The following is a 72,089-nucleotide window of genomic DNA, read 5'->3' on the forward strand; positions in this document are numbered from 1 at the left end:
ACAAAGTGCTGGAAATTTCTGTTTGCAGCAGAAATTTCTGTTGCAGAAATTCCGTGCGTGGAGCCAAGTTTGGAAGCTTATATCTCGCAATGCATAAGGAATCAGAAAATGTGCAAAACACAAAAGTTGTAGTCGTTGGATTATAGGTTCCGGAAAGTTAAACTATGCATTATTTGGACATTTGTACAGAAAGTTATGATGGATTGAATGAAGGCTGGTAGAGCAGTTTCGCCAAAAATTTCGCCAGAAATTCTGATGCATGCAGCCGACTTTGGGAGCCTATATCTCGCAATTTATAAGGAATCGGAATAATTGCAAAACATGAAAGTTGTAGTCGGTGGATTCTAGTTTCCAGAAAGGTAAACCATTTATCATTTGAACATTTGTACATAAGGTTATGATCAATTGAAGTAAGACTGGTAGAGCTGTTTCTGGTGGACTTTTAGTGATGAAAAATGAACTTTTAGTGACGGATTGGCAGAAACTTAAGGACCAAAAATGGTCATTTCATTCATTTCGTTTTGGATTTTTGGAGCACGGTTCTTGGGCAATTTTTGGGCGATTTTCACGGGAAAACATTGAGGTAAGTGTTCCTTATCCTATATTGATTATATTTCATGATTCCATACTCATTTACATCATGAATCCGTGAATTTATGGATGAAAAATCAAAATTTTTGCAAAATCTTTCAAAAACGAAAATTTAAGATTTGGAGGTCGAGTTGTTATCGGATTTTGATAAAATTGGTATGGGTGGACTCGTAATTGAATGGGTTGTCGGATTTTATAAGTTTCGTCGGATTCCGAGATGTGGGCCCCACGGGCAAATTTTGAGCTAATTTCGGATTTTAATGAAAATGTAATATTTTCTTATGAAAGTGATTACTATAATTTTTGTTGACTGTATCGAATTAATTATGACTAGATACGAGTCGATTGGAATCGGAAATTCAAGAAAAAAGCATAATACTTGGTTAAATTGGAGCAAGTCGAGGTAAGTGACTTGTCTAACCTTGTGTGGGGGAAATTTCCCCTAGAATTGGTATTGATGTGATTATTGAAATGTGTTGAAAGTCATGTGCACGGGGTGACGAGTGTGTACACGGGTTAATTTGCGAAAGATTATATTTTTAAATTGTGTAGATCACTGTTGCGCATTTATTAAATTATTTTATTTTGTTATATTCTTCATCATTGATGTGAGATATATACTTCAAATTTGTTTGATCTTTTCTTACTAATTGTTTTACCTGTTTAGTTGAAACTTGGTTTCTTTTATTCTGTGCATTATTTGAAGGTTGATTTTCTTTAAATTAAATATTATTAATATGAAGTATTTGACATTTTTAAACTTGATATTGAAGCAACGTAGTAAAGATTTTGAAATATTATTTTCCTAAATTATTTACTCCTGAATATTTTTATACTCATTGTGAGGGAGCCGTGAGCTCTTTATTGTGGAAAACTATTATTGATGATTTATTTTGGCATGAGCCGTGAGCTCTTTATTGTGGCAAACTATTATTGATGATTTATTTTGGCATGAGCCATGAGCTCTTTATTGTGGAAAAATATTGTTGTTGAATTATTTTGGCAAGTTAAATTATTTGAGCACTTGAGGTGCAAATTGTGATAAATTGTGATATTGATACGCATGCGGTGGTATAAGGTCTAGGTGTTGAAACACATGCGGTAAGATAAGGATGGCTTGATACGCGTGGCTAGTAGGGGAACTACTAGAAGTCATGCGGTGTGATAAGGGCGGCTAAAACACGGGATGCTATTTCGGGAAAAATATTTTCTTTAAATAAATTATGAAGGCTCCCGCAGTGATATAAGGAAATGAGATATTGTGAATTTATTTATGATTTGGGACTACGAGGCGGTACCTCGGGAGTGCCCTTGTTGATATTAATTTATGGCCGTAGTTGCCTTTGATTATTATTGTGATTTTCATAAAGTTGAAGAAAATTCTGTTTTGATTCCACGAGATATTATTTGTAATTATTTGATGTCATTAAATGTGACATACTATTTAATTCATTTCCAATGTTATTTTATTTTACTACATTGATAAATATTTTATCATGCCATTGTTATATTTTAGTAGGGCCTCACCTGACCTCGTCACTACTCTACCGAGGTTAGGCTTGGCACTTACTGGGTACCGCTGTGGTGTACTCATACTACGCTTCTGCACATCTTTTTGTGCAGATCCAGGTATATTTTACTAGCCTAGACATCATTGAGTTACCTGCGCACGGAGGCTTCAAGGTATATCTGCCAGCGTCCGCAGACTCCGGAGTCCCCTTCTATCATTTTATGTTGCTTCCTTATATTTTATCTAGACCTTGACATATAGAGACATTGAGAATAAATTCTTAGAAGCTTGTGACTTATTTCTACCGGGTTTTGGGAGTTAAAATTGTTTGAATTGTAGTTTATTTATTTAAGATATTTATTATTATTCCGCATTGATAGGCTTACCTAGTCTTAGAGACTAGGTGCCATCACGACATCCTACGGAGGGAATTTGGGGTCGTGACAATACCATAACAAAAAATAGCAATAAGTGATAAGCACAATAAACGAAATGCCCAATTCTACTGTTTTATACACTACTAGAAATAAGGTGATTTTCGTCCAAGGCTTTCCGACCGAAATCGGTCGGAAAAAAACAAATAAGAGTATTTGGTCGCAAAAGTCGACAAAAATTTTCTGACAACAAAAAAATAAAACTTGCGACCGATTTCGGTCGGAAATTGGTCAAATATTTGGTCATACTTGTATATAATATACAAAATTAATTATTTATTAAAAAGTTTCCAAATTTTTGACCGAATTCGGTCAGAAATTGGTCAAATATTTGGTCGTAATTGTATATAATGTACAAAAATAATTATTTATTAAAACTTTTCCAAATTGTCGACCGAATTCGGTCGAAAATTGGTCAAATATTTGGTCATACATGTATATAATTTATAAAAATAATTATTTATTAAAACTTTTCCAACTTTCCGACCAATTTCGGTCGGAAATTGGTCAAATATTTGGTCGTACTTGTATATAATGTACAAAAATAATTATTTATTAAAAGTTTTCTAACTTTCTGACCGATTTTGGTCGGAAATTGGTCAAATATTTGGTACAAAAATAATTATTTATTAAAGCTTTTCCAAATTTTCAACCGAAATCCGTCGGAAAGTTTGAAATAATTAATTCCCGCCCAAGACAAAAATTATATATATTTAATTAACCAACCGAAATAAGTTATAATTAAATATTTTCGACCGATTTCGGTCGAAAAAATAATTTTAAAATAATTAAAATATAAATTTATTAATATTTGTGTGTGTGTAAATAATAGATAGCTTTTAAATAAATAATATTTAATACTTATTTGATATATATATATATATATATATATATATATATATATATATATATATATATATATATATATATATATATATATATATCTCAATTATAACCAAATCCTAACCTACCTTTTAATTTTAGAGAGCACCCACAAAAGAGAGAGCTAAGAGAAAACAGAGAAAAAAAACCTAGAGCCTCTAGCATCAAAAAGCTGTGCATCACCTTCATCCTCTAAGAAATAGCAACGGCTCTTTCCTCTTCAACAAGATAAAACATCAAGTATTTACCATAAAAATACAGCCATGAAACTTCACCCATAATACCATCCTTCTTTCCAAACCAAAGGGCACCATTTTCAGCTCTAAAAGCTCGAGCTCAAACCAGCCCCAAACCCATGTAAAACTCCATTAAAACAACCCTTGAACCGCCAGAAAAGAGCTGCAAAAATCAGCTCCAAGACACCCCCAAATTCCAGCAGTTTCCCCCCTTAAAACCAGCCCCAAATTCTCTGTTAAACCCATCCGAACAGTAGTGAAAACGCAACTGTAAACTCACCCCCAAATACCCCAAATTTCAGCTCCAAATTACCCCGAAAATCAACTCTAAACCATCCCCAAATCATCCCCTAATAGTCCCCCCCACCCCACCCCAAACTCAAGCTCAAACCAGCCCCAAACCCATGTAAAACTCAATTAAAACAACCCCTGAACCGCCAGAAAAGAGCTGCGAAAATCAGCTCCAAGACACCCCAAAATTCCAGCAGTTTTTCCCCTTAAAGCCAGCCCCAAATTCTCTGTTAAACCCATCTGAACAGCAGTGTAAACGCAACTGTAAACTCACCCCCAAACATCCCAAATTCTAGCTCCAAATTACCCCGAAAATCAGCTCTAAACCATCCCCTAATAGCTCTCCCCCCCCCCCCCCAAAAAAAATAAAATAACACAAAACCAGTCATAATTTATCGTTTGGGCTTCGTCAAAATTTATTGTTGTTACACATTTTTGAGGTTCTAATATATCAAAGAAAGAAATCTTGACACTAAGGTCCGCTTCTTTCTCTTGTCTTTTCTTCTTACGAGTAAATTGTGCTAATGCTTTGAAATGTGTATCCTGATTAGTTTTTTTTTCTTACATGATATGCTTTGTTCTGTATATAAGTTGGTATGTGCTGATATGATTTGATACTCCAACTATTATTTTTAGTTTTAATGGTTGGAGTTGATTGTGATTTACTGTTAGTATGAATAAGTCATTGACTTTAAAAATTATTACTTTGATTGTTCATGAAGTTATTTACAATTTCTTATGCAATTTGGGTAGTAAGTTAGGTAATTGAATAAGTAAACACCAGGTCGCTTTAATTTGATTGGGCTTAGGCGGAAACCAAGGCCCAAGACGTTAAAGAATTCAAGTTGGAATATTGATAATTTATCAAGTTATAACCTTTAATAGCCCCCTAAAGTATAAATGACTCTCTCAATACTAGTATTGGCCGAATCATGCTATTTCTTCCACAATAATTTCTCATCCATAAATCATGACCCACAATAATCCAAAATTAGAATAAGCAACTTATAAACATTCGTAGCTTGATTTATGCGCGATTAATAAAACATTGTAACTATGATTTATGATTAACTAGGGTTTAATTTTTTTAATTTAACTAATATTAATTATAATTAATACTAGGGTTAGCTAATTTTATTTTATTTAATTATATTTCCCTTTAATGGTCTAATTGAATTAAAAAAAACTTATTTAGGGATATATATGAACTTTCAAATTAATAAGCACTCAAATTATTTAAATTAATTATATTGTAACTAAAGTTTATTATGTAACTTAATTCTATAAATTAATTTGAACTACGATTAATACAATTTCTTCGTTCTTTATGTAGATGAAATCTCGTAGTTGGATGTATAATAGGAATTATCCTAATCGTCGATTTTTTAGGGAGGAATTTATAGAAGGGGTTAAAAAATTTATTACGCATGCAATGTCACTTGAACCGTTTCGGATTGGAGGGTTGATTAGGTGTCCTTGTGTGAAGTGTAAGTGTTTGTATTTTTTTGGATCGGAGGATGTTAAGGCTCATCTTTATAAAAAAGGGTTTATGGATAATTATTTTTGTGTCGACTAGTCATGGAGAGATAGATAGTAGTGATGGTATATTTCATAATGTAGTTGTTGGTGAAAGTAGTAGGTCGGTGGGGAATAACATTCAACATCCTAGATACCATGAAATGGTTGCGGATGCTTTTGGGATGCACTTCGATTTTGAAACCCATGAAAGTATTGAACAACCTCCTAACAAAGAGGCAAAATATTTTTATGAACAGTTAGAGACCTCTAGTCGTCCACTAAGGGAAGGGAGTATGCACTCCCAGTTGTCTGTTGCGGTTAGATTATTAAGTATCAAATCAGATACCAATATTTTTCAAGCGGGAATGGATTCTTTCATTGGCCTTATGAGTGAACTAGTTGACCCGACTTTCAACATACCTGAAGATTTCTATAAGGCTAAAAGATTGATTTATAAGTTAGGACTCTCATCTATGAAAATCGATTGTTGTGAAGATGGTTGCATGTTGTATTATAAGGGTGGTGCAGATTTAGAAAGTTGTAAATTTTGTGAAAAACCTCGTTTTAAGCGGCTTTCAAGCGGGAAGAAGACTGTTGTGAAGTCGATGCATTACTTACCTCTTATTATTTAACGTTATCGTCTAATATGACAATGTGCAGGATTATCGGCAAGTGTAAACGATTTGTTAAACAGAGGAATAGGATTGAAGGATCCATATGCGAAGCCTATCTTGCAAAGAAAACTGCCCATTTTTGTTCTTACTACTTTGACAGTCATGTGCCATGTGCTAGAAATAGGCCCAATCGGCACAATGTGGTGATTGAGATTGATCCATTATATCCACCAATGTCTGTATTCAATCAACCAGGCCGAGGTTCTAAAGATCGAACAAAAAGGGGCCTAAGTAGTATGGAGTACAAATCAGCTTCAAATCATGTGTTGCTAAATTGTCCAGAAGTTCAACCCTTTTTTAAGTAAGTGTTGATGTAAGATTAATTTACATGGGCTACTATTTAATTTGGTTGATACAACTAACAAATAATTTTCAATGTGTCGCTCAGTGACTTCGTGAGTAAATTTGGTCATGGTGTTGTATATTCTACATTTGAGGCATGGTTTAAAGAGTGTGTAAGTGCATCTTACATACTTTCTCACATATGAATATACATAATTATAAATATACTTGCTCACTTATAATTTATTTACCCCTACATGTAGGTCAATAATTCAAACAACGGTGTTAATCAATTTTTGAAAGACATATCTTGGGGACCTACACCTACGGCTACGACTATGTCAAAGTATTATGTGAATGGTTATGAATTTGACACTGAGGAATGCTCCAAGTATAAAAATAAGCAATAATAGTGGGGTGTGTGTGTCAAAGGTGGTGAAGGCAACCAGGATGGGGAAAATAATTATTATGATGTGATCAAAGAGATTCTAGAATTGTCATATTCAGGTTGGCCAAATAAGAAAATAATACTTTTCCAATGCAAGTGGTTTGACATAACACCTAGAAGAGGTACAAATGTACACTCGCAGTACAACATAATTGAGGTTAATAAAAAGAGGGAGTATGATCGCTATGATCCTTTTATAATTGCAGAAAGAGTTAGGCAAGTGTACTATGCTCCATATCCATTGCGGAGGGATAAGGCTGATTGGTTGGTTGTAGTCGCTCAGTGACTTCGTGAGTAAATTTGGTCATGGTGTTGTATATTCTACATTTGAGGCATGGTTTAAAGAGTGTATAAGTGCATCTTACATACTTTCTCACATATGAATATACATATTTATAAATATACTTGCTCACTTGTGATTTATTTACCCCTACATGTAGGTCAATAATTCAAACAACGGTGTTAATCAATTTTTGAAAGACATATCTTGGGGACCTACACCTACGGCTACGACTATGTCAAAGTATTATGTGAATGGTTATAAATTTCACACTGAGGAATGCTCCAAGTATTAAAAAAGCAATAATAGTGGGGTGTGTGTCAAAGGTGGTGAAGGCAACCAGGATGGGGAAAATAATTATTATGGTGTGATCAAAGAGATTCTAGAATTGTCATATTCAGGTTGGCCAAATAAGAAGATCATACTTTTCCAATACAAGTGGTTTGACCCAACACCTAGAAGAGGTACAAATGTACACTCGCAGTACAACATAATTGAGGTTAATAAAAAGAGGGAGTATGATCGCTATGATCCTTTTATAATTGCAGAAAGAGTTAGGCAAGTATACTATGCTCCATATCCATTGCGGAGGGATAAGGCTGATTGGTTGGTTGTAATCAAAACAAAGCCTGTTGGTAGGGTGGAAGTTGAGAATGTGCTAGATGTTGCTTACCAAAATAATACCTCAAGTGTTAACCAAATGGTGGATGATCAGTTAGAAAATTACTTGGAGCACCCTCAACGCATATTAGAAGAAGTTGATATGGAGGAAATAAGAATCATAGAAAATGAGGATGAAGAATCACCTAATGAAAATGAAATAAGTGAAGAGGAAGGATTTTCAGACGAGGAAGGATACGTCGACGAAGACGACTAGCATGTTAGTTTTTTCAAGTGCTCTCAACTTATATAGATTTATATTCTCAATTCTAACATTTTCTTTAATTTATGCAGATGGCCGGTAGGAGTCGAGGTAGGTCTAGGAAGGATAAAAGGCCTATTGATCATGATGATGGTGCTACACCCACGCTTCATTCCACTCCACACTTGCATCCCTCTGCTGCTGATGGCCGGAAGCAATCTTCTAGGCACAGATCTATTCTACCACATTCATCTACTCATCATACTACCCACCATTCCTCCGCCCAGCAGTATTATCACCATTCTCCGCCACAAGGCTATATCCCGCTTCCTCTTCATGATCCTACCAGTACTAACATGGGTGCATCGAGTCACCAGTCACATAGCCATATGGTACGCCCGTCATCTTCTCCATTTGCTTCATCTCCAGCTGGATCGCATCCATCTAGATTTCAGCCGGCCGGATCGCAACAGTGGTCTGGATCGCAGCAGGGGTCTAGATCGATGCAGGGGTGTGGATCGCATCCATCTTCATCAGGGACCCCGTCTCCTGGCATTTCTAGACTTCGTCTTCGGGATAGTAGCACTGAGCCAGATGCCCCCCTTTCTGCGCACACTTCAAATTCATCGGAGGATGATGATCCAGATGATATGCGTTATGATCGTTATCATAGGATCATCATCAGGCCTGAGGGAAATGGGTAAGATTTATTTATTACTTCTTTATTTTTGCTGAATTATAATAGATACTCTTGTTTATTTAATGTAATTTCTATGTTGCAGGTTCATTCCTAATCATCAGGTTACAAAGATAATCACTGATATTCTTGGCGGGTTGTATAATGCACCCTATCCGACTTGGAGTGACTTTCCAGAGGATCTTGTGCAGCAGATATTCAACCAATTTAAGGTTTTAACACAATTCTTATCTATTTAAGCATTATATTAACAATATTTTCATCTAATGTTACATACTTTATTTGCAGATTAAGTGTGCCTCGGAGGACCGGTATAACCGTGAATTTTGTAAAAATTGGGAGTACAGATGCCGTAAGAGACTCTCTGATTCCTTCAGCTCCGCTCGAAAGGTTAACAATAAGCCTTCATGGGTTCTACCGGATGTATGGGTGGATCTGCAAAGGTATTGGGCCACCGAGAAATTCGAGAAGCAGAGTGAACTAGGAAAGAAGGCCCGAGCATCTGAGAAGGGTGGCTCCTTGCACTGTCTGGGTTCAAGGAGCATGGGTGATACGAGGAGACAACTGGTAATTCCTTAAAATATTTCGGTCTATTTTTATCGAACTATATTTATATATGTTAATTTCGTTAACACGCTTTATTATATTTGTAGGAAAAAAAATATGGGAGGAAGATGAGTCATGATGAGTTCTTCATGGAGACTCACATCCGGAAGAAGAAGGCACCGACAGATCCAACTAGATGGGTCGAGGACCGGGCGGAGACTACACATGTAAGTTTCATAACTACTATAAATGTTTATAATATTATATAGTTAGTAATTTTCTATCTTCTAAATAAAAGGTCGCTACAAGATTAATTTGGAGGAGTACACTCAGAGCTTGCCACTGAATGAGCAAGGCGAGCGACCACCCATTTTAGACGAAGAAACGCAGAGGATATGGTTGGATGTTGTCGATGGTCCTAAAAAGGGGATAGCATACGGCCTTCCAGATAAATCATTCCGATGCTACAGGGTTGGATTGCAAGGTATAGGGACTTCCACCCAAGGCGAGGCGATTGATAGGTCAACTATATCGTTTATGGAACAAAAGATCACAAAGCTGACAGCAGAGCTTGAAGAGACAAAGGCTAGAGAAAAAAAAGAGAGATGAACAATTTGGTATCCTTAAAGTTCAGCTAGAAAGGAGGGACGAATAATTTAATCTCCTTCAAGGTAAGCTGGCCAATCTTCTTGCTAGTGGTACTTTTCCCATTTCCCGGTCTCGTGATCCTTCCCCATGTGCCGACGATGAAGGTTCTAGGAGTGAAGATAGAGATGATGCTAGATAAAAAACTCATTGAATGGTGTGTATTGCTAAACAAAGTATTGAACTTGTCAATATTTAGTTGAGACTAATTTTGAATGATGATTATATTGTTATTGAACATTTTAGTAGTTGTTGTTGTGGTTGTTATTAGTTGTTGTTAGATAATGGTTGTTAGTGTTAGTTAATAGTTTTTGTTAGTTAATTGTTGTTGTTATTATTGTTGTTAGTATATTCATTATTTTTGATTAATTATGGTTGAATGGCACCAATGTAATGTTGCCATTATAAGATGGATATTGGTTGTAATTGGCAGGTGGTGTAGCTCAAAAATAGGCATTATCTGCCCAGTTTTTACCCAGATTTCCGACCGAATTCGGTCGGAAATTAACTTTTTTTTGCTAGAAATTCATAATTTTCGACCGAATTCGGTCGAAAATTTCAAATAAATTCTCCAGTTTATGGAAATTTCCGACCGAATTCGGTCGGAAATTATGAATTTATATTTATTTTTTAAAATAAATTAACAATTTATTACAATTTACAACTAATTATTTAATTAAATTAATTTTTTTTTTTATAATTCCGACCGAATTCGGTCGGAAAATAATTTTTTTTTAAAAAAATATTAATAGTTTCCGACCGATTTCGGTCGGAAATTTGAAAATTAAAAAAATATATATTTAATTATTTCCAACCAATTTCGGTCGAAAATTAAAGTTTGATAGTCAGTCAACGCTTTGAAATTTTTTCCGACCGATTTCGGTCGGTACACATTTGCGACCATCGTTTTCCCGATCAATTAAAATCGGTCGGAAATAGCGGACGAAATTATACTATTTTTTAGTAGTGTATATGTCATATAAAGCCTCAAGAATTCGACCCCTCTTTTCCTCCCCACGTTCTACATTAGTTATTTACTAATAGAAGATGATTAGTATCATCTGGGTGATGCTTCAAAAACTATATGTGATGACCCAAAATGTCATATTTAAAGTTAATTATTAGTTCTGTGTTCGAAGACCTCGAAAAGTACTATTTATCATTCCTCGAATTGTGTGCGCAATCCGTACAATTTTTCGGGAAGTTATGTGAAAAATAGATTTAAAATGTGAAATAGAGCCTTAAAACTTAACCGAGTTGACTTTGGTCAACATTTTGAGAAAACGGACTCGGATCAGTATTTTGACAGTTCCGATGGCTCCGTATCGTGATTTGGGACTTGGGCGTATGCCCGAATTTTAATTTGGAGGTCCCTATCTCAAGTTATGACCATTTATCGGAAGCTAGTAATTTAAAGGTTAAAGATTTCCAAGTTTGACCACTGGGTTGACTTTTTGATATCGGGGTTGAAATCCGATTCTGGAAATTGCAATAGCTCCGTTATGTCATTTATGACTTGTGTGCCAAATTTAAAGTCATTCCGGATTCATTTAACATGTTTTGGCACAAGATTTGTAAATTGAAAAGTTTGGAAACTCAAAAGATCGAATCGAGGTGTGAATTGTAATTTCAGCGTCGTTTGACGTGATATGAGGCCCCGAGTAAGTATGTATGATGTTTTAGGACTTGTTGGTATATTTGGTTGAGGTCCCGAGGGCCTCGGGTGGATTTCGGGTGGTCAACAGAATTTAATTTTGGCATTTCAAGAACATTCGACGTCGTTTCTTCAAGAATAAGTGGTATCCCATTAAGCAAATGAATTCCAAATTCAGTTTTGATGGAAGCATTAGATCCGTATTGAAATTTTAGAGCCATAACAAAAAGAATCATCGAATTCGGACATCGTATGAGAGAGTTATGCCCATTTTTGTGTCGGGGAGGATTTTTCATAGCCGCCAGTGCCCAGGGTAGCGTAGGGCGCTAGCCCTGGCGCTGGGAATTATTGGTGTTCTGGAAAGTACGCCCCACGCTACCTGTGGCGCTCGAAAACGCCAGAAACCCCATAAAACGGGGAGTTTAGCCATTTTACTCATTTTTGAGTTTGGGGAGCTCGGTTTAGGCGATTTTCACGGGGAAAAGTTGGGGTAAGTATTTCTTATACTATATTGATTATATTTCATGATTCCATACTCATTTACATCATGAATCCATGAATTTATGGGGGGGGGGGGGGGGAAATCATATTCAATCTGATGTCGGAATTTGATAATTTTTGTATGGATGGACTCGTCTCGGAATGGGTGTTCGGATTTCGTAAGTTTTTTCGAGATTTGAGACGTGGTCCCCACTGTCAAATTTTAAAGTAAATTTCAGATTTTATCCGAAAAATTAATAAATTCATATGGAATTAATTCCTACGATTTGTATTGAGTATATCGAATTATTTGTGAATAGATTTGAAGCTTTCGGAGGCAAATTTAAAAGAAAAAGTTGTGGTTGAATAATTGATTGAGAATTAAGTGACCTTCGAAGCGAGGTAAGTGTCGTGTCTAACCCTGACTTGAGGGAATTAGGAATCTTAGATTATTTGCTAAGTGAAATTCATGTGAGCGGCGTATATATGAGGTGATGAGTACCTATGCGCCGCCAATTTACCTATTTTTTCCATGTTTCTCTGTTTTTCTGATATTTTCTCATTCCTATGCCAAATTGCTACGTGTTATACTAGTGTTGTTCAAATTACTGTTCTTATCATGTTTACGAAATTTTCTAGTGATAATTGAGTTTTTATTTCAAGTTGAGATTGATATTATGGAACCAAATGTTGAAGTAAGGTTTGTACTTGTTATTCTATCTCCCTGTTGTTATTTATGCATTGCATTATGGTAAGGGAGAGTGCTAATGCACGAAGGGTGATGTTGTGCCATATTGTGAGTGTTAATACACGAAGGGTGATGTTGTGCCATATTGTGAGTATTAATGCACGAAGGGTGATGTCGTGCCATATTGTGAGTATATTGTGAGTATTAATGCACGAATGGTGATGCCGTGCCATATTGTGAGTGTTAATACACGAAGGGTGATGTCGTGTCATATTGTGAGTGTTAATGCACGAAGGGTGATGTCGTGCAATGATATGAGAGTAAAAGCACGAAGGGTGAATTCGTGCCGTTTCTATAAATTTTATGGTGAGATTGAAAGTAAAAACACGAAAGGTGATGTCGTGCATTTTTCTTTACTGTATTCACTATTCCTGTTGATTCATGGTATATTGACTGCTCCGGTGATTATTCTGTTGTAGTTCTTTATCTTGTATTCCCCTCAGTATGTCTCCCCTCCCGACATTTCCTGTTTAGTTCTTCATTCCTGTTATTTGCGTATACACTGTTAAATTGTACAGGTTGATTGTAGGTGCCTTGCCTTAGCCTCGTCACTACATCATCGAGATTAGGCTCGACACTTACCAGTACATGGGGTCGGTTGTACTGATGCTGCACTCTGCACTTTCTGTGCAGATTTTGATACCGGCTCAGGTTGATCGAGATTTGCTATTGGTCCGCTGTCCGGAGACTCAATGTAGATTTGTCGGTGTTCACAGACCTTGATGTCCCCGTCTATCTTTTTATGTCCTACTGTTTTCTTTTATTCAGACAGTTATATTTCTTTCGGACCATTACTTGTAGTAAATTCTAGAATGTTCGTGAATTGTGACTCGAGATCCGGGTGGTAGTAATTAATACAGTTTTATGATATTCCACACTTATTATATTTCATCTTAGTTAATTATTGTTAATTACTGAATAGAAATAAGGAATTGGTTAATGATTCTCTAACGTTAGCTTGCCAAGCAAGTGAAATGTTAGGCGCCATCACGGTCCCGTCGGTGGGAAATTTCGGATCGTGACACTATAGTAGATAACAATCATGCATCTTCTCCTTAAATTGTCTATTGTCAAAGTAGCATTTCACATTGCAGACTATACAAAAAATCCACCTTTAGAACCCTGATCTCCACAATGATTTCCATGCAGGTCTCATCAGCTAGCCCTTGCTATACAGTTGACTGTAATGTGATTTCACCGTAAAGCATTTGTTGGTGACAGAGTGTAGAGCAAAGTTAGTTTGACGTAAAGAGAAGAAGTCTTTCCACTGCAACAGGGTTTAGGAGTATACTGGGTGATGCACCAAAGGCAGATTTGTGGGTTGAATTCCACTGGAAAAGGGGCCGAAACCAGGTTTTCAGAAGGAAACTTGTTTTTGGAGCATTTATGAAATTACAGTTAGCATAGATAAGCTTTTCTTTTATGTAGAGAATCATGTCTCTACCTTTTTTGAGATAAATTTATCACAAAAATATCAAGGTGTTGGCTTAAATTCCACATTTCTGTACACGACTTTTTCTGAACTGTTAGTCGAACAAAAGTCCAACTCTATGTCTTATGGATTGACAATGCAAACAACGCATCAGAAGGTCTTCATGAAAATATCGATACGGCAATTACAAAAGTGCACGCAATAAAATAGCTCATCCCACATAGTTGAATCAATCACTGCACTTTCTAAAAAGAGAGTAGAAGATTTTTGCTGTTTCCAGCCAAGCTCAATAATAAACGTTAACGCATAACCAAGATGGAGTCTGAATTTTCCAAGTGATTGACTGGTTACTGTTATTTCTGCGATATTTTGTTGCTTTGGCAAGTCAGACTCATAAACTTTTTCTCTTCTCTATCTTGAAACTTCAATTAGGTAAATATATTAAAATGGAAAATCATATTTATTTCTTAAATTAAAGCTGGATAAAGTGCTTGCTCCATTTGTCCCAATTTATGTGATCATTTTTCTTTTTTGTCGACATTCTATATTTAGAAATAATTTAACTTTCGACTTCTCAGTTTACGCTTAGTGAGATGATTATAGCCACACAATATCTTAGACTACACGCAAAAGTCAAAGTGCATCATATAAAATGGGATGGGGCGAGTATTAGACTTCAAACTTCAAAAAAGTTGTTAGTATCTAGAACAAAAAGGAATTTTCATAATCTATATCTATACTATATTAAAAGTACGAAGGCCCTTAGCGAAATGTCGTTCGCCTTTTTTACCCTTAAAAAATTGACTTTACACTAGATAAAATTATAATTTAAGTTGTCTTCCTAATATTTAGGAATAAACATTCAATTACCATTTATGCTAAGTTTCCTAAAGTTAGAACTTTAAAATCAACTAGAATTTTATTTGTTAATCTTTCCTTATTAGATTGTATTACAATTTTATTTGCAATAGGAAGACGTGATTTTAATACACTAAAGACTTGTGTTGCAAAAGGAAAAACAATACTAGCTTTTTACCACGTCTAATCTCCATATCATTTGTAGGATTTCAAATTAAAACGCTAAAAAAAAAAAGAAGATTAATCAAGTACACTACTAAATTGATTAATTTCTAGAATAACTTACATATCTATCTATCTATCTATATTAAAAGTACGAAGGCCCTTAATGAATTATCGTTCGCCTTTTTTACCATTTAAAATTAAACTTCACATTAGACAAAATCGTAATTTAGTTATTATCGTAATATATAGTACTTTGAAATCAACTAATTTGGTTATAAAATCTTTCTTGTGTTGAATTATGTAGGAAGTCATAATATATATTTAGGACTTTAATATAAATATTAAAGGAAGCTCGGTGCACTAAACTCCCCAGATGTGCTGGGCCCGGGTAAGGGCCGGACCACAAGATCTATTATCTTTTACTTATATTGTTTGGAAGAAATAACAGTATTACATTGTCTTAACATAAATATTGTTTGGGAGAAATAACAATATTACATTGTCTTTTGCTTATATTTATTTACGCCATTTCTATATGAAATATGTTTGAACTTATAATTCTAAGGGGAGGATACTATATATTTTTACTATTAAATTAAGATGTATCTACTTAATTAACTATTTTTCTAATAAATAAATGTATTTTTCAAATATTATGCGAAAACATCGATGAAGAGAAAAAGAAAAAGATGTTATTCGAGTGAGAAGGATTTTAAAAAAATATCTCTATTTTCTATATCATTGTAAAGGCACAAATCCCGAATGCAAAAAATAAATAAATTATTTTTTAAATTTTTATTCAACAACTCAAATATATTATTTAATAATAAATATATAATTTTTTAAAATTATATACTCATTGATATAGGTACACGCGCAAAGCGCGTACCCTAAGACTAGTTATATTAAAAGCACGAAGGCCCTTAGCGAAATGTCGTTCGCCTCTTTTACCCTTTTAACATAGAGTTCACACTAGACAAAATATGCATTAATTATTTTTCTAATATTTGGACTTTTCACATTAATTTAAAGTTTGATTATGAAATCTTTCCTTATTTGAGTTAGGTAAAAACTCATAATACTTAGTAGAAATTATATATAAGATTCTCTCCTTATTTAAATTAATTTTTTAAAAAGAATTATTAGTTGAGTTTTTCGAAATCTTACAATAGTAATTAGATGACTTTAGAAGTCGTTATCCAAGTTTTGAGAAATTTGATTTTGAATGGGAAACAAAACGTGTAGGCTTGTCAAAGAAATAAAAATATATATACTATAATAGTTATTTTATTTACTTAAACAACATAGTAGGTAGCATTTCAAAAATATTGTGAATTTCTGAAAATAATTACAACTCCTATGTTGGTTGTACCTTTTTAATTAAGCAAGAAAATAATAAAGTTCTAGCCAATTTTTTTATTAATTTGACCCAAAAATAAAAATACATAATTAAAATAGATAGTTATTTGCATCTAAAAAATAACAAATAATACACAATTGGTACTTTATTATTTTAGCTAAAACTATTTTTATCTAGCTAATGTTTTTATAAATTTGATCCGAAAAGATAAAATATACAATTGGATCAAATAGACATTATATCTAAAGAAGAAATTAAAAATACAAAATTGGATAAAGTATACGTTTGTATATTAACATGAAGCAAGAAAAATACATAATTATATTGTAATATATAAAGAATTATATTAACGATTGAAAAATATTACATCTTATCAAAGTTAATTTTTTAATTTTTTTCACTTTCACGTGCCTAAAGGAAAGTGTATATATCTATGTTCTTTACCACGTTAGCGTCCAGGAGTAACAACAATCAAATAGCCAACTTCGGGGGTACTTATGACTATAATTTGTTTAGGGGTGTAACTGATTTCGTACAAAGTTTAGAGGAGTTTTTTAACATAACCTCCATATTTTTGGCTCATAGATTAACATCCTTCTAGAATTCATAAACGGTAATTAATCTGTTACAATCTTAGACTCTTACTTCCATAAAAGAAAATATCGGATGCATAGTTATGTGCTTGGACAACAAAAGAAAACTCACTCCAAAATGAAGAAATAGTAGATTAATCAAAATGTAGCAGTTAAATAATATCTTTTGCAATAATAATATAGTATTTTCTAATATGTTGAAAACAATTGATATGATATTTCTTATTAATCATAAAAATAGAACAATTGTATTTTGGTCTTGAGAGTTTCTTTCTACGTTGAAGTTAGCTAATTAGGATCAATAATTTTTAGAAACTTAATCTTTTGTTAATTTTTATTTTATAACTCAAAAACAAATTTTAATATAATATCTATGTAATTTTCTAAAATTTTGTATTCGTTGAGATAGGGTACACGCGCAACACGTGTATCCTAAAACTAGTTATTGGAAAACAATATAAACTAAGGATAATAAAAAAAACTATCAAATAACTAATTCTTGCAACATTGCAAAATAAGAAAAAAATAATTATTTTGTTGGGCGCATTTACTTATAACCAGAAAAAATTGTTGGTCGAAGTTCGTAACTTTCAACTTCAAAATTGACTAAGCAGAATTAATTTTTAAAGTAGTATAATTATAGAAGCATATTGAAAAAGCAGAAAGGTACAAAATTTAGGCAGAAGGTACAACACCTTAAAGCACCAATTACTACATTTTATTTTTACCTTGCCGATGAGAAGTTCATTGGTGTGGGGTCCATATTGATCGGAGGTGTCGAGGAAGGTGACGCCTTTATCAATGGCTTGTTGCAGGAGCTTGATCATTTCGGGTTCGGGCTTGGGCGGGCCATGATTGGGTGACATACTCCTACAACCCAGCCCGATTCTAGAGACTTCTAAGCCTTGTGAGCCTAGCTTGATCCTTGACACCTCACTCGCTGGCGTTGCCATTTGTGGTAACACTTCTTCAAAGTTGTTGTAATTGCTTGGTATATCTTTTTTTCTCTTTGGTGGAGATCTTTTTTTTTTTATATAAGGTAAATTCTATTAATCAAAAGAGAGAAAAGAACTCTCGTATACAAGAAGTATACCAAAAAGTAAAGAATTAACATCAGATCATCATTCTCTACAAAAGACGTACAATCTTCTATACAAGTAGGTGCTATATGGGTGCACCAAAAAGCGATCAAAGATAAAAGGTTATTCTTAAGTTGTGAAAAAGAAGACTCAATCCCCTCAAAGACTCATATTTCTCTATCCCCAAACTATCCACATGAGAGCTAATGAGGCGAACTTCCACGCCTTTTACTTGCTTCTTGTGCGGAAACCGGCCCGGCTATATAGCATATCCTTTACACTATTTGGCATCACTCATTGAACACCAAAAAGATTCAGGATTGCCCTCCACAAACCCGAGGAAACAAGGCAATGCAACAGAAGATGATCAACGTCTTCCCCTGAGTTTTTACACATATAGCACCAACTAACAAATGTAATTCCTCTCTTTCGCAGATTTTCAACAGTCAAGATCACTCCCCTCGCCGCTAGCCATGTCAAGAAGCACACCTTCGTTGGCGCCTTAGGGATCCAGATCGAGGAGTATGGAAAAGTAGCCTCCTCTCTCACCAACATACTCTGGTAAAAGGACTTTACAGTGAACAAACCATTGCCACGCAACCCCCATCTCCAAGAATCACAAGATGGATGTGGCCTTTCTTGCCCGTATAGCAGTGCCAACAAATCTTGGAGCTCCGCAATCTCTCAATCTTGCATGTTCCTTCTAAAAGAGAGGTCCCATACTACCCCCCCTCCCCCTACCTTCATGCTCCTTGCGAATCTGTTGGACCATCAATTCCTTCTGGTTTGAAACTCTGAAGACGTCGGGGAAGGAGACCCTCAGAGTATCCTCTCCACACCACCTGTGATTCTAAAAGCTGATTCTCCTTCCATCTCCCACCCTGTAAGTGATGTTGCCATTAAAGGCTTCCCAGTTCTTCATGATGCTCCTCCACATGCCACATCCGAATGGTGTTGTGATTGCCTTAGTCCTCCAACCCCCTCTCGTTGAATCGTACTTTACTACTATGACCTTCCTCCATAGAGCATGCTCTTCTACCCCGAATCTCCACAGCCACTACCCCAGCAAAGCTCTGTTAAATACCCTAAGATCTTTTACTCCAAGTCCACCCCACTTCTTTGGGGAAGTGACTATCTACCAATTCACTAGATGAAACATTCTAATTCCATCCGCCGCATCCCAAAGAAAATTCCTTTGAAGCCGCTCCAATTTATCTATGATGCTCATTGGAGCTTGCAACAGGGACAAGTAATATGTAGGGATACTCGACAAAGTGCTTTTGATAAGCACTTTTTTACCGCCTTTTGACAAGTACCGTTTCTGCCAACCTGCTAATCTTTTTTCAACCCTTTCAATCACTGGATTCCAAACCGTAGTATCCTTATGCGAAGCTCCCAATGGTAGACCCAGGTAAGTGGTGGGAAGAGAGCCCAACTTACATCTGAGGACATGAGACAAAGCATCAATGTTAGCAACCTCACCCACCGGGAAAATCTCGCACTTGGCGAGGTTGATTTTGAGTCCTGATACTATCTGAAACCACTGCAGGACCTGCTTCAGGCAGGTCAACTGATCTATATCGGCATCACAGAAAACCAGGGTGTCATCCGCAAAAGGAAAATGAGAGACTCTTTGGGAACTGAGCACCCCGATCGGAGCTAAGAATCCTCTCATGAAGCCTCCGTCCGCCGCACGATCTATCATTTTACTCAGAGCATCCATCACTAGAATGAATAGAATGAGGAATAGGGGGTCACCTTGCCTGAGGCCCCTGGAGCTACCAAAGAAACCACACAGGCTACCATTAACAAGGACATAGAATCTGACCGAGGAAATGCAAAACTTGATCCATCCCCTCCATCTTTCCCCAAACCCCATCCGCATCATAATGAAATCCAGGAACTCCCAATTGACATAGTCAAAAGCCTTTTCAAGCTCCAACTTGCATAGTAAGTCGGTTTCCCTATTTTTACTTCTGGAGTCTACTAGTTCGTTTGCCACCAAAGCGGCATCCAGGATCTGCCTACCTTCCACAAATGCATTCTGGGAGGACGAAGCAGACACGTCAAGAACCTTCTTGAGTCTGTTGGAGAGCACTTTATAAATAATCTTGTAAATGCTCCCCACGAGACTGATAGGCTTGTAGTCTCTGATACAAGATGCACCTTCTTTCTTATGCCTAATAGTAATTAAAAAAAAACATTGATACTTCTCTCGAAAACACCATTCATGTGGAAGTATTCAATGGCTTCCATCAACTCCCCCTTAATGGTGTCCCAATAGAGTTGGAAGAAGGCCAAGGAGAAACCATCAGGCCGGGGGGCCTTATCACCAGCACAACTCGACACAGTCTCGTGCACCTCCTCCTCCTCGAAAGCCCTTTCTAGCTATTTACTGTCTCCCTCACCTATGTGGTTGAACTCTATTCCCCCCAAAGTAGGCCTCCAACTAACTTTCTATTTGTATAAGTTCTCATAAAATCCCACTATCACCCCTTTTACCTCCTCTTCTCCCTCAGTCCTCACCCCATCCACCACTAAGGACTCTATGAAGTTTCTCCTTCTATTTGCGACCACAACCCTGTGGAAAAACTTGGTATTTGAATCCCTACCTTTAACCAGAGCGCCCTCGATTTTTACCGCCAACTAGTCTACTGAGCTATTGCTAACTCGATTATTTCCCTCTTAACCTCCCCCAATCTCGCTTTCTCAGATTCATCTAGCTCTCTCGCCCCTTCACCTCTCTGTAATTCCCCCAATTCATGCATAAGCTCCCTCATTTTAACCTCTACCCTCCCAAAAACCTACTTATTCCACCTAATAATATCTCCATTGAGCAATTTGAGCTTCTTCAAAAGACGGAATAAGGGTGACCCTGATACCCCATAGCTTGTCCATCATTCTTTCACTTTGTCACCAAATCCTGGCACTTTAAAACACATGTTCTCGAATCGGAAGGGAGAATGTACACCCTCCCTCTGCATCCATCTAACAAGATAGGCAAATGATCTGAAGTCAGCCTAGGTAAAGGAATCTGCAACACATTCGGCACCAGCTCATCCCAGGAGGGCGATATCAGGAATCTATCAAGTCTAGACCTTGAGTTAGGATCCTCCGCCCTGGCCCAAGTAAACCTTTCCCCTGACAGAGGAAGATCAATGAGACAGTGATCATTGATGAAGTCAGAAAACTTCTCCATGGCCCTCGAAATCAGGCGACACCCTAATCTCTCCTCCGGGAATCTAATAGTGTTAAAGTCTCCCCCTATAACCCATGAAATATCTCATTCCCCCATAATATTGGCTAGTTTCTCCCAGAAAGACACCTTGAACCCTTCTCCTACCGGTCCGTACATTCTCCCAAATCCCCACTCCACCCCACTCACTCTATCTTTGACGAGAGCTGCTAAAGCAAAAACTCCCTTCTTAATCTCATTTACCTCCAAGCTTCTATCATCCCACATAAGAAGAATGCCTCCGACACTTCCCGCTGCTGGGACCCAGTCATATTTCACCCAACTACCTCCCCAGACACTTCTCACAATCGCATCCGACAAAGCTTCCATTTTGGTCTCCTGAAAACAAACTAGGTTGGTACCCCACTTTCTAACTCCCACTTTGTTGATGGCCCTTTTGTTTGGGTCATTTATCCCCCTCATATTTCATGAAATAATCTTAACTTCCATAAGTAACAATAGCCCCCTTTTCCTCACCCCCCCTAGCCGAGGTCCCTTTCTCCCTATCACATACCCGGCCCCTTCTCTGGTACACCACTACATCCCCTAAATTATTTTGCTTAACACCTTGACCCAATTCCCTCCCTGCACCTTCATAAAAAGACTGTTGCTCAATCTCCCTCAACAGTTGTAGCACCCTATCTTCCTTACCTTCGAAAGAAACACCTAAGAACTTCCCAAAATTTAATAGTTTATCTTCCATCCAGAAGGACATATCCCCTCCTCCAATCCGTGATGAAATTTGACATGCGTCTTCTGTATGTACCAGTCCCTTGCTCCTGCCAGAGGAATACAAGACCATATCATTGCTACCAGTAGAAACTTTAGATGCCGGGAGGATATCATCATTTTCTTGAGAGGCACTAACCTCTGAAATTAACGTTTCGCTGCTATAGGGATGACCAGAAGCGCCAGCAGGGTATCGGGATGGAACCCTTGGCGACATATTAACTAGTATTGCTGGCTCGCCACTGACATCAATTGGGGCGGGTGCAGCAATCTTCCCTGAAGAAGAAGGAGCTTGGAGTGTAACCTCAGCACAACTAAGCACAGGGGAAGATGAGAGGGCGATGGAGTTGGGTCCATCAGAGGCGAGAGGCCATGGATTAACACCACCAGCTTTAGCCTGTGCTGCCCCTGGAGCAGTGGCCGAAGAGGGGTGTGGGTCATAGTGCTTGGTGAAGAAATACCATTGTGTGAAGCACCATTGGCATAAGAAGAAGGAGCGATTGCTCTCATATGCTTAGGAGCCTTATCAGACGCAGCTTGATATAAGCTGGGGCCCTTGGAATCAATTCTAATAGAATTGGGAAAAGTTGCTAGGCCCATGTGTGGAGGCCCAGGCCTATACTTGCTGAAAACTTGTCCGGCCTTATGATGGTTAAAGGAGGACCGGCCCATTCTGCCTTTTCATCCCGCATCACTAACCCAGGGGCATTTACGTCTTTTTTTCCCGATAAAATTTTGACTTCTTCTCCCAAATTCAAACCCCCGTCTCTTCTCGATCTAACATCTGATTTCGGCTTAGTCCACTGATCCGGCGAGTCCTCCCCTCCCTTCAGAGACTGATTTCCCCTTCTCTCCCTTCTATTTGACCTTCCCTTTTCTTCCGCCACTATCAAAGGCATATATATAGGGCCTAAGTTACTCGGACTCGGGTGCAGGTGTCCGACACGGGTGCGGATCCAAAGGTCGGATCCTTCATGGTCTAAATTTTAGGATTCGAGGATACGGATCTAGGTACGGGAACGGGTGCGGAGATTCGGCAAAAATAAATTAAAAATCTAGAAATATAGTTATAGAGATATGCATAATTATGAGAGATTATATGGAAAATTTACGTGCAACTTGTGCCTTGTAGATTATAGTAACTGAGTCATTTAGTTTTTAAGTTATAGGCAGGCACGTAGACACTATCCAAAATGGCATGATTCATTAATTTTCCTACAACTCGCACAACAAAGTATTAAAATAAGTTATTATAAACTTGTTAAAATATAACAAATAAAAGTTATAAAGAGATTTAGAGATACAAAAGAAATGAAACATACCTTTGGAATTTAGTAGAACTAAATAGACTAACATATATTCAAGAGTCACTAGTCAAAACTTTTAAATAATTAGCTATTCAAATTAAGTTACTCAAATGAACACCAAAAAATCTTACAGAAATTGTAAGTTCACAAGTTCATAGATAAAAAATAAGTACATAGCATACACATTTAAACTACGCTAGACTTGTCACTTGAAACATTATACATGAGTACATTCTATTCAAAGGTCATCTTCCTCAATCTCTTCAATGTCAACTTCTTGCAAATCTTGAACTTCCTCTTCAAAGAAGACTCCTTCTAGTTGAGGTTCGTCTATTGTGAATTCAACTAGATCATTGATACTTTCATCAATATTAAAATAATCCCCACCTAAAACAACACCAAAATAATTTAGAAGATTGTGAAAGGAACTTATCATGCTAAAGAAATTACTCAAGAAATATCAAATCATGGATATGTATGTATACAGATATACCTAAATCCCAATATTTGCTTGGACCACTTGTATACTTTTCCTTTCTTCGAGAGAGCAAGCGAAGATTATAATGGATAAAAACTAAATCTTCAGCTCTAGAAGTAGCTAGCTTGTTTCTCTTGATGCTATGAATCAATGAAAAAGTACTCCAATTTCTCTCGCAACAAGATGAAGAAGCTGGCTGGGAAAGTAATTTGTAAGCCAGACTTTGTAAAAGTGGAGCATTTACACCATGATTAGCCCACCAAGATAAAGTCTCCTCATATCCCATAGCATCAATCACATGAGGCTCACCAAAGTAATTATTCCCACAACAAAATACCCCATACTCCAAAGAAGCTTTCTTTAAATCATTCGGATCCTTCAAATATCTTTGAAAGCATTTGAGCCTATTTTGTGAAATCTCTATATCTTCATTAGGAGCAAGTCTTCTTAACCCGTTGCTTTCACCTTTAAGCCACGACTCATGATAATATTTCGGAACCAATGAATGTGCCATGCAATGCAATGGAGTATTACTCTTATTCCACCTTGCCACAAGAATTCCTTGAATTGTAGCAAAAAAATTCGATTGGCCGGTAATAAGATCTTTCCCCTCATGCTCAAATACAATCACCTTCACCTTTTCAATCATTGTATCCCACATGTCGTAAATAAGGTGCAATTTTGGACAATCAAGGTCGGCACTTCTAAGCATGGATACAATTGGCTCCGTACACCTCAACAAGTATTCAATAGTATCCCACCATTCATCATCCATCACAAGAGATTTTATTTCGCGCGCTTTAGCTTCAATTACTTTATCTCCTTTATAATTCTTCCATTCGTCATCCATCACCATTTTTTCCAATGACGATTTAACTCTATGAATACGAGAAGTCATAATAATATGGGAAGCAAATCTTGTTTCCGCAACTTTCAACAAAGATAACTCCGAATACTTTTGAAAAATGACAAGCGACATGTCGTGATTCACCACAAAATTCTTTAAGCTACTCACTTGACCAATCAACTTTAATATCCATTCGCAATTTTTAAAGTGAGTTGATTTTTCTGAAGGTTGACACATACTTTTTAAAGCAAGATTCAAACAATGAACAATACATGGTGTCCAAAATATGTGCGGAAAAGTTTGCTCAACAATAGAACCGGCAAGCTTCATATTACCTGCATTATCAGTGATAACTTGGACAACATTCTTTGCATCGACATCTTCTATGGCTTTAATAAATAACTTAGCAATATATTCACCATCCTTAATAATCCCACTTGAATTGATTGATTTTAAGAATATTGGTCCGCCACTAGATGCTCCCATTATATTTATCAATGGTCGCCTTTTAATATCTGACCATCCATCCGAACAAATCGACAATCCTTTTCTTTTCCATGTATCTTTAATAGGTTGTAGTTTTCTATTAATATGAGCCTTTTCTTGGGCCAAAAGAGTTGTTCTTAACCTATTAAAAGTTGGCGGAACATAACCAGGCAAAGAATTTGCTGCCAAAAACTCCGAATATTTTTTATAGTAAGGAGAAGTTGCAAGGTTAAATGATAAACCTGATGCGTAGAACATACGAGCCGCCAACTTGTCGGCAATGTTTCTGTTACAAATGTTAAAAGATTTCTCTAGTGCTCCACCATTTGAACCTTTTCTTTTTTTCAGTTGTGATAAGTCTGAGCCTTCCGGTAGAGATACATAATCTGCCTTTTTTCTTGCATTCAGTTGTGCGTCAGTTTTTTTCTTTTCAGCTTCTTCGTTCTCCATCTTCAATGTTGCACATACTTCATGAGTAATCTCTTTGCATATAGCAACGCCATGACCAGAGATCTTTAGAAGATGCGCTTTAACTTTAGAATATGAACCAGTAACTTGTTTATTGTAAAAATTAAAAGACCACACTCTGTTTCCACCTCCATTAGGAGGAACTGAAAGAACTTTAACATGATTCCGTAAGGGTTTGTCATCAAAATCTGATGCAACACTTTTTGCTGGTCTTGAAATGCCTTTTCCTTTTTGTTTCACAGCTGATGAAGCCATTTTTAAGGGATATTGGGTAAAGAAAAATTCTAAAACATTTCAGCTATGGATTCAAAGAAAGTCGAGATGAAGCAGAGAGAGTGAGAATGACTTGTTTGTCTATGTTCTTGGACAAGAAAATTCATTCAATGAGAAAAAAGATATTCTGATGGGGATATGGGGACTTTACGATGACAATAGACTTATTGGACAAATAATTCATTAAATAAACAAAAAGGTATTATGATGGGTGGAGTTTATGATGATAATTCACTTTTTGGACAAGATAATTCACGTCACTTTTCATGGGATAGTAAAATATTACATTAAATGATATTTGTACTATTTAGTTTTATCATTGTAATTTGAAAATATTTTTTAATTTTAATAGAAATATAATTATTAATCAAACTCCAAACCCTAAACTCCAAAACTAAAACCTCAAACCCCAAAATCATATAACCTTAAACATTATTTAATTACATATGATATTGTGTATATTTTATTATTGATTAAATTAGTCGATTAATGTGATTTGTCTGAAAGCTATATAACCTTAATCATGAATAATTAATTATATTTCAAGTATTTCAATAGATCAATATTAATTAGCTCGATATTCTAGAACTTGTATTGATAGAAAGAATCAAACAATCTAACAAGACGGGATCCCTAATATGATAGTGGATATATCTTGTTATCGGTCAAATTAGTCAAACAAAGTCAATCGTTATTTCCAATCAAACATATATTTAGATTTCAAGTATTTCGATAGTTCATAACTTGTATTGATAGGAAGACTCAAATGATCTAACAAGAAGAGTTTCCTACTCTAGTCGATTAATGTGATTTGTCTGAAAGCTATATAACCTTAATCATGAATAATTAATTATATTTCAAGTATTTCAATTGCTCAATATTAATTAGCTCGATATTCTAGAACTTGTATTGATAGAAAGAATCAAACAATCTAACAAGACGGGATCCCTAAAATGATAGTGGATATATCTTGTTATCGGTCAAATTAGTCAGACAAAGTCAATCGTTATTTCCAATCAAACATATATTTAGATTTCAAGTATTTCGATAGTTCATAACTTGTATTGATAGGAAGACTCAAATGATCTAACAAGAAGAGTTTCCTACTCTAGTCGATTAATGTGATTTGTCTGAAAGCTATATAACCTTAATCATGAATAATTAATTATATTTCAAGCATTTCAATAGCTCAATATTAATTGTATAAATTAAGTGTTATTAAGTTCTCTCATTCTTTGTTTATTTTCTAAAATTCGCTAATATTCTTCTTTGTCATATTTCTAAAGTATTTCGATATTCTAGAACTTGTATTGATAGAAAGAATCAAACAATCTAACAAGACGGGATCCCTAATACGATAGTGGATATATCTTGTTATCGGTCAAATTAGTGAGATAAAGTCAATCGTTATTTCCAATCAAACATCTATTTAGATTTCAAGTATTTCGATAGTTCATAACTTGTATTTGATAGGAAGAATCAAATGATCTAACAAGAAGAGTTCCCTAGTCAATTAATGTGATTTGTTTGAAAGCTATATAACATTAACCATGAATAATTAATTATATTTCAAGTATTTCGATAACTCAATATTAATTGGTGGTGCTAATCAAATATAATATAAGAATATTCTTCTTTGTCATTTTTTAAAATTATTTTAGCTCATTCTCAAATCATGTAATTTATAATTAGTCTTAAAATATGTGTCACAACATAGCATATAGTGGAGAACTAAAGGGTCAATTCTATTATGTACAATTTATAAATTTTCATGATCTTCGCGAGAACGTAATTTGTCAAAAAATTTACATGCTAATAATTAATTTAGAAATTATCCCCCGTTTCTTTGAGAAAGAAAATATTTATAAATAGTATAATTAGGTAAATTAATAAAATTTATTTATTTAGAGCATATACTTATTTAATATATATGAAGTTTACTCGGATAAAAATATGTGTCTTTAAAGCATATACAATTATATTTAGTTTATAATTAAATAATTATTTATTATTTTGATTAAAACTATAATTATTTTTGGTACAATTAAAACTGTAATTTTTATAAACAAAAAACTATTGAAGACATAGTATATGTAATGTCTATCTCGGCAGAATATTAGCAAACATATCAACTAGTAATAAAGTAGTCAATTCATAATTAGTCTAAAGTCTTCTTTTTCCTTATTCTCTGCATTCCTGTCTTCTTCTTTGTCTGGTCTAAGTCTTTTTCTTTCTTATTCTCTACATCGCTGTCTTCTTCTTCTTCCCCAACAAAATTTTTCCATGTTTCTACTTTTTTCCAGTAGAACAAGACCCGGGACCTTCCAAATAAGCCTCAGTCCAGTAGTCCACCACCCATCTTCAACTTTTCTACCCTAAAAAAATATTATAGCTCTTGATTTCAGAAACATGCAGCATGAACAAGAAGATTGATCAAGACAAAAAGCTTCAAAAGAACTAGTATAAATTACTACATAGCAGTGTAATGGAAGGTATTTCGCTTCCCATCTCTTCAAATCTTTACTTAGGGAAATCAATTCTCAAAATTTTCCCCAAACTTTTGGTCAACACACCCAACTTCATTTGACCGGATCCGACCCAGATCCCACACCCTTACCCGTGTCAGTGTCGACATGGGTATGGCACCCAAATTGTCGAGTCCGAGTAACTTAGTATAGGGCGAAATTTAGGGCTCAACCAAACCCTGTAACTCAAGTAGCCATCTTCCATCACAGTTGAGACAGAGATTCTGCCTCCTTTCCTCACCACAATCCTCACTCGTGAAAGATCGTGCAGGCTGCAAGTGACATCAATAAAACCCCCACAGATTTACCCCATCTTCTTGAATAGTTCAAGACACCAAAGATGCTCCGGGAGACCCACCCTGTTGACCACCAATGTTTCGCCGGGGAAACGAGGGTCGAGATACCCATCGTGCTCCACCCATCTGTCTAGCTTTAAGAAGTTCACATCAAACAACATTTTTCCTCTGACAGGAATTTATGAAGCTTGAGACTTGTCGACAAATCAAAAGAGATATTACGTGTCCCCCAGCTGCGATATTTTCAGTCAGTCCTTGACGTTCCATACCTCTACTGCCCAATTCCTAACAGCCTCTGAAAAACCAACCCATTTGGACAAAGACCCAATCAGACAGGATTTCAAGAAACCCTTGCGCCTGAGGGTGCGCTCCCAGCCAGCGAGAAGTGCAGCTCCTGTCCTACGTCGAGCTTTCGATGGCATCTTCCCCCAAGTTCTAGGGCTGGCCAAGAGGAAGCTTTGATGAAAGACATGTTTTATTTCTTTCTAGATTCTAGAGAGAAGTAGGAGTTTTTCTCTCTGGAGTCCATCATATCTAAATTTGGCTGCCCCAAAATGCTATATATAGCTCTGGTGCTGCATGATGCCGGAAAATTCATAGGATGCTGCCTGAATCTGCAAATTTTCGTCGGGACCACAAGAACCTGTTAGCACATAAAAATAAAATAAACTAAATAAAAAAAGGCTACGAAGCCAGATGTGGATTCAGGATTTTGATTTAAAGAGTTCAATTTTTACACATTTTAAATTATGGGCTTACAATCTATTATTTGTAAGATTATGGTGATTTTTCACATTTATATCTAGGGATTCTTACCTTCCTATACACTATTTGAAATTTTATTACCCTCCATACTCAAGTTTTAATTTAATTAAATAGACATATAACAATTTACTAATTATATACACTTTGGGAATTAAATGAGTATCCCTTTATATTAGGAATTGAATAAGGAGTCAATTATTTTCCATCCTTATTCTCTCTTCCTCCTGCGCTCTCTCTCTCCTTATTATTATAGTAAATTGCTCCTCTCCGCTTGTTGACGTAGGTCACTTTGACCAAACCACATTAAATTTGTGTCTTCTTTATCTACTTTAATTGTCGTTGTTATCAACTTCCATTGTCTTTGTTATTGCCATTATACCGTTGTTTGGCTATATTCCGCGCTACCCGGGTTCCCGATCCTAACAAATTGGTATCAGAGCCGGATCTAACCAGGTTAGTTTCAATAGCCAAAATGACTCTAACAAAGACCTATATTGAGAAATTTGACCGAAGTGCAAACTTCAGAATTTGGCAATTAAAGATAGAAGCTATCCTAATTCAGGATGGCTTAGACTTGGCGTTACAAGGAAAGGAGAAGAAGTCGGATAAAATGACGGATGGAGAGTTTGCCATCATAAACAAAATGGAAAAAATAGGTATTATTTTAAATCTCTCAAATGAGGTTTTACGTGAAATTTCTGTAGAAACCACAGCTAAAGGCATGTGAGAAAAATTAAAAACCTTATATATGAAGAGGACGGTGAAAAATAGACTTTACCTGAAGCAGAATCTTTATACAATTCGTATGGGTAAAGGTACCTTTATTCTCTCTTATCTTGACATATTTGATTCCATTCTTATGGATTTGAGTAATATAGATGCTGAAATTAAAGATGAGGATCAAGCAGTGTTACTGCTTTGTTCTCTACCCCCCATCTTTTAAGCATATAAGAGATACTATACTTTATGCAAAGGATAATATCTCTTATAAGGATATTAAATCTATCTTAAAATCAAAGGAACAGATAGATAGTGATATTACTGGGGAAGCTAGTGGAACTCAAGCGGAAGTTGGCTTGTTTGTTAGGGGCAACTCTGACTCCATATCCAGATACAATAATTTACAGTGTCGCTATTGTCATAAGAAAGGTCACATTATCTCCGAATGCTATAAACTGAAAAATAAAGAAAAGCATAAGGAAAGAAAAAAATGAGCACAAAAATACTAACACCGCCGAAGCTAGTGTAGCAACTGATGAGATTGAGGGAACTATATTTTTAGCAACTGAAACTAGTTTCAGATTAGACAATGAGTGGATTTTAGATTCCGGTTGTTCATATCATATGTGTCCTAGATGGGACTTGTTTTCTACATATGATTCAGTTGCAGGTGGAGTTGTCCAATTGGGTAACAATGTTACTTGTAACGTTATTGGCAAAGGTACAATTCGGGTCAGAATGCATGATGATGTGGTGAGAACTCTCACCGATGTTAGATATGTTCCTGAGTTGAAGAAAAATCTCATATCTTTGGGTACTTTAGAATCCCTTGGGTGCAAATTCACTGGTGAAGGTGGAGTTCTAAAAATTTTTCAAGGTGCTCGTGTGATCATGAAAGCACACAGATCTGGTTCGTTGTATACTTTATTGGGCTCCACTATTATAGGCCCTACTACAGTTTTGGTATCAGACAACTTGTCTGATTTTGATGGCATTAAATTTTGACATATGCCCATTGGGGCTTTTGCGGAGAAGGTGGAGCAAATTTACTATATCATCCAAAATTAGGCCAATGTGGAGATTTGTAATATGACCATTATTTTGGCTAATGGAGTCCATCTCACATAAGCATAAGCATCTTTGCAAAGTGTAGACTTTGTTGGCAATATTCTTTGGGACCCAAAAATATTGCATTGTGTGTTGGACATCATTTGCACAAGTTGTATCTCTTCTTTTATAGAAACGGAAAAATTCCTTATATCTATATATCCGTGACGAAAACGTTGGGCTCGTATGAATCCATTACATATATGGGAGTCTTTAACAAATACCCAGGCGGGACAAAATATTTACCCGCCACTGCCTACATAGTTTGCCCCCTACCCATTCTTTTTAATACCCGGTCAAAAGCCAACCATATGAAGTCAAATTAAGCTACTAAACCAAGCCAAACAAAACCAAATCAAGCCAATTCAAGCCAAGCCAAGCAAACCAAGACAAGCCAAGCGAAGCCAATTCAAGCCAAACCAAGCTAAGTCAAGCCAAATGGATAATGAGTGGGTAGGTAGGAGTAATTAATTTTAATTGGGTAGGTATATATTTTAAATAATTTTCAAATGGGTAGGAAAAAGTAATTATTTTAAGCTCAATGGGTATTTTGCAAAAATTGCTCTACATATATTGTCCATCCGGCCCTATACGAGATGTGAAAATAATTTTTCTTAAAGAGATATTGCTCATATACTGACTGCAAAAATCCTATTAAATTCTTTCAAGAAGACAATAAATTAAACCTATGTGTATACAGTATATTGCAGATTTTTCATAGCCACTCAAACAAAGTTTTTGCAATTATAGAAAAAAGAGCTATTCTACACAAGCACTTTATCTAACAAACAAAACATACCCGTTTAATTTTATTCAAAAGGTAAATTTAAATTCAAATTTTAAACAAAACTGAATATAATGTTATAGAATAAAACAAAAAATAAAAACTTTTAAAACATAAAACTGAGTCCAAGTCTATGTGTGTGTGTGTATATATATATATATATATACTAAAATTTATAAATCTTGGAGGACCTAAGCTCATAAAAGCTATGTGGCTCAGATTTAAAAAAAAAAAAATTATTGTTATTGCACTGGTGCCAAATACTCTAAAAATAGTTGTTTTTTTTTAAGAATCTGACACGAGTCTGGCGCCTTTTAACTTAAAAGTACCTGTGACCGCAATGCTCCAATGCAATTGCTATTTCTTTGATTTGCTCTGCTTCAAAACTTCCCATACTACCAAAGCACAAAAACACTACAGATAAATCCGGTTGCTCATTCAACTACTAGAGAATACTTTCAGTTTCGGACAGATTATTTCGATTGTGACCACTTTTTGCAAAACTGACCACTGGACCAACTGGATAAATTGTTGGAACAATCTAAGAATCCAATATAGCCTGAAGATCTCTACCCACGACCGTTAGGTTCTGGGTTCGAGTCACACTGGAGAGGAAGTGTGGAAACACTATTGATCCTCCTAAATTGGAAGGGATTTTAGAAGAAAAAAAAATATAGCCTGAAGAGAAAAAGATTCAAGCTCGAAAAAAGTGTTAATAATAATCCCTTTAGTCTCTTTAAATCGAAGAATTCCATCAAAAAATCAATGTTGAGGCAAGTCTTGTATCCAATAAATGCTTAGGCAAAACTTTAGTAGGACATGGATTTTTAAAACATGGAATTGATAATTCCTTATTAGAGTTCATGTACATAGACGTGTCTAAATTTTGCTCATTTCTTAGAGTTTGAAAATGAAGACATAAGCCAAGAAAAGCAGCATTTGAAGCAAAGTAAATATAACTCGGAACGTTAAATTCGTTGGCTATGTCAATCATCGAGGTACAAAACATGTCACGCACGAAACCAACAAGACGAGGAATATTTTGAACATATTCTCGTACGTTTGATTTGTGACCATCGATGAAATAATAGAGGAATGTATCGTGGTTATTCAAGAGTCTAGAAGATATTTTTTTGTCTAAGGAGATATCGATGAATTTCAAATGGAGTTGAGAAGTGAGAGATTGAATGAAATTTTGAACGCCATAGTCTAAGGGAAGTTTCATGATAAGAATAAAGATGCAAAGATTATTTTCATCTCTATTTAGAACGAGTTTTGCAAATTCGATGGCCGATACGAGGTGACCTAATCCTGCTAAAGGAATGAAAATTAGTTCATTCATCTTGGTATGGAGTATTTTCGAGTTAATTTCATGGATGGTCATCCAGCTTATCATTTATTTCACAAAAGTTACTTAACTATTTTTTATCACTTAGAAGTCACTCAACTTTACCTTTGTAACTTAAAAGTTATTCTAGTTCAAAACCGATAAAATATCCAACAAAAAAATATGACATGGCATTACATTTAATTAAAAATCTAACAATAATGTCACATAAGTTTAAATAAACCATATCTAAGTTAGACCCATTTCTTCATCAGCCCGATTTGACCTATAAGTTATAAAGTTTAAATAAACCATATCTAAGTTAGACCCATTTCTTCATCAGCCCGATTTGACCTATAAGTTTCTTCATCAGCCCGATTTGACCTATAAGTTATAACCAAAATGAGTTTTAATATTTTGACAAATAGAAAGAAAAGAAGAGAACAATTATTTTGTGCTAAAAATATCTTACTTAATTTGTTACGTAATAACGTTAATACCACCACCTATAATTTCATTAAAAATATGAACAGAACTAGCACAGAACTAGTTTTTGCATCCTTCATATCATTTTATAATTTTACATGAAGTTAAAATACTACCCTATCAATCTCACATAACAATTAAATGTACCACTAACAGACAAGAACAACAAGCTAATAAGAACTTATTTTCACAAATTACTATTCCATTAAAGTCAAAATATTGCTTATTAAGCAATACTAACAGACAAAAATATTGTTCGGTAAGAAACACCCACAATAAAATTACATAGTAAAAATTGTCAATACACACCACAATCGTAGACAACCTATAGCGATAATTTGGACAAAAGAAAGAGACAACGTATTATGTCATTGGCCGTAAATGTACTACCAAAACCTAAAGATAAATTCAAAAGACCTAATTTTTCTTAAATTTCTTAGACTTCTTTTTCTACAAATTAACCACAAAATCAAAGTGTTAGTCCAGTTAATTATTCAAATATTAATAATCCATTTTGGTTATAGGTCAAATCGGGCTAAAGAAGAAATGGGTCTAACTTAGATATGGTCTATTTAAGTTTATGTGGCATTATTGTTAGATTTTTTAATCAAATGTAATACCATGTCATATTTTTTATTGGATATTTTGTAGGTTTTGAACTAGAATGACTTTTAAGTTACAAAAGTAAAGTTGAGTGATTTTTAAGTGATGAAAAATAGTTAAATGACTTTTGTGAAATAAATTATAAGTTGGATGACCATCAATGAAATTAACCTGAGTATTTTCCTAAGGGTGATTTGTTAGACGAGACTTGATTGTTGCTAATTTATCGATGGGTAGAATATTTAGAGTCTATATAAATATCTCATGACTAGAAGTTGAAAGGAAGTAGGGATGTTTTTACAAATGGAAATTTGAAGTTTCAAACTTCAAAGAATACATGTATCTAAAATTTTGACAAGTCCTTAGGTAAGAAAAGTCTTGGCTAGTAACACTAATATGAATTGATAGGGCACTAATTTTGAGACGTACATATGTGTAATGTGATTAAAAGAAATTATTTAACTACCATTTGTGAGCTCTCCTTTAAGTGTAGTTTATATAAATATCTCATGACTAGAAGTAGAAAGGAAATAGGGATATTTGGACAAGTGGAAAATTGAAGTTTCAAACTTCAAAGAGTACATGTTCTTAGAATTTTGACAAGTCCTTAAGTAAGAAAAGTCTTGGATAGTAACACTCCTATGAATTGATAGGGCACTCAGTCTGAGACGTACATATGAGGTTAAAATAAATTAATCTAACCACAAAAGATAGAGGAATGAAGATAAACTTTTTCTCTTCTCTATCTTGAAACTTCAATTAGGTAAATATATTAAAATAGAAAATCATATTTATTTTCTTAAATTGAAGTTGGATAAAGTGTTTACTCCCTTTGTCCTATTATGATGCATTTTCTTTTTTGTTACTATTGTATATTTAAAAATAATTCAACTTTAAACTTTTTATTTTACGAAATGATTATAGCCACACATATCTATTACTTGTTTTAAACTACAACTAAAAGTAAAAGTGCATCATATAAAAAATGATACGGTGAGTATTAGACTTCAAATTCCAGAAAAAAGTTGTTAATATCGACAACAAGAAGGAATTTTCCATAATTTTTGGAAAATATTATAAACTAATTAAACAAGGATTAAAAAAATATCAAGTAACTAATTTTTGCAATGTAATTCTTGCAACATTACAAATTAAGAAGAAAAAAAATTATTTTGCTGGGCGCATTTACTTATCACAAGAAAATTTGTTGGTCCAAGTTCGTAACTTTCGACTTCAAAATTGACTAGGCAGAATCAATTTTTAAAGCAGTAAAATTATAGAAGCATACTGAAAAAGCAGAAAGGTACAAAATTTAAGGCAGAAGGTACAACACATTAAAGTACCAATTGCTACATTTTATTTTTTACCTTGCCAATGAGAAGTTCATTGGTGTGGGGTCCATGTTGATCGGAGGTGTCGAGGAAGGTGACGCCGTTATCAATGGCGTGTTGAATGAGCTTGATCATTTCGGGTTCGGGCTTGGGCGGGCCATGATTGGGTGACATACTCCTACAGCCCAGCCCGATTCTAGGCCTTGTGAGCTTAACTTGATCCTCGGCACCTCACTCGCCGGCGTTGCAATTTTCTCCGGCAAATCTCCGTTCTCTAAGTCTGAACAGTGAGCTCTGAACAGAATATAATATGTTGACAAAAGTTTGACTAACTAAATTGCATTTTAAGCCCATAAAGTTTGAGGGAAGTTGCAGTTATATCCGCGAAGAAGGATTTGAATCTAAAATTAGCCCACAAATATTTTTTTAAAGTTGCTCTTAGAATTAGTGGTGTTCATAAAAATTCGAAAAATCGAATCGAATCGACTAAAAAAATCGATACTTTTTCGTTTTGGTTTGGTTTTGGTTTTGAATTTTCAAAACCAACTAAATTTGATTTGGTTTTTGTTTTAATAAACAAATAGCCGAAAAAACGAACCAAACCGAATATAGAAATAGTTATTTAAAGCTTATTATTATACCTATATATATGTATATTTTTATACAAAGTTTGTAAATTTTTATGTTACATTTTAATAGTTTGCACTTTTAGTTTAGTTCTTTGATATTATAATAATCTAGTTCATTGCCTTTACATTCTAGTTTGATTGATAATTTTCTTTTGCTAAGTACAAGAATTTATTTTATGTTAAAAATAATCTATTTTTAATTGAGTCCTAAAATTATTTATTACTATTTGGTTCAATTATCATCAATATATCTTGATAAATGATAGATTTCTCAGAGAGCAATTGGTTTGATAATGTATGTTGAAAATGTAGTCGCCGAAATATGTGTTTGATAGTATATGTCTCATATTTAAGAAAAAACCGATAAATAACCGAAAAAACTGAAAAACCGACAAAAATGGAATCAATAAAAAAACCGGCTTAATTAGTTTGGTTTGGTTCCAAAATTTAAAAAACCAACTTACTTGATTTGGTTCTTTTTTAGGAAAAAACAGATTCAAACCGAACCATGAACACCCCTACTTAGAATTAACACAAACACACAAGTTTCTCTTGCAAAACTCTTGCAAAAAAATAATGTCTCAAATTCGTGCAAGGAAGAACCACTAAGGTGCCAAATATATTTTTTCTTTCTATATTTAGACCTCAAGCTCGAAAATTTTGAATAAAGGTGGAGAAAGTTTTATCGCGACGATATTATAAAGAATAAAATAACCTACTATTGAGTAAAGATCTTATTCATTTTATATTTTCATTGTTATCATGGTCATGTTTTTGTTATATTATTTTTCATGTTAGCAAGTTTTTCTAAGAGCCTGTGCGAGTTCAATATTTTGGTTATTGAGCTTATTTAATATGCATTTTGTATGAAAGTCCATTTTTTCTCCTTAATATTTTATGAAAGGTTTGCCATTCTTATTTGTAGGATATAGTTAATACTTATGAAATTAGAATTTTAAGCAATGTAATTAGAAAATCATTAGTTATTTTGTTAAACATCATATTTGTCAATTACTTTGACCTCCTCGCTTCAAGATTGAAAAATATTAGCGACCTTCACAGAGGAGCAATCCGATAGTATTTTTTTATTTAAAAAAAAATAAATTTTGTGTCAGTGCAATTTTATAAACCATTAAGTTACGATGATCTACTGCAATATATAACTGTCTTGGTAACATAAAAAATACAACAAATTCATTCTTGCTCTAATAGGTTACATTGATAGTGCAGCAGCAGCAACAACAACAACAACAATAACAACAAACCCAGTAATTTCCCTCAGGTGGAGTATGGGAAGAGTAAGATATTCGTAGCCTTACCCCTACCCCTAGAAGGGTAGAAAAGCTGTTTTCGATAGACCATCGGCATTACATCTTTAATTCTATAGTGCACATAAATACAATCCATTTTCAAAGCAGATGGACATCAACTTCACCCAATAATAGTGCATATCTCCTAAAACACCATCTCTTTGTTGTTGTTTTTTATGAGTTAAGACCCCAAATTCACTCATATAGCTCATTCCAACTTGTATACGACTGATACGTTGTTATTGTTAAGAAATATTTGTAATTACATCATTAATTAGAAGTCCAAGGAAGTTATAAGATGATCCACCATCCACCATAGCTACTCTACTTTTCTCCTTCATTTCCTTTGTTTTTTTCCTCACTTCATTCTCTCCACTTTTTACCATCAATCTTTGTAAACCCCCTTCAATTTCTTCAGCACTCACAATATCAACTTGATTATCTTTCCCCTCAAAATCAACAACATAATCCATCCTAATCTCCTTAGCAAGTCCCAATTCTTTAACCAATAAAAATGCATTCATTTGTTGTTCTGCATAGAGTGGCCAAGTTGCAATTGGCACACCAAAATATACACTTTCTAGTATAGAATTCCACCCACAATGTGACACAAATCCTCCTACTGATTTATGAGATAATATTGCTACTTGTGGTGCCCATCCTATCACTTTTCCTATTCCTTTTGTTCTTTCCAAGAACCCTTTTGGCAAAATTTCTTCAAAGTTGTTGTAATTGCTTGGTATATCTATTTTTCCCTTTGGTGGAGATCTTCTTAAAGACCACAAGAACCTGTTAGAACATAATAATAAAATAAAATCGAATTATAGAAAGGTATTGAGGCGTGAAAATAACTTTTCTTAAAAGAGATATTGCTCGTATCTAATTACAAGAACTTGTTAGAAAATAACAATATAACTAAACCGAATTATAGAAATTTTTTGAGGCGTGAAAATAGTTTTTTCTTAAAAGAGATATTGCTCGTATACTAATTACAAGAACCGGTTAGAAAATAACAATTGGATTAAATCGAATTAACGAAAGCTTTTTAGGCGTAAAAATAGTTTTCGTTAAAAGAGATATTGCCCGTATACTAATTAGGAAATTCAGATAAATTCCTTCTGGACGTACAATAAAACCTACGTAAAGATAGTAAGGTAAGGCATCGCCCTGTTACTTGTACTTTTTCTTTTGAGATTAATAAATGGAAGGTGAAAGACCGGGTGGATGAATTTTTTTTTTTTTTAAAAAAGGGACCTATATGTATACTGTAGATTTTTTCTATGTTGCGCAGACTCTCCAAAATGTTGCCTCACTCATGTTGGATCCTCCAAAATTGCACTACTTTTGGAAGATCTGACACGCACCCGATCACATTTTAGGAGAGTTCGAGCAACATAATATTTTTTTCATAGTCGCTCATAGGATATTTTTGTATCTATAGAACAAAGATCAAGCTTATTCTAAACAACCACTTTATTTCACAAACAAAGTTACTGTACTCGCGTCGGATACTCTAGAATTATTACTTTGTCGAAGAATCCGACACGAGTGCGACGCCTTATAACTTAACAGTACCTTTGACCACAATGCTCCATTGCAATTGCTATTTCTTTGATTTGCTCTGCTTCAAAACTTCCCATACTACCAAAGCACAAAAACACTACAGATAAATCTGGTTGCTCATCTAACCACTCCATAATACTTTCAATTTCGGACGGATTATTTCGAAAATGACCACTTTTTGCGAAACTAACCACTGGACCAACTGGATAAATTGTTGGAACAATCTCAGAATCCAATATAGTCTGAAGAGAAAAAGGTTCAAGCTCGAAAAAAGTGTTAATAATAATCCCTTTAGTTTCTTTAAATCGACGAATTCCATCAAAAAACAATGTTGAAGCAAGTCTTGAATCTAACAAATGCTTAGGCAAAACTTTAGTAGGACATGGATTTTTAAAACATGGAATTGATAATTCCTCATCAGAGTTCACGTACTTAGACGTGTCTAAATTTTGCTCATTTCTTAGAGCTTGAAAATGAAGACATAAGCCAAGAAAAGCAGCATTTGAAGCAAAGTAAATATAACTCGGAACGTTAAATTCGTTGGCTATGTCAATCATCGAGGTACAAAACATGTCAAGCACGAAACCAGCAAGACGAGGAATGTTTTGAACATATTCTCGTACGTTTGATTTGTGACCATCGATGAAATCATAGACGAATCTCTCGTGGTTATTCAAGAATCCAGAAGATGTTTTTTCGTCTAAGGAAATATCGATGAATTTCAAACGGGATTGAGAAGTGAGAGACTGAATGAAGTTTTGAACGCCATAGTCTAAGGGAAGTTTCATGATGAGAACAGAGATGCAAAGATTATTTTCATCTCTATTTAGAATGAGTTTTGCAAATTCGATGGCTGATACGAGGTGACCTAATCCTGCTAAAGGAATGAAAATTAGTTCATTCATCTTGGTATGGAGTATTTTCCTAAGGGTGATTTGTTAGACAGAGACTTGATTGTTGTTAATTTATCGATGGGTAGAATATTTAGAGTCTATATAAATATCTCATGACTAGAAGTTGAAAGGAAGTAGGGATATTTTTACAAATGGAAATTTGAAGTTTCAAACTTCAAAGAATACATGTATCTAAAATTTTGACAAGTCCTTAGGTAAGAAAAGTCTTGGCTAGTAACACTAATATGAATTGATAGGGCACTAATTATGAGACGTACATATGTGTAATGTGATTAAAAGAAATTAATCTAACCACAAAAGATAAAGGAATGATATGATTTTTTATTTATTTATACGATATCTTTACTTTTTGTTTAATATTCTTGCACAATTCTATATTTAATACTACAACAACAACAACAACCCAGTAAAATCTCACTAATGGGGTCTGGGGATGGTAGTGTGTACGCAGACCTTACCCCTACCCCGAAGGAGTAGAGAGGTTGTTTTCGAAAGACCCTCGGCTCAAAAAAACAAAAAGACAAAAGGGGCAAAAAGGGAGACAATATTAGTATCACAACAACAATCATAGGATAAATAGGAATACCATGAAATTCAGAAGAAAGATGCAAAGTAAAGGGAGACAATATTAGTAAATATTAGTATCACCACAACAGTCATAAGAAAAATAGGAACCTCATAAAATCTAGAAAAAAGATGTAAAGCAAAAGCAATAGCTAGTAAATAGGACTTGCACTGAAAAGAGAAATAGTAAGCCACAACATTCCCACTAGTTATCTTAGAAAAAAGCCCTAGCTAGTCCCACCATATTACGAAGTAAGGCACGACTCAACTGCCTCCTAACCTACAACCCTAATACTCGACCTCCACATCTTCCTATCAAGTGTCATGTCCTCAAAAATTTGGAGCCTCGCCATATCCTGCCTGTTCACCTCTCCCCAATACTTCTTAGGCCGCCCTCTACCTCTTCTCGTGCCCTCCGTAACCAGCTGCTCACACCTCCGTACCGGAGCATCTGGGCTTCTCCTCTGAACATGTCCGAACCATCTAAGCCTCGCTCTTCCCGCATCTTGTCATCAATGGGAGCCACATGAATCTTCTCCCGAATATCATCATTCCTAATCTTATCTACTTAGTGTGCCCGCACATCCACCGCAACATCCTTATTTCTGCTACTTTCATCTTCTGAATATGTGAGTTCTTAACAGGCCAACACTCAGCCCCATACATCATGGCCGGTCTAACCACCGCCTTATAAAACTTACCTTTGAGTATCGGTGGCACTCTCTTGTCACACAGGACTCCAGATGCTAACCTCCACTTCATCCATCCTACCCCAATACGGTGTGTGATATCCTCGTCGATCTCCCCTCCCCCCTGGATAACCGAACCAAGGTACTTGAAACTGTCTCTACTCAGGATGACCTGCGAATCAAGCCTCGCATCCACGCCCACTTCCTCTGGCTCAGCGTTGAACTTACACTCCAGGTATTCCGTCTTCGTCCTGCTCAGCTTGAAACCCTTAGACTCAAGAGCCTGTCTCCAAACCTCCAGCCTCTCGTTAACACCGACTCGCGACTCATCAATTAGAACTATGTCATTGGCGAATAGCATGCACCATGGCACATCCCCTTGAATATGGTGTGTTAACGCGTCCATCACCAGGGTAAATAAGAACGGACTGAGCGCAGAACCTTAGTATAGCCCCATTACAACAGATAAATGCTCAGAGTCGCCTCTTACTGTCCTAACCCGAGTCTTATCCCCATCATACATGTCCTTAATCGCCATAATGTAGGGAACCGACACACATTTTGCCTCCCGGCATCTCCAGAGAATTTCTCTAGAAACCTTATCATACGCTTGTGAGCTCTTCTTTAAGTGTAGTTTATATAAATATCTCATGACTAGAAGTAGAAAGGAAATAGGGATATTTGGTCAAGTGGAAAATTGAAGTTTCAAACTTCAAAGAGTACATGTTCTTAGAATTTTGACAAGTCCTTAGGTAAGAAAAGTCTTGGATAGTAACACTCCTATGAATTGATAGGGCACTCAGTCTTATGAGGTTAAAATAAATTAATCTAACCACAAAAGATAGGGGAATGAAGATAGAAAGATTTTAATTTTTACAATATCTTTTACTTCCTATTTAATATTCTTGCACACTTCTTAAGAAAGATATTTCATAAAATATATCATAATTTTTTTTTGTTTAACTACCATTTATAATCTCTCCTTTAAGTGAAGTTTTTCCTTTTTCTCCGATTTGAGGGACAAGGTGATTTTATTTGTTGGCAAGCAGGAGTTCGAAAATATTTAATGATTCTTAACCTTTTTCTACCTATGTAAATACCAACACAATGTATTTATAAAGTGTTTACTTTATAATTATAGTCATAGATGTACTATTCTATTTGAGAAATATATTCGGGCTTGTCTTTGTATAGGTATTTATATAGGTAATGGACTACTTTTATATCAATGAGCAACTAATTGTAAAATATATTTTATTTTATCTAATTTTAGGTATTGGTGGGGACCCGCCACTAAAGGTGTAATTGCAGAACTTTGTCGCCGCAAAAAGTTCAATTACTTGTCGTCGTACTTACTAATTAAAATAATAACAGAAAATCTGGAAAAAAAATGAAAATTAATGTGGTTTTTCTAACAGACAAATATTTTATTAAAATAAATTTAATTTGTCAAAACGACTAAAATATATTTCTGACCTAAACAAAGTACTAATATTTTGCATTTTAAATTAGTACTTTATATATTTTGAACGATATAGGGTGGTCCATATAGCTTGATAAAGAATATTTTAGTTTTGCTCTTACATTATATTAGTAAGAATCACAATGACTAAAAAATATTGTAACGTATATTATCATGTATGCACAATTTATTAATCTAATTTTTAAATAACTTACGGGTCATCGAGCTATACTTAATTACCTACTATTCAAATTAAAGTTAATCGCATCAATTTTTTGTAGAGGTTATTCTTTTGCTAGATATATCTCCTAATTGATCTCTGAAGACTAGAGATAATTTTGTAAGTTCGTATGGAACTAGTCAAACTCTAAAAATTAAAAGAATAATATTCAACACGAGTGAATTTTTTGTTTATTTTGCATCTCAAGAAAAGTCAAATTAGTTAGCCATAAGATCATATTATGTGAACTTACCTTCTTCTTGTACAAATTTATAACATATGACTTTTGATAGTTTATATTTGCTCTCTAAATTTTAGTTTAAAGTTATCAATTCATATACTAAACAAAGTAAATCGAGTGACATTTAAAGGTTAACCGATGATTCTTGTTTTGAATTTTCAAGTAAATACTTACTAGGTACACTTTCAATTTGAATTTATCGAACTCAGTTTTGTAAGTCTTAAAACTATTTGAGCTCCAAACTAATAATAGGCGTTGATGAGAATGACTCTTTAATTTTCATTTCATTAGAGGTGTAAACACTAAAATTTTAACAAATAAATCTTAAATTCAAGATACTATTAGACAACTCTTGAAATATTAGGAGTCTATTAGGGTTACTTGGTTGCTACTTCACCCAAACCTTAATTCATACCTATAATTAAGGCTAAATATATCCTTCAAAGACGATCTCAACAATTTTATAAACTCCCGGAATATGCATAAAGAGATCAAATATACGATCTCCGAAATTTCAGTATAATCAAGGAATATTCATTAAGAGATTAAAGCTTGCTTAAAGTTCTAGCAACATACATGAATCCTATGTTTCAGAAATACGTCGCTTAAGCCCTCGAATTACGGATAAAAAATCGGAGGAAAAAATCAAGGGATAAACAGAATTGTGACCCGCAATATTTATCAATAAAATCCTTTTTTCTTTATAGTTGTTTGTGATTGCAGTTTTATTTTTCTGCATAAAATTTATTGCAAACAACACGCTCGGTGGGACTAGTTCTACCATTCACCTCTTCCTCGTGCAAATCGAAAACTACAAGTTTCAAAATTATCTGTTGTGATGGTCGGGTACTTCAAGTCTCGTATTCAAGTTTCACCAAGTCTACACCCCGACAAACCTTGAAGTAGGGGGCATTTTTAAAGACTGAAATTTTAACAGATCAAGATAAATCTTAAATTCAAGACACTACAAGATGACTCGTGAAATATTAGGAGTCTATTAGGGTTACTTGGTGGCTACTCCACCCAAACCTTGATTCATGCCTATAAATAAGGCTACATATGTCCTTCAAAGACGATCTCGACAATTCCATAAACTCCAAGAAAATGAATAAAGAGATCAAATGTTACACACTGTGCGTCCCAAGGTGACGTAATGAATATGAGACTTGTTAATAATTATTTAAATGATTTTAAAGTCAATATATGGCTATATATGATGTTTGGATAGAAAATATGAAGTTTGAAAAAAATCGTATTTAAGTTGCGGAAAAACCAACTAAGGATTTACTTTGTAATAGAGTTTTTTGAGAAATAAATTTAGTGTGCTATATGAGGTCTTTTGGGACATATTATATATCAAATTGAAGGTCTTGAAATGTAATTTCTAATGCTCTTAACCGTTTATTCATACGACATCCGGATAAACAAATATAAGCGTCGGAAGATGGATGAATGAGAGGGTACCAAACTAGCACCTCTTTGACTTTTAAAAAGTTGATATATATGTCTTTAACTCGTCTCTCTCTTCATTTTCACATAGAATCTGACCATAGAACATCAAAGAACCTGTCTTTTAGCTCTCTAATAGTGTTTCAAATAATATTATCATCCCGGGCACGGAATCAAGAAGTGATAACATTAAAACGATCCCTACGACGTAAGTATCGATATATCGCCTCTCTTTTTCTTTGTAGTTTGAATTTTGGAAGGTACTTCATAGTTAATAAAACATATACTTTCTGTATTTAAGTGTTTAAATATCAAGGAATGTTGATAAATTCGTTTCCTAATAGTTAGAACTCACGGGACGGTGATCGGAAGCTATGAGTTCGAGTTATTTGACTTGTAGTGGACTGTTTTGTGGGTTATTTCGTGTTGCCTTTGGGCTGTATATTTTTCTACTATTTAATGGAGTTTTTGAGGACAAATGGTGTAGAGAAATACCGCATAATGATGGAATGGTGGACTGGTCGTTCGTCGTTATATTTTTTAAGTTGTTTGCCACTACTTTGGTTATCGTTTTATGTATGAAGTGATTAGGGTGTGTGTGCTATTTTGTGACATATTGTGATGGAGATAAGGTTGCAAAATGATGCTTACATGTTGTTATTGTTGTGTTCTTGTTGTTGTTGTGGGTATATGGTATTGGAGGAGGGCCTAGTTATAGAGGAGATGTTGTCCAAATTTACGTAAACGAGCTACTAGTTTAAGTTGTGGACTTAGCCTTTACTCAGCATTGATTTTGAATCTCCTTATGATGTGGTAGATTGAATTGAGTTGTTTTAAGAATTTTTTGAAAGGTATTAAGGACTCAACGGAGTTAAGGTATGTTAAGGCTATCCCTTCTTTCTTTTTGGCATAATCCAAATGATACAAACGAAACGAGCAAAATATACAACTTTCATAAATGACTCTATTCATAGAAATACTAGGAGTGTCTATATTCTTGATTTTCCCATGTGAATTATTATTATATCCTATGTTCATGGGTCTCATAAAAATACGTATTTGATAAAGTTTGTTCGAAAGGCATATTGATTTTATGATAGTCGAGAAATCTTATTAACGTATTTCTTATGCATTTCATGCATTTATACATGTACATTGACCCATGACCAGAAGACATTATATACGCGTATATTATATGTATATGGGATATGGGAAAAGGTTACGGCGTTATATACGCACCACCACCTGATCAGTTGGTATACGTTGATGATTTTGCCCACGGTGGCTGAGATGATATGATGGGATGCCCTCAGAGGCTTGATGATGCTATGTATGCATATACCTATGCATGGTATGGCATTTATACGCACATAAATGAAATTATAAATTTTTCATGATTCACAGAGCTATTCATAATTATAGGTTGAGTTATTTACTCCATGTTCCTTTCATATCTTTTATATACTACTCGTATGCCTTGCATACTCGGTACTTATATTTGTACTGACGTCCCTTTTTGCCCGGAGACGCTGCGTTTCATGCCCGCAGGTCCCGATAGATAGGTTGGGAGTTCTCCTAGTAGGCTATCAGCTCATCAGAAGGTGTTTGTGCACTCCACTTGCTCCGGAGTTGCCTATTTAATCAGTATGATTTGAATATGTATTGATTAGTATGGTGGGGTTCTGTCCCGACCTTTATGATCTTTATGTACTCTTAGAGGTTTGTAGACATATGTCATATATACGGATATTGGTATGGCCTTATAGGCCAGTAAGTCATATGTATAAGTCGGTATATCAAGTTGGGTCACCCTATATTGAGTATTTTCTCATGTTTTATTCTACGTATCTCACGACAGCCGCCTCTATGGCTCATTTACCTATGATATTATGATACGAAAGATATGTTACGTTAGTACTCGGTTGAGTAAGGTACCGGGTGCCTGTCGCCTCCCATCAGTTTGGGTCGTGACAAAAGTGGTATCATAGCAGTTCTGTCCTAGGGAGTCTACAAGCCGTGTTTAGTAGAGTCTTGTTTATGGGTGTATTGTGCACCACACTTATAAGCATGAGGTTACAAGGCATTTAGGACTGCCACTCTTTTTTCTTACTCTAGATCGTGTGGTAGAGCTCAGTTGTAAGAAATTCAAATTCCTAAATTCTATTTTATTCGTTAAAGAACAACATCTATATCCAGAAAGACAGTTGGTAAGAGATTGAATATGGTTGTGGAAGAGTCGAGTCAGAGGAACTCGATTTTGTGTCATACTTATGATGAGTAAATGTAAGGCCTTGAGTATATATGTATGTACTACGACATGTGAGCCTCTTGATAAGGAGCCCTAAGGCATGAATATCTATCTACCCATATGGTAAAAACAATGAGAGAATCAGAAGGTAGATACAAGTTTCAACAAGTAAAAGAAGCTAGGTGAAGAAGGATACGAGGTACGCAGTTAGTGAAGATTATCTGTATTTATAATTCAGGCAGAGAAATATAAGCATTCTGAGTTACTTTCTACAATAACAAAGATATATTCACTTGACAACACCTATTTCAGTTATGCCCTGTGGGAGCTAACAAATATAATTTAAGAGAAGTATGGGATATCAGCATCCAACTGGGGTTAGAGTAACCCAAAATTTTGGATGCATTGTTATCATTAGCTCATATTTTCGAGGGATATTACAAATATGGTAATGGTTCTCCTTGTGATACACCCAGATGGTGCACCCTAAAATAGTACAATCAGATATGAATACTAGAATATTCAGAAATTTCAGAAGATTGGCATTGGAATCCTAGAAGGGATAAATATTTATCTTTGTATGGCTCTCGTCCCTAGTAAATAGAGAGTGTTAGGCTACCCGAAGAGCCAGTGAGTTGAATCAAGGGGGGCTAAAAGTGAAGGAATGTTTTGAAGAAGTTTTCATAATAAGGTGATAGACAGAAATATTAGCAGGAGAATAAGAAGAAAATAAATGAAACATTATGAGTAAGATGTGATAAATGGATGATAACGGTAAATCAAAATATGACAGGACTACATAGTCTATAGTCAAGTGAAGGAAAATACAAGAGGAGACATGCCTTGAAACAATAGAAGAGCATAAGCCATAAAGTCATATCCTTCTTTCGAGAAATAAGTTGGTGACTCCAACGTGATTACCATAAGGAAATGTTAGACCCCGGAGTAATAGAAATTAGTATGAGATGGTGAACAAGATAAAATGAATATGAATTAGGGACCGAATAATTTGACAATAGCCATCATCATGAGAATTTTAGAGATCACATTCCGACGATATTAGAATGGATAACCGAAAAATAACCTTTAATGGTCATTCAGGAAGACGTTTCCCTAAAGCGAGCATTGTGATCCAAGTTAAGCTTAAGGGACTAAGTGTTCCAGTTACACTAAGTGTCACCCTTGTGCGTAAGAAATTCAATTATCCCCGGTATAGAAGGGTTACCACAAGGCGAGTAAGATGTCAATGAATATGTGGAAAATAAAAACGCTAAAGATGAAGAGGTAATTATGGAATAATAAAGGAATAATGCGGTAAAAAGGTGAAAGGAATGAGATTGCATCTATTCAGATCCTACATATATGATATGACTCCAGAACATTATGCAAGTATGACGCCGGGGAGAAGCAGTAAAGGTTCCACACCTGATGATATTGATAAAGGATATAACACACGAGAGATTACACAGAATATAGATATGATAATGGACTAACGTGTAGTGAGTAGTTGATTCAGGAAGTGCCTAGCCAAGGCTAAACAAGACGGTACCGACAAATCAGCAGATTGTGCAAGATAAACATAGTGAAACCCAATATAGGGAATTCAGTCTTGCAAATATGATGACATCGTAATCCTTTAGAAATATTCAGATAGGAGTTGGGATGTTAAAGGTACCGTATAAGTGTTACGGAAATAAGAGAGAGTGCCACTAAGGAGACAATCAAACTTTGAGTTTAGAAGTAACCCTACGAGCACTAGGGCACGAATGTATGTAACTAAGGATATTTGTAGGCAAGTAAGAACATCAAAAAAATTCTTTCGGGTATACAATGTAATAAGCTCGCAGCTTTACAGAAGTTAAAGGGTCTCTCTTAAGTACTACAAAGAAAGAATAGCTGAAGGAATAAGGAAGAAGGCTTCAATTTAAGCATAGTGACATAAGAAAGAAATGATCTTGTAACAACAGTCTCACAACAACATTATATGCACTCCATAAGAAAAGTGGCACCTATCGTGGCTAATGAACGGGAAGGAAAAAAAAATTAAAAGATGATATTTGAGATCATATGAGTTACAGAAAAATCCAGTATTTGTGGGCAATGAGATAAACCATGTATTCATGAAACAAGTGGTAGAACGACCATGAACAATAATTGCTTATGTTTAAAGATAACTAAGAAAGCACGAGAAGAATTACCCGACCCACGATTTAGAGTTAGCCGCGGTGATTCATGCACTAAAGATGTGGAGGCACTATTTGTATGGCATTCATGTTGATATCTATACGGGTTATAAGCGCCTTCAATATATCTTCAAGCAAAAGGAATTGAATTTACGCCAAAGGAGATGGTTGGAGCTACTGAAAGACTACGACGTTGATATTTTATACCATCCGGGGAAGGCGAATGTAGTGGTCGACGCCCTCAGTCGTAGATCTATGGGTAGCATGTCATATTTACAGCCAGAGAAGTATGGTATAGCCCATGAGATTCATCAGCTAACTAGTCTTGGAGCTCGATTACTGTACTCAGGTGATGCTGGAGTTACTATTCAGGACACGACAACATCATCTTTAGTAACTGAAGTGAAGGAACGCCAGTATGAGGATCTTGTGCTAGCTCATTACAGAGATACATCCCCTCAAAAGGAGAATACACCATTTGAAATTACAGGATATGGAGTCCTCGGATATCGTGGTCGATTATGTGTTCTAATGTGGCAGGGTTGCGCCAGCAAGTTATGGGAAAAGCTCATTATTCTCGTTATTCTATTTGTCCAGGAGCTACGAAGATGTATCATGATATCAGGGGAATATACTGGTGGGACAAAATGAAGAAGGATATAGCAGAATTTGTTGCTCAATGACCAAATTGTCAGCAGGTTAAGATTGAGCATTAGAAACCTAGTGGATTGTTATAGGCTATAGAGATTCCGACTTGCAAATGGGAAATGATTTATATGGATTTCATCATAGGCTTACCTCGTACCTAACGTAAGTTCGATTCTATATGGGTTATTGTCGATAGACTTACAAAATTAGCCCATTTTCTGCCTGTCATGACCACTTATTCAGTAGATGATTATGCAAGGCTTTACATTAGGGAGATAGTACGACTTCATGGTGTCCCTATGTCTATTATGTCAGATAGAGATGCTCAGTTTACAACTAATTTCTGGAGGTCCTTCCAAAAAGGATTGGGGACTCAGATAAGTTTTAGTACATCATTTCATCCCCAGACAGATGGTCAGGCTGAACGTACAATTCAGACACTGGAGAATATTCTACGGGATTGTGTGATGGACTTCAGGGGTAGCTGGGATGATCATCTTCCACTTATTGAGTTCGTATATAATAATAGCTATCATTCAAGCATTCAGATGGCTCCATCCGAAGCTCTTTACGGACGAAAGTGTAGGTCTCCTATAGGATGGTTCGAGATTGGGAAAACTAAGTTAGTAGGAACAGAGTTGGTATATCAGGCAGTTGAGAAGATTAAGCTTATAAGGGAAAGGCTATTAGCATCACAAAGCCATCAGAAGTCCTATGCAGATAATTGACGACGAGACTTGGAGTTTGAGGTAGATGAATAGGTATTCTTAAAGGTATCACCGATGAAAGGCGTTATGAGATTCAGTAAGAAAGGAAAGCTTAGCCCTCGATACATTGGACCTTATAAGATTATACGCAGAGTAGGCCAAGTAGCATATGAGTTAGACTTGCCTTCCAAATTGGAGTATGTACATCCAGTATTTTACGTGTTTATGCTCTGTAGGTGTATTGGAGATCGCTCTAAAGTCATTCCAGTTGACGATGTTCAAGCTACAGAGAAGCTATAATATGAGGAATCTCCCATTACTATACTAGATAGACAAGTTCAGAGATTAAGAACTAAGGATGTAGCTTCGGTTAAAGTACTTTGGATTAACAATAATGTGGAGGAGATGACTCGGGCAGCTGAAGAAGAAATAAAGACTAGGTATCCTCACTTGTTTCCACTTACAGAGGAGGATCAGACTGAGACATCACAACCTTTAGGTTGGTATTAGTACCGTTACATAGGAGACTCTGCCAAAATTTCTATATATTTCTGGGAGTTTAACATTCGAGGACGAATGTTTTTAGGGGGGAAGGTGTTACACCCTGTGCGTCCCAAGGTGACGTAATGAATATGAGACTTGTTAATCATGATTTAAATGATTGTAAAGTCATAATATAGTTATATATGATATTTGGATAGAAAATATGAAGTTTGGGAAAAATCGGATTTAAGTTGCGGAAAAACAGACTAAGGATTTACCTTGTAATAAAGCTTTTTGAGAAATATATTTAATGTGCTATATGAGGTCTTTTTGAGACATATTATATACCAAATTGAAGGTCTTGGAATTTAGTTTCTAACGCTCTTAACAGTTCATTCATACGACATCCGGATAAAAATATATAAGCGTCGGCAAATGGGCGAATTAGAGGATGCCAAGCTAGCACCTCTTTGACTTTTCAAAAGTTGATATATATGTCTTAACTCGTCTTTCTCCTCATTTTCACATAGAAACTGACCATAGAACACCATATAACCTGTCTTTGAGCTCTCTAATAGTATTTCAAAGAATATTATCATCCCGAGCACGGAATCAAGAAGCGATAACATTAAAACGATCCATACGACGCAAGTATCGCTATATCGCCTCTCTTTTTCTTTGTAGTTTGAATTTTGGAAGGTACTTCATAGTTAATAAAATACGTACTTTCTGTATTTAAGTGTTTAAATATCAAGGAATGTTGATAAATTCGTTTCCTAATAGTTAGAACTCATGGGGCGTTGATCAGAAGCCGTGAGTTCGAGTTATTTGACTTGTAGTGGACTGTTTTGTGGGCTGTTTTGTGCTGCCTTTGGGCTGTATATTTTTATACTGTTTAATGGAGTTTTGGAGGACAAATGGTGTGGAAAAACATCACATAATGACAGAATGGTGGGCTTGTCGTTCGTCGTTACATTTATTAAGTTGTTTGCCATTACTTTGGTTGTCGTTTTATGTATGAACTGATTAGGGTGTGTGAGCTCCAAACTAATAATAGGCATTGATGATAATGACTCTTTAATTTTCATTTCATTAGAGGTGTAAACACTAAAATTTTAACATATAAATCTTAAATTCAAGACAGTATTAGACGACTCTTGAAATATTAGGAGTCTATTAGGGTTATTTGGTTGCTACATCACCCAAACCTTAATTCATACCTATAAATAAAGCTAAATATATCCTTCAAAGACGATCTCAACAATTTTATAAACTCTCGGAATATGCATAAAGAGATCAAATATACGATCTCCGAAATTTCAGTAAAATCAAGGAATATTCATTAAGAGATTAAAGCTTGCTTAAAGTTCTAGAAACATACATGCATCCTACGTTTGAGAAATACGTCGCTTATGCCCTCGAATTACGGATAACAAATCGGAGGAAAAAATCAAGGGATAAACATAATTGTGACCCGCACTGTTTATCAATAAAATCCTTTTTTTCTTTATAGTTGTTTGTGATTGCAGTTTTATTTTTCTACATAAAATTTATTGCAAACAAATTGGCACGCTCGGTGGGACTAGTTCTGCCATTCATCTCTTCCTCGTGCAAATCGAAAACTACAAGTTTCAAAATTATTTGTTATGATGGTCGGGTACTTCAAGTCTCGTCTTCAAGTTTCACCAAGTCTACACCTCGACAAACCTTGAAGTAGGGGCATTTGTAAAGACTAAAATTTTAACAGATCAAGATAAATCTTAAATTCAAGACACTACAAGATGACTCTTGAAATATTAGGAGTCTCTTAGGGTTACTTGGTGGCTACTACACCCAAACCCTGATTCATGCCTATAAATAAGGCTACATATGTCCTTCAAAGACGATCTCGGCAATTCCATAAACTTCTAGAATATGCATAAAGAGATCAAATGTTACACCTTGTGCGTCCCAAGGTGACGTAATGAATATAAGACTTTTTAATCATGATTTAAATGATTTTAAAGTCATAATATGGCTATATATGATGTTTGGATAGAAAATATGAAGTTTGGAAAAAATCAAATTTTAAGTTGCGGAAAAACCGACTAAGGATTTGCCTTGTAATAGAGTTTTTTGAGAAATAAATTTAGTGTGCTATATGAGGTATTTTGGGACATATTATATACCAAATTAAAGATATTGGAATGTAGTTTCCAATGCTTTTAACCGTTCATTCATACGACATCCGGATAAATAAATATAAGCGTCGGGAGATGGACGAATAAGAGGGTGCCAAGCTAGCACCTCTTTGACTTTTCAAAAGTTGATACATATGTCTTTAACTCGTCTCTCTTCATTTTCACATAGAACCTAACCATAGAACACCACAGAACATGTCTTTTAGCTCTCTAATAGTGTTTCAAAGAATATTATCATCCTAGGCACGGAATCAAGAAGTGATAACATTAAAACGATCTCTACGACGTAAGTATCGCTATATCGCCTATATTTTTCTTTGTAGTTTGAATTTTGGAAGGTACTTCATAGTTAATAAAACGTGTACTTTCTATATTTAAGTGTTTAAATATCAAGGAATGTTGATAAATTCGTTTTCTAATAGTTAGAACTCACGGGACGGTGATCGGAAGCCGTTGTGAGCACCTAATATTTTACTATATTTGAATTTTTATCACCTTCTACTATGTAAATATTTTCAGAAATTTAATATATATGTTTTAGCTTTGTTACACTTTTATATATATATATATATATATATAGGGTAGAAATTAATAATAATTTAAAAGGTCAATTATTAGTATTATTTTTATTATTATTTTATCTTTATTTTTAAATAAAATGAATAAAAACCGAAAATTAATTATTATTATTATTATTTTTATTTTTAAAATTAAAATTAAAAAGTAAAAGTAAAATTAAAAGTAGGCAAAAATTGTTTAATAAAAAAGTAAAAGAAAGTGAAAAATTAAAAATATAAAATAAAATAATGTGGAAATTTGAAAAATAAAAAGTAAAAGAAAGTTGGAATTAAAAAATAAAAGTAAGGGTAGCTGAATTTTTTTTAAAAAAAAATTAAAATAAGTGGGAAATAAAAAAAGTAAAGTAAAATAAGTGGAAAATAAAAAAATAAAAGTATAAAAGTGGGAATTTAAATATAATAAAAGTAAAAAAGTAAGAAATTAAAAAATAAAAGTAAAGGAAAGTGGGGAATTAGTTTTTTCTATAAATAGAAGAGAAATGTGAGAAAAAAGAAAGACGAGAGAAAGAGAAAAAACAATAGGGAGAAAGGAATTGAGAGAAATTTATTTTCTTCTTCTAGGATAAGGAAATTTCTATTCGTGTCATTCTTTCTTCGTCTTTCTTTCAAAAAATCCAGCAAAATAATTCCCCCCCAAAATAGCCATAAATCTACGAAAAAAACAAGCCACTAAATCTCCGGTCTTGCAATGTCGATCGGGGTTGCAAGTCGCGATTTGTTGTTCGAGGTTTCGTGGCCGGTGAAAGCTCCAGTCAACACTCGTCGAATTGTTTAGCGCTCTTGTAATTTCATCTATGTAAATTTATATCAAAGGTCCGTTATTTTCCTTTCTTCACTGATTATAATTGTCCATTTACCTTCTTGTCTATTGACTATTGGTGTGATTATTGGGTAGCATGAATTAGTAGTTCACTCTATTGATATTTGGATCATTTGAATCTGATTGTTTCCTTGTTCATATATTTATTGGACCATGATGTTAATTTTAGAGTTGTAAAGTTTTGTTTTGAGTTGATTTAACCGGATAAAGGGTCTATTGAATCAATGTAATTTGACTTGTTTCATGAGATTGTGGTGTCATTAGTTTTGTTTAAAAAATGTACAGAATAAAGGATAATGTATTGGATAATTTGCTTGGGCCACTATTTGTTTCTAAGGATTTTTTTTTGGGGGCTATTGGAGAAGAAAAGATTTTTGGCCAAAAGATTTAGTCTCATCAGACCTAAAGTAATAAATAACATAGCTGGCCCATCTTTCTCTAAACTAGCTCACTTTTCTATAAATAATAAATCCAATTCTTTTACAAATAATTACATACCTCATGACCATACAATAATCTCAAAATTAGTAATTGAATAATATTCGAACATCGTAGCTTGCTTTAGGCGCGATTAATAATAAATCATCGTGACTGTGGGTACGGTTCCCATGGCATGGTCACGATACGTAATCCCCAATTCGAGTGTGCGTTTCACGTGACTCCACAACTTCAAACAATAATAAATAAAATTAAACACGTTATCGCGATTTGCGATGTGTATAAACAACGAGTGTATGACAACATAACTCGTCTCATATTAATTCCATAAAAGTTTAAAATGCAGTAATATAATAAAAGCGGTAAAAGGAATAAAAATGCACATATAGGTTTAAAACATGTATTAAATCAGATAACTAGGCCAATTATTAATAGTTGACCGACCGTGCTAAAACCACAAAACTCGGGAGTGCCTCACAACTTCTCTCGGGTTAATCGAATTCCTTACCCGATCTTCTGTGTTCGCAGACCATAAATAAGAGTCAATTTTTCTCAATTTGGGGTTCTAAAATAAATCGGTGACTTGGGACACCATAAATTATTCTAAGTGACGACTCTAAATAAATAAATAATCTCATTTCGAATAATATCACTTAAATTGGAAAAACTCCCTATCCCCTATCCCCTCGAGAAAAAGGAGGTGTGACAGCTCTAGCGACTCCGCTGGGGACTAAGAACCCAGAATCTCTGGTTCAGGGTTCAGAATTCGAGCTTAGAATAGCTGTTATACTTGGCTTTTATTTATTATCTAATTTTTACGTGTTTGAGCCTATTGTGCTAAATGCCACTTTTTACCGCTTTGATATTGCTTGAATTGTATATAAACTGTTACGAAACCCTCTTCTTTCTAGGTCTTCTAAATTTTTTGGGAAGCATGCGCTTCGCGTGACTTCTTTTTTGTTAGAGTCATACCCTCATTTTAGAACGAGGTTCGGACAAGTTGCAAAGTCGGTGAAGCTTCTGTATTCCCGGTACGCTGCCCCTCCCCCCTCCCCCCCCCCCTGCTCGAGTTATCTGCTCGGGTAAGCCAGGTCTAGAACAACACACCTAGGATCTAAACCTAGAATAACATAGCCTCATGCTGGATCCCTAGTAGGAACGTTTATTTGCATCACGTGCATTTGACTTTGGGGACTCAACACAGGGGTTGGGTCCGTCTAGGACAGGTGTACCCAATATATTAGACCATCTTGATGCAATTTACGTGCTACTTTTGCATATGTTTATTTCGGCTTGCATGTTGACCAACTTCTAGAATAGGAAAAGGGAACCAAGGAAAAACAAAGAGTGAGGTAAGAGAAAAAAAAAACTTTTACCCGGTTTTGAAAATCCAGGTATTTGAAAAATACTGAAAGTCTGGGAAAAAAAGTCATTTTCAAAATAAGTCATGTTTTCCTATTGCTCCAAAACCTACCGAACTACGCAGGTCTGATTCTCACTGGATGTGAGATACGTAGGCAACCCCTATCAGGTCCGGCCATATTTTTTCAAAACTAACCAAAATAAGAACCTTTTGAAACATGATCATCAATCGGGGTCGTTCTTGTCAAAATAGCCTAAAAACATTCTCCTGGAGCGCCGGAAGGCTGTTTTCACAAGAATAACCACAATGTAAACCCAAGTCACTCTTTTCTCCTATAACTAACCTCAGTTGGCAGAAACAACCCTAAAAACTTTCCTCAAGTGCTGAAGGGGCTGTATTTGCAAAAAGAAAAAAAACATTTTTGTTAAGAAATTTACTGATTTGGATTTTAAAATTATCCACTTTGTGTTTTTGAAAAATATGTCGATTTTGATTTTTGTCCTCAATTTATGTGCAGAATGAGCACCGTTGAGAATGTACCTTTTCGGGTCGTAGATGAGATTCCATTGGGACTCCACATGTGGTGGAATGACTTGGGGAAGGTCAGCAAGCTTTATGTGACAGGCTTTAGGTGGGCTCACCGGGCTTCTAAAAATTAAACCAAGGGTTGATATAATTGAAGCTTTGATACCATTTTGGGACCCGACGCACAATGTTTTCCACTTCACTGATTTTGAGTTGACCCCTTTGCTAGAAGAGATGGCAGATTATGTTGGTCTTGACGGGAATTTCAGGCACCGATATCCAGTAGCACCAAGACCTGTAACTCCTCATAAGTTTATGGACCTTCTGAGCATTAGCCGGCAGGTTAAAGATGGAAATTTGGCCAAAGGATTTTGCACATTCCACTTCTTATACAGCCGGTATGGGGATCCCTGAGGATTTGAGGCTCCGGACAATGGTTTGAGTCATCAGGAAATAAAAACAAATGGGAAGCACGCAGAGGTTTAGCCTTCATAGTTGCCTTTTTAGGCACTCTGATATTCCCAAGGAGTGACAGACATATAGAGCTAGGACTTGCAGGAATGGCCGACTTTATGGTCAAAAAGGCCAACGACACTCTTATACCGATGATTCTCTCAGAAATCTATCGAGCTCTAACCGCCTGTCGAGATGGGACAAAGTTCTTTGAGGGTTGCAACTTGCTTTTGCAAATGTGGCTGGTGGAACATCTTTGCCATCGCCCGAGGTACATGAACTACGGTCTGACCGGACTCGATTGCATTGAAGAATACGGAAACCGGGTAAACGATCATGAGTTACCGGAGTGTATTGAGGCTTGGTTCGCGTATTTGGGTTTTTTGACCACAAACCGAATTGAGTAGACTTTCAGTTGGCTCACAGTCAACGAGGTTATTTACATGTCTGCCGAAGTGTGCTTTCTTTTATTGATGGGACTTCGGAGTATTCATCCATATGCTCCGCATCTGGTCCTACACGAATTGAGAAGATACCAAACAGTCCCTTATGATGAAGATTTGAGTCCACAGGTTATTGAACTATGCCCAAAAGTCGCATTCCCAGAAGAAAAGGTTCGCCATATTTGGCACCAATGTAGGTTTCTGGAGCCACAGACTCAAGTACGGGATTGTTCCTCGGGTGAAGTAGAATCTAACTACACAGCCTGGTATGTTAAGAGAGTTCGAGTCGCTAAAAAGACAGAACAGCCCGCCAAAAGACCCCATGTCCAACACTTCACCGATAGAGCATGAGAACAGTGGGTTTGGTTAGCTAAAGAGAAGGAATACCAGACCACCATAAGCAAGCTAGAGAATTAAATCAAAAACCTCAAATTTAACAGTAGTTTGCAGGCTGCCGAGGATGAAGGAGAAAAGAAAAGGTTGGCCCGAGAAAATGAAGCCCTCCGAGCTCAGATTCAGAAAATGAAAATAGTTGCTGAAAACCCGGTAAAAAGCAAAAAAAATGAAAGACTCATAAGTAATCTGAGGCGGAAAGTTCATGATTATGGGTTTGATTTGACAAAGGCCGAGGAAGAATTGGAAAAAGCTCGGGCAAAATTGGCGAATAATGCAGAAGAACGGGCAAGGTGTGTTCAGCATTTAAAGCAAAAGTATGATAAAGGGGTCACGATCTTAAGGGAAAAGCTGACTAATCTCGAAAATAAAATGGTCCAACCGACAAAGGATTTCAAAGCTGAAAGAGAGCATTGCTATACATTGATTTCCCGATTGGAAGAAGTCATACAACAATTTCAAGACCAAAACCATACGGCCACGCAGGTGTTGGAGGCCCGGTCTCAGCAAATTGGACGCTTGCTCCAAGAAAAGGGTGTCATTAGAATGAGGATTAAAGAAATCGTTGATTATGTCGCAATGAAATTCCATGAATGCGAAGATATGACCAGGTCCATGTTCTTTGCTTCTGTGATGACTTTTGTCCGTCATGTGATGGATGATTTAGAGTACCTTCAAGAAGAGATTGCACGCAGGCCCACGTTGAGACCGACTGATGTACCATGGGGTCCCAGAGTAGTATTGAAGGCTTTTATGTATTCCTAATTTATTTATTTATTTATTATTTTTGGCTTTGAGTCTGTATTTTACCTTTTCGAGTCTGTTTTTTTTTTGTTTTGAGTATGTATGTTTAATCATCAGTATTTCCAAAATCTTTGTAATAGAAAACCCAAAAAGATTTTATTTAATAAAATATTAAAAAAAACCAAAAACCAAAATTTTCTTTTCTTTTATTTTGCATTTATTTCCTGAACTACGTAATGATCTGATTCATGTGGCGTCATGATACGTAGGCAATTTCCATCGGATTCGATCATAGCAATAGACAATCTGAGTGAAAAATAAAGAAAAAGAGATCAAAAGAAGGAAAATTGAGTGAACAAGAAAGAAAAAATAGTGAAAAATAAAAGAGCAAAAACAGCAATAAGGGAAGAAAAAAGAAATCAGGATTCAAAATTTGAGAAAAGAGATAGTAAAGTCGGGATAAAACATACAACTGTTGCAAAGACATTTAGAAATATTTAATTGTTTAAGTTCATTGCATCCCCAATATGCGATTCCTTATCTGTTAAATATCTCAAACTAACCAGGTTGTTATGTATGCAAATATCAAAGATCCTGTTTAGGTGGTTGGTTTTGTGGTAATCTGGCTTCATATCCTTACTTCACGAGATCTAAAGGCATTGTTCCTATGGCCTCTGAAAGTCATCTACCAATTATTGAGCCTGAGGATAGTCCTGTATCGGCTATTCCACAGTCAGAGTCCGCAGCCACTGAGGAAAATAGGAGGCTGCGTGTCCGCATGTTAGAAATGTGGGACGCTTGGTCTAATGGCAAAGAACCACCCAGTATAATCCCCGGATTTCCTGAACTGCTTCCCAGAACGAGTGGAATATCTAATGTCCCCATCCCCGTAACAAACCCATTTATCTCGTTTGGGTACCCCCACTATATCGGCCAATTTCACCGGTATGCCTTCTAAGATTCGCCCCCAAGCACCGTTTTCAGGGGTACCTTCTATATTATTTACCGCACCACCAGTCTCTACTACGGTACAACCAACAGTTCCCAGGCCATGCTTCGAGCCTTCATCTTTCACTTTTCAAGTCCCACAATTTCAGCTAGACAACGCTCATGTTACCCCAAACTCTTACCCTCAGCACCCGCAGTTTGAGTCTCTTATGGAACATGAAAGAGCTATGAGAAACCCCGAGAAAGAAGAGTTGGTTCGGATGATGAAAAGCCTCAAAAAAAGTCTGAAGAACATGCAAGGCCTGAGTGGCCAAAAGAGTGTCTCCTACACCGATCTATGTATTTTTCCTCATGTTCATTTTCCCGGTGGTTTTAAAATGCCAAAATTCGAAAAGTACGACGGGCACGGAGACCGGATCGCTCATTTGAAAAGATATTGCAATCAGATGAGAGGGGCAGGTGGAAAAGAAAAACTTGTGATAGCCTATTTTGGGGAGAGCTTGACGGGAATTGAGTCAGAATGGTACATAGATCAGGATTTCTCCTATTGGAATATATGGGATGACTTGGCCCGAACTTTCGTTAGGCAATTTCAATAAAATATTGATATAACTCCAGATAGGAATTCTCTGACAAATATCAAGAAGAAAACCGCGGAAAGCTTCCGTGAATATGCTATCAAGTGGCGTGAGCAAGCATCCAGAGTGAAACCGCCTATGGATGAGGCAGAAATGGTCAATGTTTTCTTGCAGGCCCAAGAGGCCGATTACTTTCAGAACATGATGTCTGCAATGGGCAAACCTTTTGCATAGGCCATAAAAATCGGAGAAATGGTAGAAAATGGCTTGAAAACTGGCCGAATCATAAGTCAATCTACTTTGAGAGCTATCTCCCAAGCCATCAAGAACGGCTTGGGAGGTTTAGCAAATCGAAAGAAGAGGGAAGAAAGAGCCATAATGACTTCAGGTTTGAGAGGCCCCCATCGATCCCGCGATCATTTTTACCTGCCTTCCAGAACCCCACAACACTACTACCCCCATCAAGATGAATCATATGCCATGGTACCGCCTCCCTATGCGGTGATGAATGCCCAACCTTATACACGGCCACAACAACACTACAACCAAAATCGAGCTCCACCTCCTAGAAATAACCGTCCTTACCAAGCTCCATATAACCCTCGTCCCCCACAAAACAATTACCAACATAATACACGCCCTCGTGAGCATCCTAGGAGAAACGACTTCACCCCTATTGGTGAGTCCTACTCTAGCCTGTTTCCAAAATTAGTCCAGATGGGTCTATTTCAACTTGTGCCTCCAAACTAGCAAAATCCAGAATATCCATCATACCGGACCGGTACTAGGTATGCCTATCATTCGAGGGCAGAGAGTCATGATACGGAGGATTGTTGGACTCTCAAAAGAGCTGTTGAGAATTTGATAGAACAAAAATGAGTGGTGCTGAGGGACGAGGAAGTCCCCAATGTGACTAACAATCCATTACCGGCTCACAACAATGGGCCGGTCATTGGAATGATTTGTGATAATAAAGAGTTTTATCCGGCTTTGAAAGCTATCATTGCCATTGCCGATACAGAGGCAAGACCTAAAGCGGCGGTGAAACAAGCCAGAAATGAGAAGAAAATCACTCTAACTCCTCAAGTTGTAGAAACAAATACTGGGGCAACACCTGCTAAGGACGCAATTCTCTATATTCCTAGGGGCCCAAGGAAAGAACAACTCATGTTGAACACTCCCAAAAGATTTGAGCAGAGGAAAGTCACGCTAAATATGCCAAAGTTGTATGTGCCAAAAGGGACTTATGTGGGGCGGGGGCCGGTAATTTCACCAAGGCTGAATGAGCCCGTGGTTATTAGCCGCGCACCATAGAGCCCTATGAGAGACCCCACTGCAGTCCCCTGGAATTATAGCAAAACAGTGGTTACTTACAAGGGGAAAGAGATTATGGGAGAGGTGAACGAAATGAACCAACCTAGGAAGTGCCACAACCCAGAAGAGCAAAAGATGTTAAAACTGAGCAAGGATAAACGGTTTCTGCCTAAGAAGCCTGTGAGCGCTGAGGAAGCAGAAGATTTTTTTCGAAAAATGAAAACTTCGGAATATGCAATAATTGACCAGCTCAGGAAGACTCCTTCCCAGGTTTCACTTTTATCTCTTTTTATTAGCTCAAATGAACATCAGAAGGTACTCCTGAAAACATTGAACGAGGCACATGTCCCGGTTGAAACTTCAGTTGAACAAATGGAGAGAATGGCTGAACAATTCTTTGAAGTTAATAGGATTTCCTTCAGCCATGATGATTTGCCCCAAGAAGGAGCCGCCCACAACAAAGCCCTTCACTTGACTGTCAAATGCGAAGGTTATTATATGAAGAGAGTCATGCTAGATGGCGGGTCTGGGGTCGACATTTGCCCTCTCTCAACGCTCCAGAGGATGAAAATTGGAACAGAAAGAATCTGACCAAACAATGTATGTGTGCACGATTTTGATGGTGTCAAACGAGACACAATAGGGGAAATTGATTTGATTTTGACCATTGGCCCTGTGGATTTCGAATTAACTTTCCAGGTTCTGGACATAGATACTTCATATAATTTTCTCCTAGGAAGACCATGGATTCACGTTGCAGGAGCTGTGCCCTCCACTCTTCATCAAATGGTCAAATTTGAACATAAAAACCAAGAAATTGTTATCCACGGGGAGGATGAACAGTCCATTTACAGGGACCCTTCAGTCCTATGTCTCTAAGCTAGAGAAGGAAGTGAGCACATTGTCTACCAAGCCTTTGAAAATTGTGATCGCCGATCAATGCGAAGAAGGGCCCCCATTCCCTCAACCTTACTTATCTAATGCCTCGGTCATGGTAGCCACTGAAATGATTAAACATGGGTACAAGCCCTAAAAAGGGCTCAGGGTATATCTACAAAGCATCATAGAGTCAACCGCCAATGAGAAGTTCTTTGGCGAAGGTTTCCGAGCTACAGAGGCCAATAGAAAATGGGCTGATGAGCGCAAGAAAAATGGGTGGGTCCTGCCTCAGCCCGTTCCGCATCTCGCCAAGTCATTTATTGATCCCAAATATGTAGAAGAAGAAGAAGAAGAAGAAGAAGAAGAAGAAGAAGAAGAAGAGGTCTTCACGGCCGAAGAGAATGAGGATATTTGTGAAGCCTTGAAACGAATGTTGTATGAGTCCCACATGGTCTAGCCGGGGGAAGGAACAAGCACTACTGAGGTGTTATACATGGGGCCAAATGCCAAGCTACCCCATTCCCTATCAAGCGGGAATCCCGATAGTCCAGTCTTGCCATCTTTTCTACATTAGGAGTTATTTCAGGGTATAACTCGAATGGTTTTATTTTATTGTCTTTTGATTTCGATGTAAACCCTCTTATCTTCAATTCAATGAAATGAAATCAATATTTCATCATCAATTGATGTTTCCTTTTTCTTTATTCTAATTTTGCTATTTTTCTTATCTTTTCCTTTTCAGTTCTAATAATGCGGACTTAAATAACATGACATGATTGCGGACTTCATGCCAGATCCTAAAACGTTGTCTAACTGTGAAATAATGAATCAAGATCCAGAATATGATGAAGATGAGGCTTTTAGGGAAATAAATCAAGAATTAGAACAATTTGAGAATAAGCCTAAGCCAAACTTAAATGAAACCGAGCCAGTTAATTTGGGCAGTCCAGAAGAGGTCCGAGAAACCATGATAAGCATTCACGCCGATGAAAGAACTAGGGATGCATTGATCCAACTTTTGTTTGAATTCAAGGATGTGTTTGCATGGTCCTATGATGATATGCCAGGTTTGAGCATTGATTTGGTAGTACATAAATTGCCAACTTATCTCGGTTATCCACCCGTACAACAAAAGCAAAGAAAGTTTAAAACGAAAATTAGTGATAAGATCAAAGAAGAAGTCACCAAACAATTAAAAGCTGGTGTGATTCGGGTGGTCCGATACACCATGTGGTTGGCTAATGTGGTCCTAGTGCCGAAGAAAGATGGAAAAACCCGAGTGTGTGTTGATTATCGGGATTTGAACAAAGCAAGTCCCAAGGACAACTTTCCACTGCCAAACATTCATATTCTTATTGACAACTGTGCTAAACATGAGATACAATCTTTTGTGGATTGTTATGCTGGGTATCACCAGGTTCTGATGGATGAGGACAATGCAGAAAAGACGACTTTCACCACGCCGTGGGGAAATTATTGTTACATAGTCATTCCATTCGGTTTAAAAAATGCCGGGGCAACTTACATGAGAGCCATGACTACCATCTTCCATGACATGATGCACCGGGAAATTGAGGTGTATGTGGATGATGTGATCATTAAATCCAGAACACAAGAAGACCATGTGCGAGATTTGATAAAGTTCTTTGAGCGTCTGCGCATGTATGATTTGAAATTGAATCCAGCCAAATGTGCATTCGGAGTTCCATCTAGGAAACTTCTGGGGTTTATAGTCAGCCGGAGGGGTATTGAGTTAGATCCGACAAAGATAAAGTCTATTCGGGATTTGCCACCTCCGAGAACCAAGAAAGAGGTCATGAGTCTGCTAGGGAGATTAAATTACATCAGCAGGTTCATTGCTCAACTTACTACTACGTGTGAGCCCATATTTAAGTTGCTGAAAAAAGATGCAGCGATCAAATGGACAGATGAATGTCAAGAGGCTTTTGATAAGATCAAAGAATATCTGTCAAATCCGCCAGTGTTGGTTCCACCCGAGCTAGGAAGACCTTTGTTCTTGTATCTGATAGTCTTTGAAAATTTCTTTGGCTGTGTCTTGGGGCAACATGATGTGACCTGGAAGAGAGAGAAGGCCATATACTACTTGAGCAAGAAGTTTACCATTTATGAAGCCAAGTATACTTTGTTTGAAAGAACTTGTTGCGCCCTAACTTGGGTCGCCCAGAAGCTCAGACATTATCTTTTGGCCTACACCACATATCTCATAACTAGAATGGATCCTCTGAAGTACATATTCCAGAAACCAATGCCCACGGAAAGGTTAGCAAAATGGCAAATCCTGCTCACTGAGTTTGACATTATCTATGTCAACCGTACAGCGATGAAAGCTCAAGCCTTGGCGGATCATCTAGCTGAGAACCCGGTTGATGATGAATACCAACCCCTAAGAACTTACTTTCTGGACGAGGAAGTAAATTCAGTTGAAGTAATTCCAGAAGACACCAATGCTTGGAAAATATTCTTTGATGGAGCTGTAAATGCAAAAGGTGTCGGGATTGGGGCAATTTTGGTTTCGTCCAACGGTCAGCACTATCCGGCCACAGCCTGAATTCGGTTCTTCTGTACCAACAACACCGCTGAGTATGAAGCCTGCATTATGGGCATGTATATGGCAGTTGATTTGGATGTGGAAGAATTGATAATCATGGGAGATTCAGATTGGATCATTCGGCAAGCCCAAGGTGAATGGGAAACTCGAGATATCAAGCTTATCCCATATAGGCAACATGTGGAAGATCTTAGCAAACGATTCAAGTCCATCGAGTTTAGGTATATTCCTTGATTCCACAACGAGTTAGCTGATGCATTAGCTACTTTGGCTTCAATGCTGTCGTATCAGGGAAATGTCCTTGTTGACCCGCTGGAAATCCAAATTCGAGAAAGGCATGGTTATTGTAATACAATTGAAATAGAACCAGATGTTCAGCTATGGTATATTGATATCAAAAGGTTTATGAAAATAAAGAAATATCCCGAGCAGGCTAGTGGAGACCAAAAGAGAACCATTAGAAGGCTTGCCAGCAGTTTCTTCTTGAGCGGAGAAATGTTGTACAAAAGAAATCCAGATTTGAATCTCTTAAGGTGTGTAGATGCCCTAGAAGCTTAAAAGATCATGAACAAAGTGCATTCGGGAGTATGTGGACCTCATATGAACGGATATGTCCTTGCAAAGAAAATCCTTCGGGTAGGTTATTACTGGATGACCATGGAAAAAGATTGCTTCAGTTCTGTCCAGAACTGTCATCAGTGTCAGATACACGGTGACCGGATTCATTCCCCGCCTTCAGAGTTGCATCCTATGTCAGTACCTTGGCCATTCGTTGCCTGGGGTATGGATGTCATTGGGCCAATCGAGCCGAAAGCTTCAAATGGGCACAGATTCATCTTGGTTGCCATTGATTATTTCACAAAGTGGGTTGAAGCAGTCACCTTCAAAACCGTCACCAAGAAAGCGGTGGTGGACTTCGTGCATTCCAACATTATTTTGCCATTTTGGTATTCCTAAAACTATCATTACAGACAATGCTGCAAATCTGAACAACCACTTGATGAGGGAGGTATGCGAACAATTTAAGATTACGCATCGTAATTCTACCCTTTATCGGCCCAAAGCTAATGGCGTTGTTGAAGCTGCAAACAAGAATATCAAGAAGATCTTCAAGAAAATGATTCAAAGTTCTAGACAGTGGCATGAAAAGCTGCCTTTCGCATTATTGGGATATTGCACAACCATGAGCACATCAGTTTGGGCAACGCCTTACTTATTGGTTTATGGCACTGAAGCCGTAATACCTGCAAAAGATGAAATTCCCTCTCTTCGAATCATTGTTGAAGCCGAGATCGAGGATGATGAATGGATCAAGGCCCGATTGGAAAAATTAACTATGATTGATGAAAAGCGAATGGCCGCAGTTTGCTATGGGCAGTTGTACCAACAAAGAATGGCTCGTTCCTACAACAAGAAAGTGCGACCCAGGAAATTCGAAGTGGGGCAACTCGTTTTGAGACATTGAAGGAAATGACCCCGAAACAGCTGTCAATGCAGATGCGGTCAAGAGGTATTATGTTTGACCCTTTTTTGTTTCTTTGATCACCCTCTTTGGAACCTGGAAGTTACTACGGAAAAGGAGAAAAATAAAAAGATAAAAAATAAAAAGTTAATTGAACTACGTTTGACTTGATTCCTAAAGGATAGGTAGGCAGCCTCTCTCTGGGGTTCAGTCACACCAAAACAAAAACCCAAATTCCCCCAAAAGTGAAACTGGGGCAGATGTTATAATGGTTTAGCGATGGTTTTGTCTGAAAGGTTCCAAAGTTGTAATTCAATCCAAATCCTTTTTACCCAAATCCTTTTCAAGTCCTTCCGATCAATCGGCAAAGAGATTCAAAATGGGAGGATACAGTTACTCGGATCTGATACAACAAAATGAGAGAAATAAAATGAGAGAGTCTTATTGGTGAAACCCTCACAGGCACCATAAGGCGATGATAAGCAGTGAAATTCCAAAATGAGAGAGTCTTGTTAGTGAAAACTCACAAAGAGCACTATAAGGTGATGGTTAGAAGAGAAATGAGAGAGGCCAGCTGGTGAAAACCCGCAAAGGGCGCCACTGATCGAAAAGAGGATCCTCACAGTCACTGGCATCGACACAGTCCTGGACAAAGTTTCTCAGTCTCAAAGCAAGAGTTGTGATGAATTTCTGAGAGTTGGACAGTTTACACAGATCAGGCATCTAGTCCAAGAGGCATGTCATGTTCATTGAAGTCTGTATACACTCCAGATAAGTTCTTTTTTCTTTTCCCCGAAAGGGATACCTCTTGTCTAAATTCATTTGTCCATTCCATTGTTTGCTTTTCTTTGAATCCTTTTCGGTTTAACTCTGTTCCAAAACTAAGACAAAGAAGGGAAGGCAGGACTGATTTACAGGGTTCTCACTTGATACAAGCCAATATGCAAAAGAAAAGGCACCCAATCTCGGCAGGGGCATCAAGTTGACTCCAACTGGCCATGTTGGCCGATGTTTCAAAATCAAAACTGTTGAAAGAGGAAATTCAAAGTCAAATGCCTACAAGGGCAAAATAAAAGTTGAAAAGGTCAAGTCCCATGTGACTAACCATCATGGCAAAGTCCGGAAAAGCCAGAGGTTCTCCGAGGTTAGTAATGCAATCGATATTCAGAAAACAACCAGTTGCAACTGAAAGGACCGAGACCAATTGATTGAAACAATCAAGGCCACAAAACCAACTAACGTTTCAAACTGACAAATTGTTCTTTGTTTGAAAAAAAAAAAAGGGAAACAAGTGTAATCCAAAAATAACCTTGCAAGAAGCGGGTGCAACCAAAATGAAATTACGCAAAGGCTAGAAACAGTTTTGCAGCAACTACTGCAAAAGGGAAGTCTTCTCCAAACTCTTTCCCGCATTTTACTCATTATCTTAAAAAATATATGAAATTAAAAAGAAAGAAAGAAAAAATCATGGTAGTATAGGGTCTCCAATCCCTAGCTGCATTTTCCAACATAGGGTCTCCACTCCCTAGTTGATGATTTTTAGACATAGGGTCTCCACTCCCTATTTGATGATTTTCCAACATAGGGTCTACACTCCCTAGTTGATGATTTTTAGACATAGGGTCTCCACTCCCTAGTCATTTTCCAACATAGGGTCTCCACTCCCTAGTTGATTTTATTTTAGACATAAGGTCTCCACTCCCTAGTTTCTTTTCCAACATAGGGTCTCCACTCCCTAGTTGATATTTTTAGACATAGGGTCTTCACTCCCTAGTCGCTTTTCCAACATAGGGTCTCCACTCCCTAGTTGATGTTTTTAGACATAGGGTCTCCACTCCCTAGTCTCTTTTCCAACATAGGTTCTCCACTCCCTAGTTGATAATTTTCCAACATAGGGTCTCCACTCCCTAGTTGATGTTTTTAGACATAGGGTCTCCATTTCCTAGTCTTCTTTTCCAACATAAGGTATCCACTCCCTAGTTGATGTTTTTAGACATAGGGTCTTCACTCCCTAGTCGCCTTTTCCAACATAGGGTCTCCACTCCTCCCTAGTTGATGATTTTTAGACATAGTCTTCACTCCCTAGTCTCTTTTCCAACATAGGGTCTCCACTCCATAGTTGATTTTATTTTAGACATAGGGTCTCCTCTTCCTAGTCGCCTTTTCCAACATAGGGTCTCCACTCCTTAGTTGATTTTATTTTAGACATAGGGTCTCCACTCCCTAGTCGCTTTTCCAACATAGGGTATCCACTCCCTAGTTGATTGATATTTTAGACATAGGGTATCCACTCCCTAGTCACTTTTTCAACATAGGATCTCCACTCCCTAGTTGATGATTTTCCAACATAGGGTATCCACTCCCTAGTTGATGATATTTTAGACATAGGGTCTCTACTCCCTAGTCTCTTTTCAAACATAGGGTCCCCACTCCCTATTTGATGATTTTCCAACATAGGGTCTCCACTCCCTAGTTGATGATTTTTAGACATAAGGTCTCCACTCCCTAGTTTCTTTTCCAACATAGGGTATCCACTCCATAGTTGATGTTTTTAGACATAGGGTCTCCACTCCCTAGTTGATGTTATTTTAGACATATGGTCTCCACTCCCTAGTCGTCTTTTCCAATATAGGGTCTTCACTCCCCAGTTGATTTTATTTTCGACATAAGGTCTTCACTCCCTAGTCGCATTTTCAAACATAGGGTCTCCACTCCCTAGTTGATTTGATCTTAAATGCAGGGTACACCATTCCCCGATATCTTTGCCAATATATGGTATCCCATTCCCTGACCACATTTTCCCAATATAAGGTACACCAATCCTTAGTTGAGACATCCTTTTGACAATAAAAGAATACCATCCAAAAAAAATGACATTTTCAGGGTACACCACTCTCGACCTTTTATTGCTTTCAATAAAGAAGTAGTTTAGAATTTTGTTCCTAGTGCAAACTGGGGCAGATAAATTTCGTTCGATTGTTTGTTTTGGTGTTTGAGTAGGTTTTACCTCGAGGCACAGGATTCGAGATGACCAAAATAAGAAGTCTCAATTCAAAATAAAAGAAAAGAAAAAAAATAAGTGAATCCAAAATGCAAAAGTAATTGAAAAGATGTGGAATGCTAAGACATAATTGAAGCCACGAGCATTGGAGTCCCGTTTTGATTAGAAGAAGTTATAGAACAATGAACTAAAACCTATAGCTAGCGAGCATCAAGGTTTAAATCAGAATCTGCAAGAAGAACCAGTCAAGACTCAAGATCAAGTTTCTGAAGACTCATAAATAGGAATCTTGTAACTCATAATTGATAGGCTTGTTTAGTTTTTTTTTTACTTTGATATAATAGCAGGATCGCGGACCGGAGCCTCGACGGAACATCACTCGACTCCTCAACTCATCATTCCACCATTCTCCTTGAACTACACGCGACCTGATTCCCCTATAACCCGAGATATGTAGGCTGTCCAAAACCAGGACTCGGTAATAAATAACATAGCTAGCCCATCTTTCTCTAAACTAGCCCACTTTTCTATAAATAATAAATCCAATTCTTCCACAAATAATTACATACCTCATGACCTTACAATAATCTCAAAATTAGTAATTGAATAATATTCGAACATCGCAGCTTGCTTTAGGTGCGATTAATAATAAATCATCATGACTGTGGGTACGGTTCTCGTGGCATGGTCACGATACGTAATCCCCAATTCGAGTGTGCGTTTCACGTGACTCGACCACAACTTCAAACAATAATAAATAAAATTAAACACGTTGTAGATTGCGGGTACGTTTCACGTGACGCGATTTGCGATGTGTATAAACAACGAGTGTACGACAACATAACTCGTCTCATATTAATTCCATAAAAATTTAAAATGCAGTAATGTAATAAAAGCGGTAAAAGGAATAAAAATGCACATATAGGTTTAAAACATGTATTAAATCAGATAACTAGGCCAATTATTAATAGTTGAGCGACCGTGCTAAAACTACGGAACTCGGGAGTGCCTCACACCTTCTCTCGGGTTAACAGAATTCCTTACCCGGTCTTCTGTGTTCGCAGACCATAAATAAGAGTCAATTTTCCTCGATTTGGGATTCTAAAATAAATCGGTGACTTGGGACACCATAAATTATTCCAAGTTGCAACTCTAAATAAATAAATAATCTCATTTTGAATAATGTCACTTAAATTGGAAAAACTCCCTATCCCCTATCCCCTCGGGAAAAAGGAGGTGTGACAGCCGTGAGTTCGAGTTATTTGACTTGTAGTGGACAAACGAAACGAGCCCTAATTTTGAATCTCCTTATGATGTGGTAGATTGAATTGAGTTGTTTGAAGAATTTTTTGGAAGGTATTAAGGACTCAACGGAGTTAAGGTATGTTAAGGCTATCCCTTCTTTCTTTTTGGCATGATCCAAATGATACAAACGAAACTAAAAAAATATGCAACTTTCATAAATGACTTTATTCATAGAAATACTAGGAATGTCTATATTCTTGATTTCCCCACGTGAATTATTATTATATTCTTTGTTCATGGGTCTCAGAAAAATACGTATTTGATAAAGTTTGTCCGAAAGGCATATTGATTTTATGATAGTCGAAAAATCTTATTAACGTATTTCTTATGCATTTCATGCATTTATACATGTACATTGACCCATGACCAAAAGGCGTTATATACGCGTATATTATATGTATATGGGATATGAGAAAAGGTTACGGCGTTATATACGCACCACCACATGATCAGCTGGTAAACGTTGATGATTTTGCCCACAGTGGCTGAAATGATATGATGGGATACCCTCAGAGGCTTGATGATGTTATGTACGCATATACCTATGCATGGTATGGCATTTATACGCAATGAAGTTTTGAGCGCTATAGTCTAAGGGAAGTTTCATGATGAGAACAGAGATGCAAAGATTATTTTCATCTCTATTTAGAATGAGTTTTGCAAATTTGATGGCTGATACGAGGTGACCTAATCCTGCTAAAGGAATGAAAATTAGTTCATTCATCTTGGTATGGAGTATTTTCCTAAGGGTGAT

The 72,089-nt window shown here is 36.3% G+C and overlaps 3 protein-coding genes, 2 long non-coding RNA genes and 1 pseudogene across 5 annotated transcripts; 4 read left to right on the forward strand and 2 right to left on the reverse strand.

Annotated features, from left to right (window-relative positions):
* Positions 1 to 2,544: 2,544 nt before the first annotated feature.
* On the forward strand, positions 2,545 to 14,214 carry LOC138899554 (uncharacterized). Its single transcript, XR_011411256.1, has 3 exons — positions 2,545 to 2,608; positions 10,864 to 10,982; positions 13,809 to 14,214. It is a non-coding gene; the product is annotated as an uncharacterized lncRNA (long non-coding RNA).
* On the forward strand, positions 8,998 to 10,159 carry LOC138899553 (uncharacterized). Its single transcript, XR_011411254.1, has 2 exons — positions 8,998 to 9,272; positions 9,359 to 10,159. It is a non-coding gene; the product is annotated as an uncharacterized lncRNA (long non-coding RNA).
* A 2,958-nt stretch (positions 14,215 to 17,172) lies between the features above and the next one.
* On the reverse strand, positions 17,173 to 33,627 carry LOC108946959 (UDP-glycosyltransferase 71A15-like; annotated as a pseudogene).
* A 4,182-nt stretch (positions 33,628 to 37,809) lies between these two features.
* LOC104106966 (anthocyanidin 3-O-glucosyltransferase 2-like) lies at positions 37,810 to 40,552 on the reverse strand. The gene is made up of 2 exons (XM_009615640.4): positions 39,547 to 40,552; positions 37,810 to 38,760 (listed from the first exon to the last, which is right to left on the reverse strand). Exons 1-2 carry the CDS (start codon positions 40,437 to 40,439, stop codon positions 38,217 to 38,219), a joined length of 1,437 nt encoding a protein of 478 aa, XP_009613935.1. The 5' UTR covers positions 40,440 to 40,552; the 3' UTR covers positions 37,810 to 38,216.
* Positions 40,553 to 49,564: 9,012 nt separating this feature from the next.
* Positions 49,565 to 50,155, forward strand: LOC138899528 (uncharacterized). The gene has a single exon (XM_070186064.1). It carries the CDS (start codon positions 49,565 to 49,567, stop codon positions 50,153 to 50,155), a length of 591 nt encoding a protein of 196 aa, XP_070042165.1.
* Positions 50,156 to 65,627: 15,472 nt separating this feature from the next.
* On the forward strand, positions 65,628 to 67,032 carry LOC138899529 (uncharacterized). The gene is made up of 3 exons (XM_070186068.1): positions 65,628 to 65,747; positions 65,859 to 66,100; positions 66,255 to 67,032. The coding sequence occupies exons 1-3, from the start codon at positions 65,628 to 65,630 to the stop codon at positions 67,030 to 67,032; spliced, it is 1,140 nt and encodes a 379-aa protein (XP_070042169.1).
* Positions 67,033 to 72,089: the final 5,057 nt, after the last annotated feature.

Source organism: Nicotiana tomentosiformis, chromosome 9 (assembly GCF_000390325.3).
Source record: "Nicotiana tomentosiformis chromosome 9, ASM39032v3, whole genome shotgun sequence".
NCBI classification, from domain to species: Eukaryota; Viridiplantae; Streptophyta; class Magnoliopsida; order Solanales; family Solanaceae; genus Nicotiana; species Nicotiana tomentosiformis.

What these genes read in the sequence shown, in the direction of transcription:
- LOC104106966 (XM_009615640.4), bottom strand. Translation starts at nt 40,439, where the DNA reads ATGAATGAACTAATTTTCATTCCTTTAGCAGGATTAGGTCACCTCGTA. An exon ending in ATGGAGCATTGTGGTCAAAG is followed by an intron (nt 38,761 to 39,546) that starts GTACTGTTAAGT and finishes ATGTTCTAACAG; the next exon opens with GTTCTTGTGGTCTTTAAGAA.
- LOC138899528 (XM_070186064.1), top strand. Translation starts at nt 49,565, where the DNA reads ATGTGGAGGCACTATTTGTATGGCATTCATGTTGATATCTATACGGGT.
- LOC138899529 (XM_070186068.1), top strand. Translation starts at nt 65,628, where the DNA reads ATGGCAGTTGATTTGGATGTGGAAGAATTGATAATCATGGGAGATTCA. An exon ending in TTATCCCATATAGGCAACAT is followed by an intron (nt 65,748 to 65,858) that starts GTGGAAGATCTT and finishes CTGTCGTATCAG; the next exon opens with GGAAATGTCCTTGTTGACCC. An exon ending in CCAGATTTGAATCTCTTAAG is followed by an intron (nt 66,101 to 66,254) that starts GTGTGTAGATGC and finishes AGTTCTGTCCAG; the next exon opens with AACTGTCATCAGTGTCAGAT.